A 72,089-nucleotide genomic window follows, 5' to 3' on the forward strand; every position below is an offset into this window, starting at 1 on the left:
AAAGCTAAACGTGTACTGAAAAACTCAACTAAATATTCACGTGTGTATATTGAGAACGATTTACCACTCCAACAAAGAATTAATAACAATAACAATCGTACACTATTAAAAGCCTTAGGCAGGGATAACGATTTCATGATTAAATCTGGACGTGTAGTGAGGAAACAGTCTGATGATACCAGTGTTCACAATTTGCCACAGGTCAACGGTCAACGAGCAAACAATTATCCACGCTCCCGTACCGATAGAAATAGACATAATGATCGAGATCAACACCGTGATTATTCGGATGGACGACAGAGTTACGAAGGTAACAGTAGGCGTGGTCGTGGGAGGTAGTATTAGCTTACATGCGGGTTTTGGAACATTAATGGGTGGAGCAAAACTATAAATAGTGAAAAGAATTCTATGCTAGCTTCATGTATACATAAGAGTAATTTGCATATATTAGGGTTGGCCGAAACTCACCTGGTTGGTCAATCAGTTGTTGATATCGAAGGTTACACGTGGTTTGGACAGAACCGTAAACATATACACGTGCGTGCAAGAACAGGATCGGGAGGTGTTGGTGTATTAGTACGAAACGATGTTTTAGTGAATTATAATGTTGATAGAGTGAGCGATTCTGTTGATGGGATTTTATGGATACGTTTTTCCGAAAAAAACAACCCGGACTCGTCCTTTTATACATGTGTGATATATTTGCCTCCAGAAAACTCCGCACGATCGGTGAATATTTATGAATTTTTAGACTCGCTTTCTTCCGATATATATACAATCCCGAATGGTAGCCCATTTTATTTGTTTGGAGATTGGAACAGTCGAGTATCCGACATGCCGGATTTTATAGAAGGGATAGATATTTTACCCAAGCGCAATGTTGTTGATTTTACAAACAACAGTTACGGAGACATTTTCTGTGAGTTTTTGAGTAATGTTAATTGCTGTATTTTAAACGGAAGGAACTTTTTAAACAATGATTATACATTTATATCTACTAGAGGAACATCTGTCGTTGATTACTGTATAGTGCCATATGAATATTTGAATAAATTTGTAGATTTCGAAGTTATTAGAGCTCAAAGTCTTGTTAATAGTACTTTTACCACAGGAGCGTACGACCCAAAACATATTCCTGATCACTCATTGATATGCTGGACATTTAATACTTTAGTTTATGATGACCAAATTATGGTTCGTCATGCTCAGTCGACCGATAACGAAACAACTGAACATGTGAAATTTGATACACGAAATGTGCCAAATGATTGGTTAACAGATGTTGAAGTAGTATCTATAAGTTAAACCAACTCATACTTGATCTTGAACATTCAGAAAACAATCAATTAGAAATAGTCTAGACAATAAATACGACGAGCTTGTTAATATTATTCAAGATGAAATGAACTCCAAACTAGATAAGCGGAAGGTGTATTGCGCGGATGGTATCAGTAATAAGAGAAGGAAGATGAAGAAGCCTTGGTGGAATGACAACCTTACAGTACTATGGAATGAAGTGTGTGCAGCTGAACGTATTTGGCGTAAAAATCCTAACCGTAACGAAAGGAAAAGTGCACGTCATGTATTTGTGAAGACACGTAAAACTTTTGACAAAAACTGCCAACAAGCGAAAAGACAATACTGGTATCGTAGCCAAGAAGAACTTTGTGCCGTCCAAAATGGTAACCCCCGGGAGTTCTGGAAGAAAATAGGAAGAATTGGTGTTGGGAATGAAAGACAGAAGAACATTCCAATGGAAGTGTTACATGATGACGGTTCAATTTGTACTGATACTGATGTAGTTCTAAATAAATGGAAAATTTCTTTTGATAATTTATTGAATTGTAAAGATAAAGATAACTTGCCGAATGAAAGTATAACAAATAATATTTCAGATGATTTTTTAGATTGTGAAATTACTATTGATGAAGTTTTAAATGTATTGATTAAAGCAAAAAATGGCAAAGCGCCAGGTATTGATTTGATACCTATAGAATTATATAGAAATGATATACTTTTATATGTTTTACATAATTTATTTAATAAGTGTTTTAAATTTGGTAAAATCCCATCCATGTGGAGTAAAGGGATAATAACACCTATACCTAAGTGTTCTACAGCAGACACTAGGGATCCTTTGTCATATCGGGGCATTACATTGGCACCATGTAGTTATAAATTATTTTGTAGCATTTTAAATAATAGACTAGTATCTTGGTTAGAAACCAAAAATATTTTACACGATGAGCAAAACGGCTTTCGTGGTGGTAGAAGTATTATTGATCATTTGAGTACGCTAACATCGATTATTGAAACCAGAAAATTACGAAAATTATCTACGTTTGCAGTTTTTGTAGATTTTAAAAAGGCATATGACACGGTTAATAGAAATTTATTGTTTAACGATCTTAATGATCTTGGTATAAGTAAACATTTTTTGTGTGTTATTAAAGCTATTTATTCTCAAGTTGAATGTGCTATTAAATTAAATGGGCATATGACTGAATGGTTTAGTGTAAATTCAGGCCTAAAACAAGGCTGTGTTTTGTCGCCAATTTTATTCAATATTTTTATAAACAGCTTAGTTACAAATATTAAAGCATTAGATATTGGTATTGATATTGATGGTGAAAAAGTTGGCATTTTGTTATATGCAGACGACATTGTACTGATTGCAGAGAATGAAAGCGATTTGCAATTACTCTTAGATGTTTTAAATATATGGTGTAAAAATAAGTTATTAAATGTTAATCACGAGAAAACTAAAATTGTACATTTTAGAAATCCTTCTGTACAGCAGACAACAACATTGTTTTTATTTAATGATAAGCAGATATGTATTGTACAATGCTATCAATATCTGGGTTTACTATTAACTGAATTTTTAAATTATGATGTAATGGCTAAAGCTGTAGCCAAATCAGCGAACAGGGCATTAAGTTTGATTATTGTAAAGAGTAAGGCCCATGGAGGTTTCCAGTACAGTACATTTACTAAATTATTTGATAGCCTGGTCTGGCCAGTAATAAGTTATGGTGCAGCCATTTGGGGCACCAGAGATTTTTCATGTATAAATGCTGTCCAGAACAGAGCTATCAGGTCTTTTATGGGTGTGGGTAAATATACCCCAAACGATGCAATTCAAGGGGATATGGGCTGGAGACCTCCAAGTGTTAAGCAGTGGACTTGTGTTTTTCGACACTGGGCTAGGTGTAACATAATGTGCACAGATAGATTAAATTATAGAATATTTAAATGGTGTTATAGAAATGCTCTTAATAAGAGAAGAAATTGGTGTTTTAGGATTATGTCTAAGTTTAAAGAATGTAATTTAGATTTGTATACTGATTTAAATAATGTACTGTGTAAACAAAATATTATGCAGATAGAAGAATTTTTACTTGATAAGTATATAGAAAACTGGCAAAATAGAATATTAACACAAGATGTTGGTAAAAAATTGCGGACTTATAAATTGTTTAAAGACAGTTATGGAAGTGAATTATATTTATCCAAAAAATTATCTTATAGATATAGAAGTGCTTTTGCTAAATTTAGATGCGGAGTAGCTCCGTTGAGAATTGAAACAGGGCGGTATGAAAATAAAAATGTAGACGAAAGAGTGTGTTTTATGTGTATTGATAACATAGAAGACGAAAAACATGTAATACTATCATGTCCTTTATATGCAGATTAGCGAAGCTATGATATATAATGTAGATTTTAATGATTTGTCTGATGATGATAAATTTGTTTATTTATTTAAAAACATTAATTGTTATGATATGGTTGCCAAAACCTGCTTTGATATTTTAAGTAGAAGAAATACCTTTTTATATTCTTAAAATGAAATTATTTTAATAATCGTATGTATTTTAACTAGTTTTACATAGAAATTGTTTTATAGTCTCTCATAATTCTTAATAGAATGGTACTTGTAATTTATATTTGTGTATTTTCTGTTTTATAGTGTGTATATACTCTGCATGTACTGTATATTTATGTATTGCAAGTAGTGAGACTTTAATAAAATATTGAATCTGAATCTGCAATATAATATATAATTTCAGTCTTAGATGCACGATTTAAAAAAAAAGTTTTAGTTGGTTTTGAACTAGCTGTCAGTAATTGTGAGTACCCTAAGATATGTACTTAATGTCCATGTCCACTCTGTTTTCGTTAGATGTATTTCTGTTTACACCCATCTGATGAGATAAGCCGTTTCTATAGTTTATTTGTGTGTTGTTCTTTTACACCAATGCATCCGGTTAATGCCTGAGTTGACGCCTTCAGATACATTTAACCCTGCCACATTCTGTACGGTCATGTTCCAAGCCGGCTATGAACTAGTGGGTGTCGTTTGTTGGTGTGTAACATATTTGTTTTCGTCCATTATTTTGTACATAAATTAGGTCGTTAGTTTTTTCTCATTGTAATTGTTATACATTTTTGATATCAAGTCCTTTTAAAGCTGATTATGCGGTATCGGCTTTGCTTATTGTTAAGGGCCGTATGATGACCTATAATTAGACATGTTACGAAAAGGTATATTCACGACGCTGAGGTTGACAAATTACATTTTAAATGTGGGGTCTGTATCAAAACACAAAATATATTACCTGTATACATTGAATATAACTTAAAAATTGCATTACTCCTTTGGAGGCAATTCGTCTGGATCGAATATTCAATGACATTTGTACCCTAAGAAATATAGGAAATTGATATTAATAAATTCCATAATATTTTTTAAGAAACTATAATGCAAAAAAGGGTGGGGGAGGGCACGGTCATGTAAATGCAGCAGTAGAAGGGGGGGGGGGGTGAATTCTTCGGCTAGTCCTTAATAGACCTTACAAATGATCAATGTATTATAATCTGTTTTATACCTATTCGTGAATATATATGTAATGATTATTTTTATATAGTTATGAAAAGCAAACAAAGGAGTGTATGTATTTTGATCCAGTTGTTTGCCACCTAAATTTTTACCTAGCGGGGTATGTTTTAAAACACCTAAAATACGATTTTTATGCAATTTCAACTTGAAACTTGTTGCATAATAGTTTTAGAAAATTTGAAAAATATGACTCACTACTCACCGGTTGAACATCCCTGCAGAGTTTCAAAAGCATTGCATAATGACTTTGCATTTACACCTTAACTCCACTTTTTGCAGACATTGCATTCACACATAGGTGATTGTGGACAACAGAAATCATACAAGATTTATTCGAAGTGGTTTCATATATAGGACACCAAAATGATGCCCAACAGTATAATCTATTGCCTTTCCTTCGACCAGGTTTGGAGTTAGATTTCCCCCAGAATTTTGTCATCTTAGCGGGAAAAAAAATATCCATGTCGATCGCCCCTCTTTATCCGCTACAGGCGCCATCAACTTAGAGCTAAACCACGAGCAGAAAGAAGAAAATATAAAAAAAAATGAATTTGCATATATCAGAGTATCGGGTATATGTCGAACACGCTACAAGGCGCTTAAAAACTTTCAGAGTCATTGGAAGCTTATGGAGACACCAGACTGACGAATCAATCAGACTGTAGAGCTTTGTGCGGGATTAGTGGAGCGACAGGTTGAACTTTGTCAGGAACTGTAATACAACAAATAAAACTGACTAATATCTAACCATCTTACTATATTTATGTTATCAATCTGGAATCGAATGAACTTGTGTAACTCTCAGCCCTCCCTTTTCTAGCCCGCCCATGCCTGCACGCGTACACCTTTCATGTCACGATAGGCTGGACAGTGGCGGATCAAAGGGGAGGGGTCCGGGGTTGGAACCCCCCTTTTTTGGACGATCAATGCATTTGAATGGGGACATATGGTTTTAATCCCCCTTTTTTAAATGGCTGGATCCGCCTCTGTCAGCCTTGATAACACAAAAGAAAGTGTCATATACATGTAGGATGTTACATAATGAGACTCTAGATAAATGTGATTTGAAGTAACCAAAACGTGCAGAATTTAAATTTTACCTGTTTAAAACTATATTCAATGTTTTGACACCGTCCCCAAATTGAAAGTCTAATTTGTCAACCTCAGTGTCGAGAATATACCTTTTCGTAACATGTCTATTGTTACGTTATGTGGTATGTTGTCTTGCGCAGAGAATGTCGTATCAATGTCTCCGACTTCCCTAGTACATTTTTTTGTAACATTGCAAACACTTGTTTCTCAAACAATCCTAATCTTTAAACGACTCTCCGTAGACAAAAAGAGGACTACTGGATTAGACAATTGGGAACTGCGACACCTTATGGGTACAATGACAAAACTGATGGTATAAGTATTCTATCTAGTCCTTCGTGTAACTCGGTGAATGTGATGAATATTTTCAACTCGACTCCTCGACGTAGACGCAGTCATGGTCATCGTCATTATACGTCACCTTCTCTGCATGATGTATCTATTAATGACTTGCTGCCATTTATACAAAATCCGTTAGGTATACATCACATTCGCACGAAACTTTATTCATTAACCCTTTCAAAACTTTATTCTCTGTTCAATATATGTTTGGAATCCACTGTTACAAACCCTCATTCAAACCAATACAAACTTGAAGCTATAATTTCGGATATTGCAAGTCACAGACTTTTCAAGCCAGTCCGCATTGGCAAAGATGAAAAAGAGAAAAGATCTTTCCTTAGTCTTTCCTTTGCCAACAAAGGTCTCGATGGCGTCAACTTAGGCAATATCCTTCATCATAAATTAGTTCAATCGAAAATACCTCCTTATTTCAAAGACCAGTCTGTACCAATCATTTATTATACCTATACCAAACCTTTTACAACTAAAATTTTCAATTACAAATACGTTTTGCAGGATCTCGATATTGACGACTTCAAGTCTAAACCTCCTGATTGCACTTGTGCTACATGTAGTTCCTAATTAACATGTAATCCTACTGGCCACGTTATTATCGGTGACCTCAACATTGTTAATAACTCTTCTCTACGAAATGTGTTATCAAAAGGTCCGACATATCGTGAGCCTAAATCCATCAATTGGAAACACAACTTTAAAATTTTGATGGATTCAGTTGAGGATTATGCCATGCAATGGGCTAAGCGCGAGAAGGAAGACGTAGACACTCTTTCCGAATGAATTAAGGCAGTGAGGTCGTTGATACAAATAAGAATTAAGAAACTGAATGAGTCTATCAATGCCCATGCTACGTCAATCTTTAAAGACCAAAATGTTGCAAAACACCTATCCTACCTTGATTTCTTGATTGACAACATATTTGTTACGTTCGGAGGACGTGTTTTTCAAAAGACTGTCGGCATTCCAATGGGAACAAACTGTGTCCCTCTACTTGCCGTCTTGTTTTTTTAATATTATGAGGCTGACTTCATGCAGGAACTTCTTAGGAAGAAAGATAAGAAGTTAGCAATATCCTTTAACTCTACTTTCCGCTATATAGATGATGTTCTTTCACTAAATAATTCAAAATTTGGTGACTATGTGGAACGCATCTATCCCATCGAGCTAGAGATAAAGGATACTACAAAAACAGTTAAGTCGGCCTCATGTCTTGACTTACATCTAGAAATTGACAATGAGGGTCGGTTGAAAACAAAACTTTACGACAAAAGAGATGATTTCAGCTTTCCAATTGTGAACTTTCCATTTATAAGTAGCAACATTCCAGCAGCACCTGGATACGGGGTATATATCTCCCAATTGATACGATATTCCCGTGCTTGCATTTCCTATCATAATTTTCTTGATAGAGGGTTGCTACTCACAAGGAAGCTATTAAACCAAGAGTTCCAAATGGTGAATTTGAAATCATCCCTTCGTAAATTTTACGGACGCAATCACGAGTTGGTTGACTGTTATTGAATAACCGTTTCTCAAATGATATCGGATATGTTCCTTACGTCGTAACTACAATCCCCTTCCCTTTCATGAATGTGACCTACCGAATTAGACTATTTACCGGATTTGTTATCACATAAGCAACACGACGGGTGCCACATGTTGAGCAGGATCTGCTTACCCTTCCGGAGCACCTGAGATAACCCCTAGTTTTTTGGTGTGGTTCGTGCTGTTTATTCTTTAGTTTTCTAAGTTGTGTCATGTGTGCTGTTGTTTGTTTGTCTTTTTCATTTTTAGCCATGGCGTTGTCAGTTTGTTTTAGATTTATGAGTTTGGCTGTCCCTTTGGTATCTTTCGTCCCTCTCTTGGAAACATATCTCCATCAACAAGTTCGTGTAGAATTTATACGTTGTTTTTTTTTAAATTGCATGCATTTTTATTACATTTACTTAAAAACTCGTATTTATATTTAAGATAAGTTTTATAAATAACGTACCATCGTAGATATACTTCATAAATCAGAAATATCATATTTTTAGAATCAAAAATGCATTAATCAAATTAAAAAAAGAAATATACTTGTATTTACTTCATATCAAATATGCAATAATTGTTTCTTGTTAATTTAGCATAACAAACAACAGTAACATATCTAAGAACATTTAATCCACCATTTTCTACGTTTGAAAATGCCTGTTCCAAGTCAGGAATATGACGGTTCTTGTCCTTTCGTTTTTTATGTGTTTTGTCATTTTACTTTGCCATGTGATTATGGACTTTCCGATTAGATTTTCCTCTTAGTTCAGTACTTTTGTGATTTTACTTTTTACTTCATAAAAAAAATGTCTATCTGTTTGAAGTGTTTAAGAAAAGAACCCAAAACTGCGAAATTGGTAAACAAAATGTCATCTCAGATGAAATAAATGGGAAATGTTACTTGTCTGTCAATCATACCCTTTCTGAGATTGTTCTTATTGTATTAGTTTTGAGATAGCAGCTTAAAACTTGAAATTTACTAAAAGCGAGGATCCAAGGAGCCTGCGTCGCTCACCTGATATGTATTATTTTGTATCTACATTTGATGCTTGAAATAATTCGTTATACTTCTGCTTTAGTTTCAGAGATATAAGTAAAAAACTGCATCCCTATAGACTAATTTTAGCAATGTCTGCCATGTTGGTAAGAAGGCAGGGTCATCAGATACCTTTTTTAAACTATATATCCTATGCTGATTGTGGCCAAGTTTGGTTAAATTTGTCTTAGTTGTTTCATGAGTATAACATTTGTAAAAGATTATAAACATTTACAAAAAATAAGGCGATATTTTCTTATACGGCCAATTAACCATTTTAATCATGTTGACTTATTTGTAGATCTAACTTATCTGAACATCCAGCAACGCAACAACGGCTTGTCTGAATCGTTGGAAAGTTACAGGACAGATAGGTCTAAACCTGATGATCATTTTGAATTACAATCAAATTTTCTAAATGCTTTATTATCAGAGTTATTGACCAAAAACTGCAATCTACCCCTATGTTCTATTTTTAGCCATGTCAGCCATGTTGGTTTGCAGGCGGGATCATCGGACACATTTTTAAAACTAAAACCCTTACAATGATTGTTTGGTTAAATTTGTGTCATTAGTTTCAGAGGAGAAGATTTTTGTACACGTTTTTTTTTTTGGCCAGGTGAGCGTAAAATTACATTTCCGAACCAAAAACTCGAAAACAAGTTGTCCGATTTGTCTGACAATTTGAAGCTGATAGACTGTTACTTTTTATTCAGTTATGCAATAACTACTTAAGTTTTTGAAAAGTACGTAAAAAAACAGTATTTCTCCCTCAATTTCTATTTTCAGCTACATATTTATCAAGGGATCTAATTGCCGTTTACAACTTTTAATAAAAAAAAAATAACGTTTAGGTAAAATTTTATACCCTAAGGCCATGGTAGCCATTGATTAATGATCATCATTGATGAGACATTATTTTAAGGTTTACGTCTACAGATGGATATGGATGATGGACGCCAAGTAATGATAAATGATCGCATGGATTTTGTTAAGCATAAATAATGTATACCTAAGCAGCATATTATGGTTTTTTTTTTTGCAACGTATGCGTCAATTGTATACGGTTTTTGGCTATTTTGAGAATCGTTTGAACTACACTTGTTACATGGCAACGACTTTATTTCGGAACATGTTTTACATATTAGATTCCTTTTGGGAAACCCATCAGTAGCATTTTTTCCATGGTATATTTTAATCAAATCTAACGAAATATTATGTGGATGTTGTCTTCAATGTATAGATATTGAATTAGTTTTGAAAATGGTGTCCGGCAAAGTCAGCAAATATGTCATAGAATTTCAAAATTCTCAAAACCTATGAAACTAATAAAAACGTCAACTGATCACATGTGTACAGTTGCTCTTCGACTTAGGAAATTTTAAAATGGCTGCTTTTTTCATGGAATCAGTAAAAATGTCAGAGAATTATCATGCTCTTAACATCCTTAAAATTTACAAACAAATGTTTAAATTTGTCATTTTGTGCATTCACTGTTTTTGAGTTTCAAAATGGCTGCCATTTAGTTGGAAATGGGGGACCGATGTGACTTTCGCTATTACTCATTTTATTTATTAAATGTTTTTGGTATGAGTCTACCATTCTATACACAAAACATCATATAAGTACAATTAATTCAAATCTAAAATAAAAATGTGCGCAACGTATAATGTAGTATATGCCGCAAAGATCACAAGACTTGCAAAAATATCAATATTTCGCGAAACGTCAGACCAATCAATACGTTCGTTGTCATTTTCTTTTAAATAACTAGTTATCGTTCCCAGTTGTATTTTCATTCCACGATGATGAATGAATGTTTGATCAATTCCTTCCTTTATAGTTATAGATATATCCCTATGCGTGATTAAAGCACTTTCTTGGTTCTCCTCCACACAATTTCGTGAAGATTCGACATTGTTTCTTTTCGTGCCCGGAGTAGGTTCTCTGCATGTCTTGCAGCATTTTGTAAAGCATTTACATTTGCAACAGTTGGTGTAACTATTACAACACTTAAAAATACATTTTGGAGATTTACAGTAAAACAGTGAAGTTATTATAACATTCACTAAAATAACAATTCCACTAAACAAAAGGGTAATCCAAAGCAATCTTCCAAAATGAGATATATCTTCAGAAATAGTTGGCATAGAATCGTTGAAGAGGCGAATTAGAACAGCATTTGCTAAAAACAAAAAAATTGATAAGGACAGTTTTTGAGCGCTTTTTGTTGGTAACCAAAAGGAAAACCAATCAGCAATCGACAACGAAATCGATGGCATCAGGAAAGTCCAGAGGTAAAACTCTGTTCCACGTTTCATTACGATTGTCCATTTTAACCCAGAGACTTCTCTATTAGAGCGATGAAATATTTGCTTGGAAGAATGCAGAGGAAAAACCTTCCATTCACCGTTAGGAACTAAATTTTCAATGCTTGTAGAATCATTCACATTTTGTAATATTTCAGACTCATCATCAAGATAGGATTTCGTAACGTTTACGTCGCATTTTTGAGTTTCAAAAGGATAATTCGTCAAATTAACTTTACAGTGAGTTTGTAAGTTAACATACACCCACCATTCAATAAATCCATCATTATTGACAGTTACAAAATAATTGTCATCGTCTGTTTCTGTTAGTGTTTTCTTTGCGCTTTCAGAATTCAAAATTATGACATCAGGTTTCCAAATAGACGCCAGGGTAACAGTAAATCGATTAAGGCCACTGTAATTTGCTTGGTTCCATTTCATTAGCTCATCCCTCCAAGATATCTTAAATGCTGCTGACGTGGACAGTAATTGGTTCTTCAAATCAAGTTCGTAAACTGATAAAAGCTGAAAATGTATTGACACATTTACTGGTGTATTCATATCCACAATAGGAAGAATTTGTCTGTCATAGTTCTGAAATAAATGTTTTTTTAATGATATCACATCAGTTATATTGTACGCCATCAGTTTTACGATAAATAAAGATGCACAGAAAATAAATAGCATATAATCCATGTTCCTCCTATATATACATCTAACTAATTGAACTAGTAATGTAAGCCTGTGTTTTAGATTGTTTAAACGTTGCTAACAAACGGTAGTAATAACAAAAAATGCATTTCTAAAGAATTAAAATCGTTGTTTTATATAACTATTGAAAAATGTTAAAAAAAAACATATACAAACTTCGTTTAAATGTCCAATGAATGATTAAAAGTTTATTGAAAAGGATATATTGATCACACTTTGTTTGTTAGGATTTGGTAAAGGTAATTCCGAGTATATTTCTAGTTTCACTTTATTCTACTTCTCAAATTTACGATTTTAATAGCTTTATAGATTACGTATTTAAGGTGATTTAATTTTGCATTTATGTTTTGTGAGAAGTTGTCTTCGAACCAATATATGCATTCAATTAGTTATAAATAAACATCAGATGAGACCTCGTGCAGATTTATTATCAGATGTAATTATTAATTTATTTCGATACAAAGCATAAATAAGTATCAAAGGTACCAAGATTATAATTTGATAAGCCAGACGCGCGTCGGGTCTTCATACGACTCATCAATGACTCTCAAATCACAATATTAATAAAGCCAAACAAATACAATGTTAAAAAGCATTTAGGACCCACACTTCCAAACAATAATGCCAAATACGGCTCAGGTAATCTATGCTTGGGATAAGAAATTTCTTAGTTTTTCGGAAAATTCGAAGTTTTGTAAACAGAAATTTTATAAAAAATACCATTCAATCGACATGCATGTCAACACCGAAGTGCTGACTACTAGGCTTAAACATGATTCGTAGAATACGTAATAGGTAATCATTAATTTGAATTACGGGTCGTGGTAGTACTTTGTCAATAGTTTTAACATACATCCCTTCTTCAATCATATGAAGCTGCATATCAATTTTATACGTATAGCAGATAACTATAGTAATAAAGTTAAAGTTGTATATATAATCGAAATAATTTTACTTATTAACTGGGTTTGAGTCAAATAGTGAGCGTATTGTCCCGAAGTGCTACTATTGCCGAACGGCGTAACCTAGGGCAGTGGTTGTATCCGCGGGGACAATACCCTTGTTATCGCAAGGATATCAAGTACTTTTAAAGTAAATGTTTTATCATACCGAAAGAGACAACAGACAATAAATGTCGAGACTAAACCATCTATCGTAATATAAAAAGCAGAAACACAACCATACTGTGTCCCGTTTACATCGTATATACTCTAAATGCAAGGCATGTTACTAAATACAATTGGTAAAACGCGATGTCGCAACTCCTGCTGTAATCCTAAAATGTATTCGATCCCGTAGCGGAATTAAAAATTCTGCGAATTATAATGACGCTTACAGTCAAAAAGTTTCACCGAGGTTCAATGGTTAGAAAGTATTGACCATTGAAATAGTTCAACGCTTGCAATTCGAACTAGAGATAAGATAAAGGTTACAATACTAGTAGATACATTTAGGTCTACCTCATTCTTAAAATGTCCTGTACCAAGTCAGGAAAATGGGTGTTGTTATTTTGTAGTTCTTTTATGTGTGTGTTGCATTGTCGTTAGTTTTTTGTTCACCTCAGTGTTTCTGTTGTTTCGTTGTTTTCCTCTTATAGTTGATGTGTTTCCTTCGGTTTTAGTTTCTAACCCGGATATGTTTTTGTCTCTATCCATTTATGATTTTCTAACAGCGGTATACTACTGTTAATTCATTCATATATTACCCAACCTAGAAATTGACAATGAGGGTAAGTTGACAACAACACTTTACGACAGAAGAAATGATTTCAGCTTCCAAATTGTGAACTTTCTATTTTTATGTAGCAACAATCCAACAGCGCCTGCGTACGGACTGTTTCAAATACCAAATTTTTGTGTTTGGAGGAAAACTTTTAAAAACACTTTCAAAAATAGATTAGATAAATTTTGGGCCAACCAACTATTAAATAAATGTATGATTTCGAAGCAGAATATGAAATTTTATCCGGAAGTGAGAAACGTACAATTAAATACAACGATGATGGCGTAGAACAGAATATAATGGTATAACAGTGACAGCGTTCTGAAGATCCATAGGTATATATAGGTATTAACCGATTAGTATGTATTTATAATTTCTTTTGGAAACAAAAAAAGGGTCTATCCTCATCGTCCTTTTAGCTCAACATAATGAATGTTCTACGTTTGGCGTATCTTCTCTTTGTCATTCAAAGTTTGCATTAATGTAAAGACATATTGTATGAATCTAAAACTATTAACGAATAAGAATAACGATCGCAAAAAATATAGAATGCATGCACATATGTTTGTTAATTAATTGCCTCCTACATTTGGCAAACCTATAGTCGGGTTCCCATATTCGCCGTAGACCTATTTCGCTAATTTTGTTTAACAGGGTCCACTTTCGCTTTGCGGGTCATTTGACACATGACACTAACTGACTGTACGTAATCGTTGACGAAAAATAAATATATGATCCTGACCACACTGGAATACGTTCATACTTTTTTTTCTCTCCTCTACTTTCAATCAGTATTTCAAACCCCATGTATACACGATTGACGTTATCTTTATGAATTTAACTCTGGAAAAGGGGGATTTTATATGGTACACGTGATTGATTATCTATATATTGATGAGCGGAGGTAGCTCCTAAAAAAGAAGTGGTGGATTCGTTAGTATTTAAGATTTCATGCAAAAACAATTATATTTGTTATACTCCCCTGGCCGTTGATCTTGCACTAAAACTTGGATAAGTTTAAGCCGACATGGTGATTGCAGAAGAATACATGATACATTTGACTCAAGATTATCGATCGGAAAGGGTTTAGAAAGATTGTGTTTGTCTGTTAGATCAGCAGTGCCATTAATAAACCATTTATGGGGGTCTCATTGGGGGGTTCTGGTACCGGATCCCGCTAACAGTTTTGTCAAATTTCCATATCCCGCTTACGCCATGTAAGTACGCAATCTAACATTTTTGTTATTTCCTGTGTCCCGCTAGAGTTCATATGCCGTTTTCACGGCACAATAATTTGTCGTCACGCTTAGACATTAATGAGACCCACAATTATTAGACTCAATCCAAGGGCAACTATTCAAAACAGAATATCTTTGATACGTCACTCAAAAAGGACACATGTAAAACATCTGGAAGATAAGTAACAAACCCATAAGTAAAGGAAGAATTGGATAAGGGCCACTATGATAATCTAGTTCTAGGACAAAATCAGATGTACCAAAAAAAAAGGCTAGCGGGTGCAAGCATTTACACTGCTAAAAAAATGCAAGACAAACTCAAAAGAAAGGATGAAAAAAGGTCTGAAGCATTAATCAAAGGTCTAAAAGGCTAAAAATGTAAAACAACATAATACTATTTTCACACTTGCGCATTAAATTAATTCTTAAATCAAAAATTAGCAATTTTGGGGAAAAATGGAAATTCGAACTATTTAGACCTGTAAGAAATATTCATATTTAACATTTGAAACTTAATTAAAATACAATTTCTATACTAGCGCAGTTAACGTGAATCCATTTTTATTAAAATTTGAAAAACTGCCAAGCCAATGACATAGGAAATAGATATAAGAGATGTGGTGTGAGTGCAAATGAGACAACACTCCATCAAATTCACAATTTGTAAAAGTAATCCATTTAAGTCAAAATACGGAGCATTGGCTCATTACGAACAGCAAGCTATAAAGTGCTCCACAAAATGACTAGACTAAGTGTAAAGTCATTTAAGCAGAAAAACCAACGGTCTTATCTATGTAAAAAACGAGAAAACAACTACTAAACATCAGGTTGTTGACTGAGTACAGGTGCAAACTAATGCTGCGGGTTTTAACGTTTTATTAGATGTTTTAGAGTACATGTTATATAACTGTTAATAACATGGTATATTTTGAGTTAGGCAGAGTGCCCTTGTATGTAAATAGATATGTGAAAATGGTAACCTACCGTGGTTGAGATTGTTAGACACAGAGAACTGTATTTTAAATCATATATATAAAGATCTGTACGAATCTAGTTGTGTGAAGCCATATGACAAGCTAAATTGGTCTTGTAAAGTACGAGATATATTATGTAAATATGGTTTTAGGGATGTTTGGTTTTCACAGAGAGTTAGAAACAGTCAATTATTTTTGAGTGAATTTAAACAAAGTATTAGAGTAATAGATAATTATATATCTGAAGGTTTATCATATTTTGAAAATTCGCCGAAATGTACTTTGTATCAGTATTTACACGATGACCACACTATGCAATTTTACCTTAGTCGTCCATTAAACAATGGATAAGATAAATCTAAAGTCCATTTTCCATGTGCAATGAAACCTGTGGCATGCAACTGATTGGGACATCTTATAAAGAAACTTTTTCGGTCTTAAATGTTAAGGATTTCCTGATTTTACTTAAATCAATTCAAATATTCTACAGGGAAACTTGGTTTTGCCGAAGAATATATTAATTCAGAAATTTTATGAATACCTGTATATTATACCCTCAAAATAACCAATTTATATAAAAAGGTATGTAGATATAAAAAGATACCAGAATTAAAAATAATGTTCACCAGACGCCAATATACAAAAAAGCATCAGTGACACTCGAATGAAAAAAGTGAAAATGCCAAATAAATTACAAAGTTAAGGAATCTATTCCTTGGGTCGACAATCCATAGCTTTTCGAAAAGGTCAAACTTTATTATAGGACAGTGACTCAAATAAGAAACGAAAGGGAAACAGCTAGAGGTCAGGATACCGTAAGTAATGATGACCGTGCATGGAAGTCAAATGTCAATCTCTTACAGTCATGTCCTAAATTTAGATAAGAAAAACAGAAATGCACATTCACGAGTGAAATTAGTATTATAGGGATATTTTTAGATCGCAAACCGATAGTGTGCATTTGAAATGTGATCTATATTGTGAATGAATCAAGACGTGTAGGATAGTTGGGCAACACAGTGAATACAATTTTCAAAACCTTACCATAGTACAAATATGTAGATGGTATAAGGTTAAACTATTAAAACAAACAAACAAAAATTGAATTAAAATTTTATAATAAACTAACGTTCCTGTTAGTATTTTTTTTCAAATTCATTTTGAATATATATATAATATCAATAAACACGAACGTCAGGTATTACGGATGGACATTTTATTTATCGAATGAATGTATTTTTAAATTATAACATTCCACTATGTGAATATATTACTATACAAAATATAAGCAAAGACTTCTAAATCCATACTAAAACAGTATAAAACATCAACATTATGGTTGTAAATGAATTTTGTTGTAATTATTGTTAATTATTTTTACGATTTTTGTGAGCTGCAAGGATTTAAAATCATGCTTTATGAATTGAAAACACGCAAGTATTTTTATCCACGACCGTTTTAAATTTAGATATTTAATAAATTTATCTTACTATCCGTTTTTATGGATATATTACAATACAAAAAAATAAATAATAATTACTCATAAAACCTAAATACTGAAACGGTATAATTAAAGTAGAAATATAATGATTATTGTTTATAAACACTTTTTTTGTAGGATGCAAGAATTTATTTAGATTTATTTCTTATGTTTCCTTTATAAATGAATATTCAAAAATACCAAAGCAGAGTATCTTGTCATATAAAATACTTATTTCTTAATTGCAACTCTGAAAATATTCTGATTTCAATCATTGGTAGTTTCTTCAGAAACATAAATACAGTAATTTGTATATATTTCTTTGATTCCGATTGAATTAAATAGTTTTGATAAGAATTTTATCTTTTTGTTTTCCGATCTAATATTAATATTTTAACCAGAATGTTTTCTCCCGTAAGTTTATGATGAAATACACAGCATCCCGTGGTTAAATCTTCAAACATAATTAGTTTACATCTTATCGAGACAACAGACAATACCACGTTATAATTGACCCAGATACACACAGTGTACAGTGGTCGTTTTAAAACAAATATAATTGCGTCGTCAAGGGCCATCAAGGGACCATATCAAAGACATAGATAACAACCTGTTAAGACCTGTATAAATGACCGAAAACTTTCGAGACGTTCCGGGAATTTTATTCTAACTTCCGGCCGAGAGATATCGAGTGGCCCATAGACACATCCAAAACTCGCCAATATATAAGCATGAACCCCTCAGGGGGGGGGGGGGGGGGGGGGGGGGTTCATGCAAAAAACATGTCGCTATCTTACAAAACTACGTTTTTTCAAAAAATTATTGTGGGGACATTTCTTGTCGAATTTTAATGTACTAGGTACTAATAGAAGCAGAATTGTCACAGTTATATTTGTTTATTTGGATAGATTTTTGTTGTAAAACGTTTTCAATTTTTGGTAATATAACCAGTATTGTTTTTGTTCAGAAATTGTTTATGTATTTCAACGAAATTAAATTGTAAAAACTGTTATACATGTTCATAACATGAGAAACAAAAGTAATGGACGACAAAACTATGTCAAATTAAACTAGTATACTTTAGACGATTCTGCGTCTTTTAACTCCATATTTGTGAAAATCCAACATATATGCCTTCACAATTTATTTTCTTATTGGGGTTTTATATGAAATTTGTAAAAAAAAATATACGGGGAAACCATACACTGTTAATCTGATTAAATCGGGCCTTTAGCTAACGTATTCCATACATATAGGACAAAACTAGTATATTATTTCTGATAAGTTTAGTAAAAAATGCCGATAATCTTTCACGGAAACCGCTTTATCCGGTCCGACATGAACATTTCCAAATTATCTGGGAACCGTCATCTGAAAAACTATTTCTCCCGGGTAGTTTAAAACGAAATTTGTGCTGTATTTTGCTACACACAGTGACACACGCAAAAACAAAATTAAGTCAAAAGTTATTCATATCATTGTACCGTTGCATTTTGGAAAATCTAAAAAGAAACAACAACACAAATATACAATATTAAACAAAGACCAAGACGTGCTCCAGGTGGATTTTTTGTACTATTTGCGTGCAATTTATCTGTTCTTATCTATTCAGAAATTTAGAAATGTTTTGCGTGTAATTTATGTTCAATGACATTTCTATTTAGAAATTGAAAGATAGAGGGAAACATTTGCATAATACATGTGTACATGTATTTCGAAAACTAATATCTTTCAAAATAAAACCTTTTAAACCTCCTTTTTCATATCCCGACAACTTTAAAATTAGTATTCGGGCAATAAAATTCCTGATCTATGCATCCGTGGGTCTAACAATTTTGCGTTCGTCCGTCCGTCTGCGTGATTAAGGTAACAATTTTGAAAGATGTAAACTGTGATGTCGGATTAATAAATAATAAACCAACATTTCATCTAAAAAGCCAGTTTATTTTGAAATTTGAACTACTATTATAATTTAAATAGATGGTATTTGAAATTTTGATCTACCTGTCACAAATCACTGGTGAACTATAATGGCGCAAAGCGCGACAACCAGTCGTATAGAAAAATTCTCTTGGTTCAATTTGTCCTTAATTTCATTCCTTCTTAATGTTGCAGTAAATTTCTGAAATGGACTGGTTCAATAACATAGGATGCGAAGAAATAGAAAATGAAGCAGTTGCCCATTTTGAACAATATATAAGGTCAATACCAGAGGTTTTGGCAGCAAGCAATAATTGAGGTTATCAAGCTGGATTTTTAATTCATACTAACACGATTTTTTTGAGACAGAGAAGGGAAACAATATGTATTTTTTTTAAATTCAATTAGTCCAAAGTTGTCATTTGACAACGAAACATACACACGAAAATTATTTGAAGTAAAATTAAGCAGAAATTCGAAACTTGTGTTCATGTTCGAGTGCTACAGTGTATACAATATTTAAAATAATGTGTCGTATTATTTTAAATTAGACAAATGACCACCATAAACATCATAACGTAGACTTTAGATACAAATAGTCATCGAATGGCCTTCAGCAATGGGCAAATTCCATACATCATAGCAAGCTTTAAAATACACCAACATGACAAATTTTAAATAATGCATGATAAGAGAAATCTAACAGCCTGATTTATTTACAAAAGCAGTTAATGAAAAACAAAAAAGATCTACAATAACCATTTCAAGTTCTATACTTAGTGCATGCTTGCCCGACGACCCTGAAAATACTTCGTTTAGATTAAGACACTAATCATTACATTAAAACAATATCTATGTTCCGTACCATATGGATTTGATAATACTGCTGTTTCTTTTTTTAATCATATTTGAATGAAAGAACTCAACAAGTACAAATTGGTAATGCTCATTCTGAAAAACTTTATATCAAGTATGGTGTCCCACAAGGCTCCATATTAGGTCCCCTTCTGTGTATATTATACATAAACGACCTTCCTATTTATATGAAACATTGTTGCACTGATTTATATGCCGATGATTCAACTTTACATCTTTCTGGTAATTGTTATCAAACTCTACAGTCAAAGGTATAAGAAGATTTACATGGTGTAGAGGAATGGTACAATGATAACAATATGTTCATGAATAAAAATAAAACAAAATATATGATTATTGGAACGAAGCAAATAGCAATGCCACATTACAATGAGAGTTGTTTAACTATTAACAATCAAGTGATACAATCTTCCACATGCGAAAGTCTTTTAGGCATTAAAATTGACCCTTCCCTTACATGGACAAACCAAATTGATGTGATCTGCTCAAAAATATCATCTAGACTATACCTACTATTAAAGATTAACAAATTTCTAAATCTAGACTGCAGAAAATTATTCTATAATGGTTATATCTTGCTACTAATTGAATATTGTTGTATAGTGTGGAGTAGTTGTAGCAGTGAGGGTTTAAAAATGATATTAAAATTACAAAAGAGGGCTGCTAGATTAAAACTAGAAACAGACCCATTCGCTCCTTCTGCACCCTTATTCAAACACTTAAACTGGATGACAGTTGAACAGAGAATAAAATATCATAAGTTAGTGATGACATTTAAGTGCATTAAAAATGGTGCCCCATCATATCTTACTAAAAAGTTTCATTATGTTTCAGACAGAAATCCATACACCTTGAGAAATGCTGTGCAAGGAAACCTCATACTCCTTAAACCAAAAACAGAATTGTTCAAAAAATCATTTATGTATTCTAGACCATTCTTGTGGAATAATTTGCCAATACCGTTAAGAAATATTACAAATGTTAATTCTTTCAAATACAAAATAACAGATCATTTATTGAAATCAACCTAGCTGTATCAATAATATTAAAAACTGATCATGTCATTATGTTAATTTTTTTCATCACATTTTATCAAGTTGTATTGAACATTATATCATACTTACTTTTTATACTAATGTATGCAATGTATAATAGTTTGCTTTTTGTTTGATTTCTCATGATGAGGGCCTCAGGGAAGATTAGTTATATAGCTAACTGTGTAACCCTCTTAAAACAAAGTATTGTTGTTGTTGTTGTTGTTGTTGTTGTTGTATTTGGACCATTTGGGTCATTACCATATGCGTTTACTTATATGGTCCAACCATACGCGTAGAGTATAAGTGTACCCCCTCCCTAAGCAGTAAGCAAAAGTCTTAGCCATACTAGACTGTATTGAAAAAAATAAAATCACCAAAATACTGAACTCTGAGGAAAATTCAAAAAGGAAAGACCCTAATCAAATGACAAAATCATAAACTCAAACACATCAAACGAAAGTATAACAACTGTCATATTTCTGACTTAGTACAGGCATTTTCTTTTATAGCTAGGTAAACCTCTTACGTGTATGACAGTCGCATCAAACTCATTTATATTGACAACGATGCGTATACAAAACAAAAAGACCATTGGTAACAAGAATGTGTCCATAGTACATGGATGCCCCACTCACACTATCAATTTCTATGATCAGTGGACCGTGCAATTGAGTGAAAATCTCTAATTTGGCATTACAACCAAAGAGATCATATTAAAGGGAGCATGTGTACTAAGTTTCAATTTTTTTTTATTTCAGCTTCATGAAAAACAACCTTGACCAAAATTTTTAACATGAAGCGGGACAGACGGACGGACACACAGACCAGACAAAACAATGCTCCTCTACTATCGTAGGTGGGGCATACACATGTCAAAAATAGGGGTAAAGCAGTCAACATTGTGTTATCAAATTAATCACTATAAAAATAAACAAAATAAACAAAAATTAAAGAAGCACAAAAGGCATACTTCAAATGAAACAACCTCATTTTGCTTTTTTATTGTACGATTTTATCAATCTATTGTAAATCCGACCATTAGGATTGAAAGATTGTAATGGGACCAAATCCTTACCGTATATAACAAACATATGGTTGAATTTCTGACGTAGAATCGTGCGTTTGATTTATAAAAATCTGGCCAATTTAGACAGTGAGAAAAAACTTTTTGGTGAACTCAGTGACTTTGCGGAAAAGGATGACAAAATCGGCACTTAATTTCGAAAATGAGAATTAAGTATTTAAATACCTGTAAAGACATTCAAAATATTATGCAGTCCATGTTTTAGTTTTGAGTTTTAAGTTTGAAGTTCTAATATCGATGTTTGAATTTTTGAAATTACATAAAAAATCGCGTATTTGTCTTAAAAGCTATGGTTTTGAAATAAGTATAGGTGCGACAAAAAATTACACTCTAACTATTATACCAATTGTGCAATTATTTAGCTTGGTACCATGTATTTCTATCCATTTCCATCATATTTAAAATACATTGCCTTGTATCGTTTCATGTAGTTTTAAACAGGTGTTGCCTACGTGCAATGGATATTCAATTTAGTCAAGACTAGACATTCCAAGAATCAACCCATGAGTGAATGGGGTCACCTGCAATCATCACACGTGTATCTCTAGAATAATTTACACTTTTCAACGTAGATAAATTAACATGATCAATATTGAGCAGTGAATGCCTAAATCTTTGTTTAAGCTGTATTCTAATTTTTCAATTTCACTTGTTAAAACTGCAAATTCCGAATCAAACAAATTCTCTGCCATTTCAATATCAACTGACTTAATGTTTTTTTATTACTTAAAAAATGTACTATACTTTAACTACAAACGCAACACACAAATAACTTTGAAATATAACAACAATTTTCAATCATATGCGAATTTACAGTAACGAAGTAAACACATGAAATCCCACCGCTGCATCCAAATTTGTAACGTGTAACCGGGCGATCAATGGATCCGTATCTGAATAAATCAGGATTTTAAGTGTTCAACTCAATTTTTCACCACAACCAGTTGTCCTATTCAAAACATTCAAAAATGGATTCACAACGAAAAATATCTACACAGCACATAGTCCGAGATTACTCTGACGTCCAACGGCTGTTTTGCCAGACAAGCTGGGGCCGTGGGACGTCAGAGCTCGTCCCATATCAAAAAGTGGATATTTGCCCACCCAAAATAGATGCGCTGCTTCGTCGCTTCTGGTGCCGACTGGCGGCCTTGGAATTATATAAATCGGGCATCAATCTGTTCATTTTCCATTTATCTCTCCATTTATGTAATTTTCACCTACCTGCCAACCTTTATTTTCTCATAATTAGACAGTTTTCACAGAGCCCCATCGATTTCGGCATTTTGCCTTTCATTTTCAAAGATTATCACGTGACCACGAGAAAACAGTGATGATTTATGCAAATGACCATAATGTAACACCTCGTTCATTTACGATGCAAGTTATCTAAATGTCCGAGAGCTTCCGATTGTAACGTGGTCGGAACTAAATGCTTCATACCGATCTCCTGTAAAGGAGGTGAAAAATCGTGGTTGGCTTCTAAATGTTAAACATCGATCTCCTATAAAGGAGGTGGAAAAATATAAATATTTGCATATTTTGAGTCTCGAGACCACGAACTCTCTCGTAACTTGACGTCCATTTGAAAGTGAAAGTCAAAATGCCGAAATCGATGGGTCACTGTGAAAACAGTCTAATTATGAGAAAATAAAGGTTGACAGGTAGGTGAAACTTACATAAATGAAGAGATAAATGAAAAATGAAATCGAACACATTGATGCCCGATTTATATAATTCCAAGGCCGCCAGTCGGCACCAGAAGCAACGAAGCAGCGCATCTATTTTGGGTGGGCAAATATCCACTTTTTGATATGGGACGAGCTCTGACGTCCCACGGCCCCAGCTTGTCTGGCAAAACAGCCGTTGGACGTCAGAGTAATCTCGGACTACACAGCACAATGCACATAAATCAAAATGCAAAGTGAAGTACAGTGGAGATCACTTCTAACCTCTCATTAGAACTGTCAGAATATTCTGTCATAGAACTGTTCTAACCTGTCCTAGAACAGTTCTAGCTAGAACAGTTCTACCCTAGAACTGTTCTAGGTAGAACTGTCAGGATCAGTTCTAGGTAGAACTGACTAAATCAGTTCTAGGTAGAACTGTCAGGATCAGTTCTAGGGTAGAACTGTCTAAAACTGTTCTGGTAGAACTGACCAAATCAGTTCTAACCGTAGAACTGTCAGCAGAACTGACTAAATCAGTCAGGACTGTAGAACAGTTCTAAATGACGTCACTGCAGAAAGGGCAATTTAGAATTTAGAAGAAAAAATCAGTCCCAATTACTTTACTATATAGTAATAGCAGATGTTTCTATATTTTTTACTGATCAAAAGTTACATGTACAAATATCGAAGTGGATAGGAGGTTATCCAACTCATCGGAGAAATATTTTTATGAGATTGCAAATGAAACATCATTGTTTACGTTTCTTCGTTCCCCGTTTTTAACAGTCTCTTCGTAAATATAACTCTGCATTTAATTCAAGTAAATTTAGTCTTAATTTACCTTGTTTGCCTTGGATTTACATTCATGATTTAAGATTCTGTTTTGACAAATGTTCAAACGAAAATTGTACAGTGGATGAATTATGGGATATCATAGTAATGAACACAGTGTTGTTAAACGCAAGAAAACTATGTACATTTGCACTGAGGTCTCAGATTTGCATTATCTCGTTGCCAAACTTATCCATAACGATAATGAATAATATCTGGGAGTCTGGAACGTCAGAAAAATATACTCGATCTGAACATCGGAATGAAAAATTTGCCACTGGACGTAAGGCTACAAACAAAACCAATCATTTTCCTTCTTCAAATTATATTAACAGTATAGTCAGTATACCTTTCCAAGAAGAGAACTTCTCATACATGTACTTTTCATTTTAAAATAAAGTATATGAATCAGTGATGTGAGTGTTGGATGATGCCGTTAAATAGTCAAAGTTTGTTTAAAAAAAAACCCATCATGAACTACTGACTTAAAAAGTCACTTTTTGTGACGGTTCATTATTTAATAATTTAAGTTTGGATGTAACGGGTCTTCTGTCGTTATTGTGTTATCAGCGCCCATAGACATAAGTTAGTCATGTGACCGTAATGTCATCAACGTTTTTTCATGGTTTGGCAAGGTTTAAAATGGAATTTAGAATTAAATTATAAGAAATGACTTATCATTTTTTTCTGTCTATTCGAAATAACATAAAAAATGTGGTGCACACTATTAAAAAACCCGCTTCGCGCATTTTTACATTAAAAAAAGCAAAATGATCAGCTTTGGCTGATGCAGTCATATATGGTCAGATTTGGTTGATGCTGTCAAATATGGTCAGTTTTGATTGATGCAGACACATATTTTTGTTACATGAGTTGGTCTGAGGTATGAAAACTACTGATATTTGTTCAATTTCCAATATTGCAGTTATTTATATATACTACAGTAAAAAAAAAATATAACTGAAGTACTGTACAACTATATAGACTCACATAAAAAAAAGCAAATATGGTCAGTTTTGGTTGATGCGGTCAAAAGATTTTATTATACAACTCAGTCTGAAGTATTGAAACTACTGATATTTGTTTACAATTCAATACTTTGAATTAAAAGAGGATATACTGGCACTATAAATTCATGCGAACAAAATTTTGAGGTCATTGTTTTCCAATATTGCTATAACTTGTATATTACAGTCCCTCTTGACCTAAAATTATAACTGAATTACTGTACAGCTATATAGATTTGCAGAAAGAAAGAGCAAATAAGGTCAGTTTAGCTTGATGCGGTCAAAAGATTTTATTACACGACTCAGTCTGAAGTATGAAAACTACTGATATTTGTTTACGATTCAATACTTTGAATAAAAAGAGGATATGCTGGCATTATAAATTCATGCGAACAAAATTTTGAGGTCATTGTTTTGCAATATTGCTATAACTTGTATATATTACAGTCCCTCTTGACCTAAAATCATAACTGAATTACTGTACAGCTATATAGATTTGCAGAACGAAAGAGCAAATAAGGTCAGTATAGATTGATGCGGTCAAAAGATTTTATTACACGACTCAGTCTGAAGTATGAAAACTACTGATATTTGTTTACGATTCAATACTTTGAATAAAAAGAGGACATGCTGGCACTATAAATTCATGCTAACAAAATTTGTAGGTCATTGTTTTCCAATATTGCTATAACTTGTATATATTACAGTCCCTCTTGACCTAAAATTATAACTGAATTACTGTACAGCACCCTTTTTATGGACGATCAATGCATTTGAATGAGGACAATAAATTTTAGTTGGACCCCCCCCCCCTTTTTTTTAAACCGCTGGATCCGTCCCTGGTGGTTTGGGCCGGAACAACGTATTACATTAAGGTCAGATAATTTTGTTATGTAAAACGAGTCATCCTGACTCCCCGAATGACAAATGTAAAATAAATGAAATAATAATGCCCCCCCCCCCCCCCCCCCAATATTAACGGCTTAATTTATGTTAAAAAAATGAAAGAAAAACAAATAATTTATGTAACACATCAACAAAAGAAAATCACTGAATAACAGGCTCCTGACTTGGAACAGTCACATACATGCAGAATATGGCGGGGTTAAAACCGGCAAAATAGCAAAACTCTATAATATTAATCGCTATTTTGCCGAAGCCTTTATATTTAGACAAAGAGTTTTTAAATTTAAACCAAATCAATTCTAGCCGTAGAATTTATAAATCAATTTTAGCTGTAGGATTTATAAATCAATTCTAGCCGTAGAATTTATAAATCAATTCTAGCCGTAGAATTTATAAATCAATTCTGGCCGTAGAATTTGTAATCAATTCTAACCGCAGAACTGTTCTAGAAGTAGAACTGACCAAAGATTTGGTTAGTTCTAGGTAGAACTGTCTAAAACTGTTCTAGGGTAGAACTGTCAGGATCAGTTCTAGGTAGAACTGTCCAAATCAGTTCTAGGTAGAACTAACCAAATCAGTTCTAGCTAGAACAGTTCTAACCTAGAACTGACTAAAAGGTGTCAGGCTGACAGTTCTACGTACTGTCCTAGAACAGTTCTCCTGACAGATTCTGACAGATTTAATGAGAGGTTAGAAGTGATCTCCACTGAACCTCATTCACAATTCATAAACACATTGTATCATAACAAAATATGTATACACAATGTCACTATGCGATCACTATATATGCAACATGTACATGTATCAGACCGATTTATTCACAATGTCACCAACAGATTACTACGCAACATGCATACGGTCCTTTATTACACCATGTCACCAACAGATTACTTTCCAACATGCATCAAGCAAGTATCACACAAAACGTATGAACACAAAATCACATAGAGGGAAATTCATAACAGTGTGGCTGTGGCGATTGATTGACACATTGAAATCATTCATTGACTGGGACAGATTAGGTGAACGTTTGTCTGTAACTACCACTGCTCACGACGTACTTTACGATAGATATTTAAACTGTGGGGTCACCAAAGGTTCTCCACGCCTAAATAAAATAATTCAAACAACTAATCAGGAACAACCTATACGTTTTGATTTATAATATTGAAAACTTAAAAAAATCTTTACTTGTGTTTTTGTTATGTTTTGATAATTAATTTTTATGATATTGCACGTACTTTCAGAAAAAAATGATTTAACTGGTTTTAAAAGTTACAATGCATGTGTTGATAATTATCTTTTTTTTCGGACGTTATAGGGATTTATCAATTGTCGAATTATGTCATCTTTTTAACTTTTATCTGGTCTAAAATTTTATTTTAGAACGAATGCATGATCAACTTTCAAAAGTTGTGCAAAATCAAAACATATAGACAATATAATAGAAAATACTTCTGCCAGGACTGTCTTTTTCGTACTTGCAAGTTATTGGACAGTAAAAAACCTATTGGGATCAAGCCTTGTGAAATTTGCATTTACGTATATCGTAATTTTATATATACGCAAAATGTATAATTTGGTGCATATAGGAAACTTGAACTGTTCTGTTCACTACTATATTTGTGAAAAACCCTTGGCAAAGGAAACGTATTCATTTTGGTCTCTTGTGGAGGGTTCAACTTGTCTCATTGGCAATCATACCACTTCTTTTTTTTATATCAACTTATTATTTTTTAAAGCGAACCAATTTACATAGTTATGGACGACTTCGTATATTTTATGATCGCAAATAAAATATGAATATAATATACTGTGCACTGTAGTTCGCATAATCATTTTTTTCTTTTTTTTTATGGATTTGTCGTCTTTCTGGGAGTGATTATTTATTAACGAGTCTTTCAGCTCACTCACAAATAATTTAAAACCAAGTCTTACATTATAAAAATTTCCAAATTTTTAACATACGTCCCAGCCATAGATAAGGACTTACATTCGCAAGGTCTTTCATTCATTTTAGCGAGTTGACCCAAGTATTATTGCGGACCATTTGTCCATGCGGTTTCCGTGTTTTTTTTTCTCTCTCTGTTATCATCCACTCATCTTTCGTGTTTGCCATGCAAAGACCTTTTAAAGCTTTCATGCTATACAGTATGTGTTTTGCTTATTTTTGAAGGTCACACGGTGACCTATAGTTGCTAACGTGTGTTGGTCGCTTGAAATGAATTGTCTGATTGTCTATCAGACCACATATTCTTATTTTTATATATGCAGTTATATCTTTAATAAAATTGAGAATTGAAACGGGAAAAGTGTCAAAGAGACAACAACCCGACAAAAGAGCAGAAAACAACCCAAGGCAACCTGCGGATCTTTCGTATCTAAGGAATTGCTATGAATATGTTAATTTCAGGGAATTAGCCATACTCAAGTTAGAGATATGATCGTCAACTTTTGCAACCGACTGCTATGTATAAGGCACCGACCATTCATCTTTTGTTGGACCACGACTTTTTCATGGCACAGACAATTTGTTTTCGACTATTTTAAAAATATACAATGTTTTTTTTTCAAAATCATACAGAGACAGATTTTTGTATAACTAGGTTTTTAAAATTTTTGTAATGGGAACAAACTGGAATTAAATTGAAAGACGTTTAATCTTCTAAATGTAAAACCATCTCAAAAGATGAATGGTTGGTGCCTCATCGATCCAGTAAGATTCGTAAGAAAATTACAATTTGACCTGAATTTGCATGTATAAAGCCTTTACCACATTAGTAGCAAATTAAGCCCAATAATTCAATAAAAATTTGTAAAAAATAACTCTTGTACATATTTTCGAGTTATTAGAATCTTATATCAGTTTGAAATCTTCTTGTATTTCTTTGCAACCTTTCTACAATCGAATTTTTCCATAATTTTGAAATTCTTGAAAGTGGTCGTTCAATTGTCTGCTTTGACTATGCAGCTTCTACGAACGAATTTTTACTTCTTATCAAAGACATTTTTTTAAAACCTGATATCTACTTCTTTAATTTAAGTGAACAACTTTAAATTAAACTTCCGGTTTATTTTTAAATCACAACTAAATGAACTAAATCACAAAGAACAAAATATCACATAATGCAAAAACGTCAATAAACTCGAAATTGAATGTTACATCTCAAAAGGTCTTTTGGTTTGTCGTGGTGTGCATGGCATTCCTGTTGGCATATTTCCTGACCAATTGCAAAGGAAAGGACCTTGAGCTCCTGAAAAAAAAACCATGACTTTATTCAAATTTGTCTGTTCATCAAAAAATTCTAAAACTCTATCTCCAATGTAAACATGAGAATGTGTGTCTTCACTAAAATGTATATAACTTTTGTTCAAACTTCATGCTTATCAGATGATTGTGATCGTATTTGGGGGATTATTGATATAAATTTCCTCATATAAAATTTTCTTGTACTTTGCCAAAATACAGATTTTACCATGCATTTTTCAAAAACATATTAGAAACAATGGGTCACCGTGCTAACTTTGAAGATAAATGTCGTGCAAAATTGTCGAATTATATAGCTTATTCACGAAAATAATTAAAACAAATCTTGAAAGTAACACTAATTGTTTTCAATATATACATTTGTATGTTTTATTCAATTCAAAATTAAATCATAACGGTAATGTACACAAAAGTCAAACCGACATTGAGAAGGTGAACATTTACCAAGTAGTCAAAAAGGTGGGGTCCACATATTCTTTTGATACAAACGGGCAGCTGGGGTTTCTAATGCACCCCATTCGTATATTTATTTTTTTGAATACCAATAATCATTCATATATTTCATCAAAAATCATATCCCATTCATATATAATTTCTCGATTGCCACATACTGACTTTTACATCTTAATTTGATTAAAACTGACTTTCACATCTTAATTTGATTAAAAACGATAAGATAGCGCCCCCTTCCCCCTCCCCCCCAAAAAAAACAAACCCCGAGGTCGAAGTACAATCCATATCGTACAGCTAACTGTTAGGGACCCTTAAAAAAATGCGTACCAAAAAAGAGAACAAAAGCATTGGCTTGACAAGTTATACAGCATAACAACAAAAATAATGTGACAGGGTTCAATAAGTTTTATCGTCCTGAACATGCATGAAATATTTGCCACTGGACGTTAAGCAAACAACAATCAATAAATCAATTCAATAAGTTTGATTGTGAAGCCCCGCGCATACATGGCCAGTTTCCTATAAATACAACAATAATAAAAAATATATATATATATATACAGTGGCGTAGCCAGGGTTGAAATGATGTGGATGCAGAACTGTCGCCGAGCGTAGCGAGGCTAAAGATTTACGGGACTTTTTTATTCAGAAAATTATATTTTTCGAACGTTGTCCCTGTATGCATGTGAACTCCCCTAAAATCCGACACTGGTTAGATTTTTGTTTAATTTCAAAATACCCACCAGTATACATTATATTTCCAACAAAATTTTATTGTTTTCTCGAACTTGACTATCATCATTAAATGCAAAAATATTTGATGTAAATGTTTCACATCAAATCTTATATTTGACATCTCAAAAACAGACCCAATACAGCTGCTCTTCTGTAAATAGAACTTCGGAATATAGGAACCGAAGTGCCCCCTCTCCTTTCCTGGAATTTGAGCTTCCCAATTGGAGTTTTTTTATTACATCTCTTAACTCATTGGAGCACCGTGAGGGGATATGGAAATACCGGGCGTCCATCCGTCCGGTCTTGTTAGCGCTGTCATGTGTGAAAATCTTTTTCATGCAGCCATGTCTTTCACACATGCGAGTATAAATCCTGATCAAATATTTTTAACCAATTATGCCCCTTGGAAATATAAATTATAATGCAAATCCCATTGTATTTGTTCGGGAGCTTTTGTTTCTCTCGAGATATAAATACAAAAAAGAAAAAAGTGGTTTTTTTTTTATAGCTTTTGCCCTGGTATCTTGGATAGATAAAATATGTCCAATGCGGGAGACATTGGAACTCTGATCTTTTATTGAAAACAACATGAATATTTGTACCTAGATGGAAAAGGGTATTCATGAGCCTAGGAATAAAAACACTTCATTACAAATAGAGTTTTTATCACGTCGTCTTTCGTGCCACAGGAAACGATATGATGTTTCAGATTTTTTTAAAACTAGTAACATTGCTATGTCATAGCTCTGTTTGGCTAAATTTCAGACCAAACTTGTCCGCAGGTCTGCGTTTCATCATCATCATCTGCGCTTGCCATAGCCGACAACGCGCTACGAAGTAGTTTTTTTTAACGAGAACACTTTTTTGTGATTTATATGGGACTATTATACTTGGTAGTATAATAGTCCCAGGATTTATCAATCTTGTTTTCATAAATGAAAAACCACGCATACTGCTTCGGAAATGATTGGATGCTATTCCCATATCCTCACCATTGTTACATTTGGATACCACCATGTGTATATGCTGCCAACTCTTGCATTACATATTTATTAAAAACATTTTTTTTTGTCAAAATGATGTGGATGCTTGAGCATCTGAGCATACATGCAAGCTACGCCACTGATATATGGGTACAGTGCGTGATAAAATTTGGTGAGGTAATTTGATGTTTTCTATATACCACGGTTCATTTCAACGCACAGTAGACAGTACCAAGTACCACTATACCAATAATAAAACTTGCAATGCCTTAATACATGATTTTACTTAAATCCATATATTATTTGTGAAACCTTAAAAATTTCAAAAGGGTGTAGTTTCTGAATAAAGTTAATAATTATGTAGACTTTTGAAGTTCATACTCTTTATTGCCTTAAATCGGCAAATTTATGAAATTTTATTTACGAAAGCTATAGAACGACATGTTTTTGAAATTACAAAATGTATAAGAAACCTTTTGATGACAAATTATAAATCGTTATTGTAAAAAATGTTCTTGCCGAAATATCTGTCATTTATTCCATACCAAATTTACCCTTATTACTTATTATGATAATGTGGACCGGTCATTTTTACAAGTTCTTGCACAATTGGATTATTAATAGTTTACTTTCAAACTATTTACATTTTTTTTTCATACACGTGTATGGATTAAATCTGGGTAAAGTTTTCGTTAATAAAATTTCAAAAATTTGCCGACTTAAGGAATGATGTTTTTAAGCTCGGGGTTTCGGGATTGTTCCTTTCGGGATTGATTCTTTCGGGATCCGGGAATTCTTTTTCGAATTTCGGGATGTCGGGATTTGAATTTCTTTTAATTCGGGACCTCGGGATTTCATGTGTTTAAGGCCAGGACCCCTCCAACCCCCCTTCCTCATATATTACGTATGTATACACCGTAGTCCATGTATACACCGTAGTCCCTTTTCATACACAAAATATATTTTACGGGCGGCTACACCAGGTAAAAAAATATTGTTTATCTTACAGCCGATTTCAATAAGTATGTAGCTAAAGGTAATATCTTTGGTTAGCTTGCTTGCTAGCTGCACCGTGAATTTATTTTAAGGTTAGGTTAACTATCCTCCTGTAAGAGTAGACTAGTCCGACAAATATTTAACCAATCTATCTTTCTATAGGACTAGGCTACTTCGAAAGGAGGGTAGTATACCCTATCTAACAATGACCTCACGGTTCAGCTACTAAGCAAGCTGACCAAAGTGTTTACCTTTAGCTACATACTTATTGAAATCGGCTGTAACAAAAAAAAAACCATTTTTCAATCTCATAATGTTATAATTGAAATTAATCCCAAATAAAGAAGTCGGAGAATAAAGTCAAAATATGTCCGATTTGCCTTTTTTTCCCACATCAAAATTCAATCCGATCGTCTTTTAAGAGGCCAATTACGTCTACCTCACAAAATCTTGCAAGACCTAAAAAGTGTTGGCCCATAAACATGTTGAATTGGTAATGGTTTATAGCTCAAAACAAAAAAAGACAAAAGAAATATATGGTGACTCCTATTACTGAAAGCTATAGCTCTAAATAGTTTTGTTGTTATACAAAAAATGTTCTGACGGACTCCCATGGAGGTGATTGGTATAGCTGTTCTTATAATTATATATAACTGAGCTGTTAATGAAATATTAAATATATATATACATACCAGAAAGTGACTGCGTCGAACCATCTTGATATAGAATAACAGGTCCCATAGGTTGCTGGACGAAGGGGGGCGAGATAACTGGCCAAGTTTCTATTCCACTAGATGCTGGTGAAGATGTACCTGATGTTACGGTACATGTACTTGGTACAGGAAACTTTACTGGAAACACATTGTTCTCCTCTAATGTTTTCCTAGCGGGATTTTTGATAGAAGAAGCGCCAGTATAAAAAGTTTTCTTATCAAAATTTTGAATGATGGACTGAAAAGTTTTCGACATTTCAGACACATTATCAGGAACTTTCCCGTGAAAATGTTTCTCCAATTTTGCGATATCCTGATTAACAAGCCCCGATTTAGGAACAAACATACCGCTTCCAGTTTTAACTAGATACTTGTCTTTCTTGCTGTTGATCAAGGCACCACGAATCTTTTGTGCAAAGCTGGACCTGGCACTGTTCAATCCTTTCAATCTAGTATCGTATTCATTTGTCTTGTTCCTCAGTTCTTTCTCTAACCTTTTCAAGTCTTCTGATGCGCTGTCCATCAATGAACGTTCGTCGGGGTGTTTTGAAGGGTCTCCACATTGTTCCGATGTTAGACATTTATCAATTGTACAGTTTCTCATATTGTGATCCAGACGCAAGTGACAGTTTGAACACTGCTTTCCTCTCCCTTTATTGAGATTACGGTTAGCATACTTGTTATTCAGATGTTCGAGATGTTCTCCTGCACTTTCAACTTGGGTCTCGATTTCTATCATTTCTTCTTTCAATGTTTCCAAGGAATACTCAATTGGTGATTTATATTCGAAAAGATCAAAAGTCGTTTCAACGGCGGTTTCGCTATCCTCCTTTTCGAATGAAAGCTCCTTACGGCTGCTTTTAGTCGGGTAACGTTTCGTTTCATCAGAAGACAGCTGTTTCTGCAGAAATGGTGAGGATCCCTCTGAGACACGGATATTGACAACTGGAAAATCACTTAATACAGGTAGAGCTCTTACTACACGCAAGAACCTTGTAAAATTGTTCGGTGTCAGATCCACAAAATCCCCTTCGTCATCTTTGTACTCAACTCTTATAACTGGCATCCGGTTAATATACTTAATTTGTCGGATTACGTCCTCTAAACCTTGATATCCGCCTACGGATAGTTGCATAAATTCAATGGATATTGCACTGCAACGCTCTTTTCCATAATATTCAAATCTAATTTTTAGATCAAGCTCACCAATGTTTGGGATGGTTTTTGAAAACGCCATAACGTAATCTTGCAAGCCTTGTTGTCGACCTCAACATCAATTGTGAAATTCATGTGGCGGCAAAAAGATGCGGGGAAAATTGGACCTTTTCATTTGCTGTAAGCAGGGAGGGGGAGTGATAAATTCATAATACCATATTTGGTTATCTCTATCAGTGTCTTCAAAATTAACACCCCTTAAAAATAGAATGTTCCATGCATTAACTTAACAGGTCAACCAGAAAACATAAATTAGGGATTAGCGGTTTAAAGCCGAGACTGACTATATTTATAGGTATGACCGTTTTCATATTCATTTCTTTCATATGATTGATAGAAATTAAAAGATTAAACCGAACTTTCAAAAAATATCTGACAGTTCAACAAACACAAATCGCAACATCCGATTACTAGAACATGACAATATTATATTTATATAGTATTTAAACGTTTAAACACAGGCTACGAACAACACGGTCCGCCGTCCAGATAAAATAACTCAGTATAATCACAAATTTTAACGAGGTTAGATTAGTTTTAAGTGCACACTGCCCTTTTTTAAAACTATCTTCATAATATATGAGCATCCTAACAAATGATGAATTACATAAATTAGGCCGTTAGTTTTCTCATTTGAAGTGTTTTACATTGTCATTTCGGGGCCTTTTATAGCTGACTATGCGGTATGGGCTTTGCTCATTGTTGAAGACCGTACGGTGACCTATAGTTGTTAATTTCTGTGTCATTTGGTCTCTTGTGGAGAGTTGTCTCATTGGCAATCACACAACATATTCTTTTTGTCGAGCCTTCGACTTTTGTCGAAAAAGCGAGACATAGTGATCCTACATTCCGTCGTCGTTGTCGTCGTCGGCGGCGTCCACAAAGACTCACTCTGTGGTTAAAGTTTTTGAAATTTTAATAACTTTCTTAAACTAGCCTGGATTTCTACCAAATTTGGATTGAAGTTTGTTTATGATCATAACATAGTTTCCAGAAGTTAATTTTGAAGAAAAAAAATCCATTTGTTCCGTATTTTACTTATAAATCATGGACTTAGTTTTTCTGCCAGGAAACATTACATTCACTCTGTGGTTAAAGTTTTTAAAATTTTAATAACTTTCTTAAACTAGCCTGGATTTGTACCAAACTTGGACAGAAGCTTGTTTATGATCATAAGATAATATCCAGCAGTAAATTTTGTAAAACAAAAACATCAATTTTTGCCGCTTTTTACTTATAAATTGACTTAGTTTTTCTGCCAGGAAACATTACATTCACTGTGTGGTTAAAGGTTTCAAATTTTAATAACTTTCTTAAACAAGCCTGGATTTGTACCAAACTTGGACAGAAGCTTGTTTATGATTTAAAGCTGGTATGTATAGAAGGAAAGTTTGTTAAAATTTTGTACTTGTTTTATCCGTATTTTACTTAAAAATGGACTTAGTTTTTCTTCCGGTAACATTACATACAGTCTGCAGTTAAAGTTTTTAAAACATTTATTATATTCATAAACTATCCTGGATTTTTACCAAACTTGGACAGAAGCTACTCACAATCTAAAGACAATATTGAGTGGAATATTTTTTTCCTCATTTTTGTTGCGCCTGCGATTAACAGCAAAAGTAGGCGAGACACTAGGTTCTGCGGAACCCTTATGAATTTTTAACCGGATTTTTGTGACAAAAATGTCGGTTATTGATTTGGGGATGTACGGCGGGTGGTCGGGCAGTCGGGCAGTCGGGCGGCCGGGTGGTCGGGCGGGCGGCAATCCAATGTTGTCCGTGCATTAACTCATGAACCGTTCAACCAAAGCTTTTAAAATTTTGATATGTTGTTACTGACAACTAAACGAAGGTCAAGTTCAATAATGGCAATTTTGACTTTTACCGTTCAGGAGTTATGGTTCTTGAAAGATTGAAATATGGAGTTTCCAGTCGTGTCCGTGCATTTACGCATGAACTGCTCTACCAAAGCTTCCCAAATTTTAATATGTTGTTACTGATGACAAAATGGAGGTCAAGTTCAATAATGACGATTTTGACTTTTACCGTTCAGGAGTTATGGTTCTTGAAAGATTGAAAAATGGAGTTTTCAGTTGTGTCCGTGCATTTACGCATGAACTGTTCTACCAAAGCTTCCCAAATTTTAATATGTTGTTACTGATGACAAAATAGAGGTCAATTTAAATAATGACGATTTTGACTTTTACCGTTCAGGAGTTATGGTTCTTGAAAGATTGAAAAATGGTGTTTCCAGTCGTGTCCGTGCATTTTCTCATGAACCATTCAACCAAAGCTTTTGAAATTTTTATATGTTGTTACTGATGACAAAATAGAGGTCAAGTTCAATAATGACGATTTTGACTTTTACCGTTCAGGCGTTATGGTTCTTGAAAGATTGTAAAATGGCGTTTCCATTCACGTTGTTGCATTTACTCATGAACCATTCAATCTAAGCTTTTCAAATTTTAATATGTTGATACTGATGACAAAATGGAGGTCAAATTTGATATTGACGATTTTCACTTTCACCATTCATCAGTAATTGTTCTTGTGATATTGCCAGATCACAAATAAATATTAATAAATCCGGTTTGCTGTCGTTGTGGCAGCCTCTTGTTTATATTTAGTATGTGTGTATCTTGCAAGGTTCTCATGCCCGTCAGACAGTTTTCATTTTACCTCAACCTCATTTCATGGATCAGTGAACAAAGTTATGTGTTCGTGGTGAAGTTCAAATATCAGATACTATAAGCAATAGATCTACTACATTTAGTTTATGGAATAATTGTAAGGTGTACGGTCAGGTGTTATCTGACCTTGACCTCATTTTCACGGTTCATTGCTCAGTGTTAAGTTTTTGTGTTTTGGTCTACTTTTTTTAAATATAACCAGTAGGTCAACTATATGTGTTGTATGAAAGGATTGTAAAGTGTATATGTCTGTCTGTAAGGTTTCATCTGACCTTGACCTCATTTCATTGGTTTTTTGGTCAAGTTTGTTTCTTAGATAATATAAGCAATAGGTCAACTTTATTTAATGCAGAGATTGATTGTAAGGTGTACATGTATGTCTGGCATGGTTTATTAGAACTTGACCTCATTTTCATGGTTCATTAGTCAATGTTTAGTTTTCTTGGTTCAGTCTGTTTTTTAAAATCTATAAGCAAAGGTCAACTGCATATTAGGTGATTGTAAGGTGTGCATGTATTTCTCGTTCGATTTATGGTAGACCTTGATCTCATTTTTCTTGGACCATGTTAAGTTTATGTGATACTTGTGATAAAGCTTTATATGTAGAACTACCAACATAAAATCAATGGTTAGTAAAGAAGGCGAATGATTTCAGCGTGTGCACTCTTGTTCTCATTGTGGAAGGCCGTACGGTTATCTATAATCGCTTACATCCACTTTATTTGAAGTCATCTTCCTAATTTTTTGCCATTAATGTAAAATTTTTATTAAAGGTCATGAAACGAAATAACAGTCAGGGACGTCAGTATAGTGCAGGGAAAGCGCTAGGAGATGACTTGCGTGATTTGATAGTTCATGAACTTAAAGAAAGTGGCGTCCATGTTGGAAATTCGATACCTAAAGGAATTGCGCCGAAAGTAGCCGAGAAATATAAAATTACTAAACAAACTGTGCATAATATCTGGAAAAAGTATAATGAAGATTTATCTGTAAGTAGAAGACCGTGTGCCGGTGGTCGCCCACGGAAATATGGGATTGATGAGATAGAGTTCGTCAATGTTTTGAAAACAGAAAGACCTTCCGTTGAACAGAACACTTTAAGAGACCAGCTCCTGCAGTATTCTGCCATTAGCAGCATCTCTACAAGTACAGTATCAAGAATAATAACAAATGACCTAAAAATGACGTATAAGCGTATTACACATTACAAGAAGAATAGATTTACGGTACGAAACCTTCAATACACTCAACAGTTTTTAAATTATGTCAGTAATAAAGATCCCTTCACCCTAAAGTTTATGGACGAAATGGGAGTTAAGCTTGTGGACGGACAGCCAGTGTATGGACATTCAAGGAAAGGAACTCCATGCGTAGAAATTACAAGATATGACCCTCATGCAAATTTCAGAGCTAGCTTAATTATTGGTATAACAGGTGTTAAATACGTGAAAATTATTGAAGGGGCGTCAGACAGTGGTGAATATTTACAGTTTATAGGGGAAGCGTCACAGAGTTATACAAATGACGGTGAAAGTGTTTTTCAGCCAGGAGAATGTTTAGTTGTTGACAATGCGCCGACACACCACAACATGTCTGAAAGAGTTCTACGTAACTGGCTTCCAACAGTAGGAATGGAATACTTATTTTTGCCCGCATACTCTCCAGATTTAAATCCAGCGGAACAATGTTTCCGTAAAGTAAAAAAACTGCTCAAATCGGATAGATTTGGCCCTGTATTACGACAAGATTTAAAAGTCGCAGTTTACAAAGCTTTCAATGAAATAACATTAATGGACACACGATCTTTTTTCAAGGCAACTGAATATATGAACATTTAACATGTTTAAGCTAATATACTTTAAATCCCGAGGTTTCTATCAAAAAGATCAAAGAGAAAAGGTTGCCAAATGTATCACATTTTAATATGTTATTCTATACAAACAATTGGAAAAGTTTGCATACACATGTATATATTCATTTTATTTTATTGGTTTCCTTGTACAGTAGGGAAAATGTAACTGATAAGGCTATTTAGAAAAAAACATATTATAGTTTGGGAACAACCATTTTAACTTCAAGGGAGGGGGTGTGGTTTTTTTCCGAGTCAGAAAATTTATTTAGTTTTTCGACACTACCAATCAATTTTTTTTCTTTAAAAATTTAACACTATTGGGTATGGGGAAATATGAATTTAGATATATTTTTTGTCATCATTTTGCTTGACCACAATATTTTTTCCCCATCAAATTGGGGATCAGAGTATTTGTTAAGGAAAAATCCATACCCTCCTTTTTTAAGTTAATGGTCGTTCCCTTAAAATACAAATGTTGAAATTGGGTCATAGTCATTTACTATTAAATCAATCTTTCAGTTAGAATATATTAGATCAGATAAGAAGTAGTTATATAAAATTAAACATACATTTTCTTTAATGTAGACTTTTTCTCGGAGATTGATTCCTTGTGAATAGTTTTTGAATTAAAGACTTAATTGACACAGTCGTATATTGTTGGTTTTATTTTGTTTTGTATAAAATTGATTCTGAAAAATATGAAAAAAACACCACTTTCCAAGGTTGGGAGAGGGTTGGGCGCTTTCAAATGTTTAACCCCACCACATTCGTATTGTGCCTATTCCTGCAGTTCAATGGTTGTCTTTTGCTCATAATAAAATAATTGTCATGATTTACACAACGTTACTTTTTCCAATATAAACATTTCCCTTTTTCCCCCTTTTTTTTTATTAGTTTACAACATTTTAACAGAAACCACCTTGTGACTTCGAAATTAAGTAGACCATAAAGCGATGTTCATTATCTTTCTTATGTTGTATACGTTTAATTAAGTCATTTTGCGTCATGAATTGGTATTGATGCCATATTGTATGTTTTTAATATGAAGAAAGGGGTAGTCCGGTTGACCTATACGTCAATGAGACACAGAAAAAAAACCGACAACAAATAAAATGGAGCCACATTCATTCTTCAACAAAAGAATAAATCACAAGAATAATAATATATGAAAACACTTATTTTTTTATTATTTAATGATATTAGCTATAAACATTATTCACTTAAAAATGAAACTTGTATGTGATGGTATAAAAATCATTAAAAACAAATTCCTTTAAAGCTTTGTGAAAAGAAAGTTTAATTTTATGTATCGAAATGTGTAACAAGTGATTATTTAAATCCCCACTGGAAGGCCTCTGATAGACTGAGTGAGCATAAAATCATCGCCAATGACAAACTTGTTATAGGTAAATTTTTCAGTTCAATTAGTAACAAACGTTTTACTTGTCGACCACACTGTTATGAATTTTGTTCTATATACAACTTCTATTTACAACGTCCACCAATAAGTATTATCACCTTGTATGTCTGCAACTAACCACAATATCACATTGACACAATTACACTTGCACAAACCTTTCAATGCACAAAGAATATATATATACATATATTAACACAGCTGAACTCACGCACTAACTATCCCTATGAGTTCCAACACAATGAATATTCTCCAAACTGGTAATATTTAGCACAGTGCACTTTCACTAATACACTTTTACAATATTACAACTTGCAACACCAGCAAGTATGCAACTTGTATTCTCACCAATACAAATCTATGAAGTATTCACACTTCCACATATTACAACTTGCAACACCAGCAAGTATACACCTTGTATTCTCATTAATAAAATAACTTATTATATATATATATAAGTTTCACTTTATACATTGTATCACAGTCACTATTGCAATATCCACATATAAATCCGAACACTATTTATATATATCCTTTGGAATCACTTTATTCACTCTACTTACCAGGAAAATAATCCCCGATGTTTGAAGTCAGATTCAAAACAAACCGGACATATACATAATATAGTTAATTGCTATTGATAAGTATTGCAATGTGCATTGTATTTAAATGTAATATCAGTATTTAGTTCTATTATAATCTTAAATCAATCTTTATTCTATCTTATTTTTGAGATATAGTTTTTCAAATGTGACGTCATTTTTTGTGCTCTTTCAGAAATTGAAATGTGACGTAATTTTTGATGCCAAGAAGATCTACATTAAATTACACCTTATATCGTACAAGCTCTGAATTATAATACATAAACATTTGTAATGTCGTGTTTAGCTATAAAAACCAAATGAAAAAGAACAAGTTATTTAAAGTAATATTAAATGTTCAGTTAGTAAAAAAGGAATAAAACATTAATTTGCTTTGGCCTTGGGAGATATGCAGATTTCTTCACCTTCGGAAATTTAAAATGCTCACGGACATTTCCCTCGTGAAATATTAATTGTCTTGGATAAAACGAATCTTCATAGCTCCCTCATGCACGAAAATTAATGTGAAAAATCCTTCTGATTTTTATATATATTTGAATTGTGATATATTTGATTTGCTTTTCCAATGATAAATTAAAATCTTTTGAGATTGAGCATAACCTTTTTAAAAAAAGTTTGACTAATTGCTAAAGAAACGATATTACATAAAAATGTCCTTGATCTCTATGTATGATAAAATTCAATCACTAGATACCCAACAGAGATTGTATTTTCCTCTGTCAATAAGAGAAAAAAAATAAATGACAATATTAGCGTAACTAAGTTATGGAGATTGTATACTATACAAACATTTATTATTTGTAACTTCAGTTCATATATCATGTATATGGTCTGTTTAATTCTCCATTAGCTAAATATAACCAAACCTTTCGGAATTTTTGTTTTTCAATGCTATTCATTTTCGTTACATATTTGGGCTTTTAAACTGTTTTAATGCAGTGTCACTAATGCGTCTTTTACAGACGCAACGTTCGTCTGGAATCTATGATGGGTTTATTTCTGAAGATTATACGTCTGCGTTTTATCTAAAGGCAATGGCCGTTTGAAGATATGACCAAGACTTCTCTTGAATTTTTTACAAAATAATAGATACATGATTAGTTGATATGAATTCCTGGTTTCCTAACTTCACAATTCTCAAAAGACTTTGCTGACTGCATCTGATACTATTAATTCGATTCTGATACCTGAAAAAAATAACACCTTTTTTAGAAATTGGAGGCATGCGAGGGATATTTTTTTAAAGTGTATGAGGGCTATGAATTTAATTATTCATTCATTTTTGTTATTATATCATTTTAAATTCGCTTGATATCATTCATGTGGTTCATATGCTACATATACACTACTCCGTTGGTAAACTTGAAATTCATTAAAGCATGATTAGTCATTTTTTTTACTATTATGTTCTATTTATGTTAAACAAAATGCACTCAAGTGTTCTACATGTATTTTGTATCGAAAGACATAATTTAAAATGGACTTTGAAGTAATCATATATATAATCGTGAGAGTAACTTTCGACAACAGTTAAATCTTATCGATGAAAAAGATTATCGCTAATATGCATAAAACATTTGTCAAAATGATGCTCATGAAAGTCTTTGAGTTGCAAAACCTTTTAATTTAAATATGATCTACATATCTAAAGATAATTAAATTGGATCGGTCAATTAGAAATTTTTTCACTTAATTTACACTTCGATAAACCATATTATCGAAACAACTTTCAATGTGATCTATTCATGCGCTATATACATGCATGTTATCTAGGGGTTCTAAGCGAATTGAAATTGAAAACCAAATTAATATTTGGTTGAGCAAGAACCGAAGCAAGAAAAAGGCATGACATTTCAATAAAATAAAATCCCCAAAATAGTATGATAAATCTTATCGAGTTACTGTCATGACAAAAATGCCATGATACAAATAAAAACTCCCAATCTTCGTGTTATTTCGTTATTTGTTCGCTTCAAATTCCGAAAATATCTCATCAAAAGATCGTTTTTGGAATAAATATATGTGCCATCACATTTTCGATAATATTGTATTATAATCGCACATACATGTAGTCAATATGGCGGCTTACTCTTTAGTAACGACCAGTCTATTGAGAATTTAATAGTAAATATAAGCCAATGAATAAAAACATATCAATTAAAATTGCAAATGTTCTGCTAAGAATTGAAATGATTACTCACCAACTGAATAAAAGTCCGAAGGATGAATTCTTCGGACTTTTATTCAGTTTGTTAGTTAATCGCTTTAATTTACACACCAATAACCGCTAGAAAAAACTGTTAAATCATATATTAAACATCTCATTATGTCCAGTGTGTAGACAATTTGTATACAAAAGTACTTTTCTTAATTTTCAAAATATTGTTATAATTCTTGTTTGTACGATCAACAAATTTTCACAGGTGTGAATCATTTATATAGAAAATTTATATATGATGTATAAGAGTTATAAAATGTTACCCAATCTGATGATGTATCTAAATTGGACATTGCAACTGGTTCTGGGACAAAATCAGAAGACTTTTCCACTTCAGATGAATTTTCCATATCTAATAATAAAAGACATGTTTTAAATGTATTGAGTGAGGAAACCTGTATGGAACAAGATACGTTTGCATACTTGCAATGAACCGTGTGTAAATGCATGCATATTTCGATTTACCAAACGAAGATAAATGGATGCAGTTGCGTCGACAATATTTAAAGTAAACATAAACTTTGTAAATTTTGACACCGGACAAACAGCTAAAGACGTTCTTATATGATGTGTTTACAACTACGACTATATTACAAACTTGGTTCGTCTGAGTGTTATTGAATCTAGTATATCAATGATACTAATAAATCATACGATGTATCAAACTTTTCATTATCAAACCTGTTCATCACACATATTAATTTTTTTTCTGTATCCATATTAATTGCATAAATATAACATTAGCTGTTGTTGAAAACATTTTTATAATTTTTATAAATTTTTATTAACTTTTTTCTGTCAGAAAAGGATCTATTTACCGGTCACTGTTGACAGTTTTATATATGTCAATATAGAATTAAAGACGGTTTGGCATGTTATCATAAATTTCCCGATGAAATACGTTCCTGTTTCTAAAAAGACGTTTTAAATAAAAGGAAAGAAAAATCACCATTCGATTGTTCATGTCACGCTACAGAGTTTGGAACGTCGTCAGTGATTTTAAAGGTTTCTCATGCTATATTTTAGTGTTTTTATTGTTTTTTTTAAAATCTGGTATAAATGATCTCTTAAGGTAGCACAATACAAAGATTTTATAACTCAAACTCCCAAGTTTTAAAATGCTGTAACTTTCTTAATAATGCTTGAAAATTTATAAAAGTGGTAGTTTTGGATAGCTAACAGATTACTCTTTCAAATTAATGGAATGTTAGTATTATGCAACAATTATGTAACCAATTATAATGTTAACTTAGTCTAAAATATTTTTTACCAAATTTCCACTTTCAAATGAAATTAGCTGCTGCATAGGTATCCCTAGAGGGTTGATTTTATTATATGTTGTTCCTATGGCCATTATCTACAAAAGGGTGTCTCAGATTTCAGATAGAATGTATAGAAAAAATTTTACACCTAATTAAACATTATCTTCTTTTACGTGGTTAGGATGTTTACACTAATTAGAGATTTATGAGAGAATGGAACACCATAGAGACAATCTGAGACACCCTTTTGAAGCCCATGATGTGTTGATTAAGATTTCGTTAAAATTTTCTGTATAGTTGAAGAGATGATAGAGCTAAATTCATTCAAGTGAACTTACCCAGATTTTGCCACTAATTACATAATAATTGATTACATAATGATTGCATAATAAAAAATATTGCATTCATTTAAAAGATTAATCTTTTATCTATCTATATATACCTCTTTTATTATTTTCTATGCATTCATAAGAAAGTTACAGCATTTCAAAGGTTAGTGATCGGAAGTAAAAAAATCTTTGTATTGTGCTACCTTAAATAATTTTAAAGAGGGACGAACGATACCAGAAGGAGAGTCAAACTCATAGATAGAAAATAAACTGACAACACCTTAGCTAAAATAAAAAGACAAACAGACAAATAATAGTACAGATGACACAACATAAACTTTAGAAAACTAAAGACTAAGCAACACGAACTTCACCAAGAACTTGGTTTGATCTCAGGAGATCCAGAAGCGTAGGCAGATCCTTCTCCACATGTGGCACCTGTCGTGTTGCTTATGGTACTACAAATCCGGTAATTAGTCTAATTCGGTAGATCACATTCGTGAAAAGGGAAGGGTATTGTACTTACTACATGAGGAACATATCCGATATCATCTGTGAAACAGTTATTCAATAACGGTGAACCAACTCGTGATGGCGTCCGTAAAATTTACGAAGGGATGATTTCAACTTCACCATTTGGAACTCTTGTCTTAATAGCTTCCTTGTGAGGAGCAATTCTCTATCAAGAAAATCATGATAGGAAATACAAGCCCGGGAATATCGTATCAATTTGGAGATATATACTTCGTATGCAGGCGCTGCTGAAATGTTGCTACATAGAAATGGTAAGTGCACAATTGGGAATCTGAAATCATCTCTTTTATCGTAAAGTTTTGTTTTCAACCGACCCTCATTTTCAATTTCTAGATGTAAGTCAAGATATAAGGCAGACTTTGCTGTATCTGTAGTATCCTTTATCTGTATGATTCTATACTTTTGGCTATTTATAGTTTGATATATTGTATAAACTTCTTTTTATTGTTGAATACTACATTTACCGTCTATTGATGGCATTTGTTATTTGTTTTCTAGCAGGTTCTTTTTGTCGACGGGTTGCTATTTCATTTGCGTATAAACCACACATACGGCATAATAATAGGCTCATAGTATACATTTTACCTTTCTGTTGCATTCTTTCTTCCACATTAACATTTCTATGATCTATAACCACCGATCTGTGCTGTAATATGAAATCAAATAAAAAGTAATTTCACAAAAATACTGAACTCCGATGAAAATCCTTAACGGAAAGTCCCTCATCAAGTTGCAATATAAAAAGATCAGGTAACAACTGTCAAATAACTAAATTGGTACTGACATTTTACCAAATAGAAAATGGTGAATTGAACCTGGTTAACCTCTGAATCTCTCACTTGTATGACAGTCGCATCAAATATCCATTATATTAACAACGATGTGCGAACAATACAAACAGATAAATAGGTAAAAATGTCAAAAATAGGGTACAGCATTGTCCACAATGTGTTATAATGTTGACCACTATAAAACATAACATATGTATATATAAAAAAAATAACAACAGAGGTATAAAAACAAAGCACATCGGTAAAACAACCATTTTTTTTAAAGTCAAAATGATGTTCGGGTCGACATATGAGTCTCTTTCAAATTACTATCGTTGAATAATTGTTATTTATCGCTATTTTGTGCATTTTTCTTTTGATGTTTTTTTGTGATAATTTTCATATCATGCCTCTCGCTTGAGATGGAAAAATTATCGCTAGAAACTAAGGAGGCCACGTGGCGTTGCTAACGAAATTGACATGAAATCGACAACGTCGTCATAGATAAAATAGCGATAAACAGATTATCATTGGTCATCTCAACTCGATTGCTTTTCTCACTTTTGAGATGATCAACGATAATCTATAATTATAGCAGTTTCCGTTGAACTATCATATGCACATCAAGTTAGATTCTATATTTGACGCACCATTCCTAAAATATATATTCAAACCAAATAGTGTTACTACTTGCACGTATGTGTTAATATGATTTTAAAGACACATACATAAGGACTGAAAAGTTCATAGAAAGAAACGGAACAAAACAAATACACAAAAACGTTTAGAGGTTAATATATAATAAAAGTATTATCATGCAGCTGCAGAACGCTATCTTCAATACATTTCAAAAAGATTTTAAAAAATCTTCATCAATATTAAGTTTTCCAGGTAATAATATACAATGTATATGTTTGTTATTTCATTCTTACCTCTTGTATTTCACCAGCTTCAAACGCTTGATTATTTTCACTTGAACCATATTGATTGCTTTTTTCCTCGTCGGAACAACAGTTTTTCATCAGCACAATTAAATTCAGCACTATATCGGTACATAAAACCGCAGTAGCCGCAATAGTAAATTTTGTTAAATCCCAATCTGCTAAAATAAAACTATAAAGCAACACCGCTGTGTCGAAAATGACATCCAAACATTTGTATACCATCATAAACTTTTGATATTTTAAGACTTTATATTCGGCTTTAGGATCGTCCACATTACTTGAAAACCGTGAAAGTCTGTATACTAGAGAAAAAGTTATAAACGCATAAAAGCATACTGCGAAAATTACGATTGAACAAAATAGCAGGAACCCGCCTTCTCCTTCGTCCTTAGTTTTTCTGTTGACAAAACAAACAATTAGAAATAATGCTATGTTGATCAAATATCCAATTCCTAGCCGAAGTAGTAAGATCCTTACTTTTTTAGTTAATGTTTTTGTTTCCTTTTGATTTTGATGTTTTGTTCCTAAATAATGTACAAATCTGTCATAATTACTAAGCATGAATGAACATAATAAATCTACATAAAATGCACAGATACGCCCGCAACACATCGCTACTATCCAAATAGAACAGATCTAAAATCAAACAGCATACATATTCCACAACTGATTCCGAATAATTAATATTCCTCTTTGGTGGATTTCACTGTCCCGTCTGTCGTGTAAGTGTAAGTTCTTTATACTCAATGAAATACAAAATATAACTTGAAACGGTACAAATAATGTAAGAAATGTGTCCCTTTAAATACCACGACAACGAAACGATTCACTGCTATTACACCTATCGAGACATTTTGTAAATATTAATATTGTGACCCAGTTAAATGAACAAGTGATATTATCAAGTATCGTTTTTCTTGGTATTATGTGGACTTTTTTTCATCCTTGAAAGATAAACAGGTATTTAATATTTAAATGTTTGTACGTATACACTCGGAACACTCGCTGTTATAGATGTGCATACTATTATTGACCCGAAAAGTCGTTGGATATTGTTGTAAAAATGTGTTTTTCGGAAGATTATTTGGATATTTCGTGTGCAGTTCTTCTTTCGTTATATGAAATCCTGAAGTCTCCAAATGATAGAATAGAAGAGAAAAAGTTGAAAGTTCTAATGATCCGTACTGCAATGGGATTATTGATTAATGTTTGTGGATTTCTTGTGGTATGTGGAATAAACCGAACTGGCTATAGAGAAAGTGGATTATCCGTTACGATGTTCAGTATAATATTGTTGTATAACGTCTTTTTCTATGGTGTAATGACATTTGCTTTATTGAAAGGATTTTCCTCCATAAGTACAAGAGAAGATTGGTTTAGATATTTTAAAAGCTTTATTACTGTTTACCGAATAATGGACATTATCTTCGACATTCTGCTGTTTATATACAATCTGTTTGCTGACCGTTGGAGATTTCAATTTACAACAAATTTGATGATACCTGTTATTGTTTTTGATATTGTCTTAAATTTAATTTCGTTTGGAATTTATTTTAGGAAATCTAGATACCAAAATCATAATGCCTGACATTGTTTTCAGACATATTTACAGTTAATTGTTAAACAAAATATCACTGCACATGCACAGATGTGGAACAAGGATTTCAAAAAAATGTTATGAGTACAGTAATCAAAAAGTATGCTCATGTACCATATATATAGCTCCGTAAGGAGGATACCGGGCCCACTGTTATTCTGCCCCAAAATCTGCTCATGATGTATACTTTTTTTATTGGAATGCGTATCGAGCAAACAAATATGAAAATGTATATTATTAAGATCAATTTTATGAAGATTTACTATCAACAATTTTTTAAAACATTATTTCTCAAACTCAATAATTTGTTCAGGAAAATTTTTATAGAAAGAACAATTTTATTATATTAATTATCATAGTGATGAAAATTGTTGCTTTCAATATAATCAAAAGTTTTATATTTTTTAGTTGTTGTTGTTGGTGTTGTTGCCAATCCCCTTCTAGTAAAACAACGGTTTGTAGTTCCGTTATATTGACACAATCTTTGAAGCAACCTGAACATCGAAATAGGTTAATGTGACGAAAATTGGGATTCAAATCATATTGTCTGATATAAAGAAACATAAAAAATAAATCTAACAAAGACGTCAACAAAAAATTGTAGTAAATAGTAATAACACATCATAGAAACCTGCATATGCTCTTTGTTAAGCAAGTCTTGACACTATCACAAGACATTCTTAAACACTATGAGATCTAGTAGAAGAATTGAAATTGATTGACATATCAAAAGCAAGATCTAAAGTCTATGAAATGGTTCTTAAAGTAATGATTAAATTCAACAGAAACTACATATATTTAAGTGTATGTGCTATAGAGACAGCTGAATCATCCATTAGAAAAAGGCTAGTCATGGATCAATCTAGTCATTGCCCCTACTTTGATTCAATGTGATAAAAGTAATTAGATACTACAGACGATTCAGTTGTATCAAATTACAGCAGCATGGCTATCGAATAACGACTGTAGCAAATTTTAAATTTCAACTGCTACCTCATTTGGGCTCAAATTGCAGACAAGGCTTCAAATACTAATGTTTTTGTATGTGAATCGTACAAATACGAGTGTCTTGTAACACATAAGAAATAAATGAGCACTCAGGTGATCCCACACAGAAAACATAAAATTTGACAAGGATGATATTTTGGCGAATCAAAAGTCATTTATGGCTTCAATGAACATTACATTGAGCAACAAGTCGGGTGATATACCTTGTATGTTGGATATCTAAACAGAATTTCCGTACAAACAACGGTACATTGCCGACTTATCTGCATGTTAAATTGATAAAAACACATGTTCGCAGTAAAAAAGAGTCTTTAGAAATTTTAGAAATACTGGGAAACTGTTTACTTGCACAGTGGTATTAACCATATGTGGATTCTAAAGAATTTTTGGATAATCTTAAATCTCGATCTTTTCAAAAATGACTTTTCCCTGTATACCACTATTTCCCATGTAAAATTGAAAAATCTTCCAAAAGGAATAATCCATAATAATTATAAACATTAAAATGGTAGCATACGCTTTATATTCATTACTTTGAGATACCATGCGGGGTATTTTGTTAATAGTGAACAAAAAGGTATTTGTAGATAATTTGGTAAAAAAAGATTTTTGTTATAAATTTCTGCGTACAAGACAATCCAATATAATTGTTGTGGTATGCATTTACATAGAGGGGAGGACATAAACTACAATGCATGTGGCTTTGACCTATATTTTTTGCTGATATACTTGGTTGAGAATGTGAGAATAAAAAGATGTGATATGATTGCTAACGAGATAATCTCCATGAAAGACAATATATCTTTAACTATTAATTAATGTACGGACTACGTGGAGCATATGCTAACACCGCCAAATAAGCTTTCAATGGCTTCAAAATATCCAGTGTAAAGTAATTAACACGAGATATAACCAGCGGCCAATTTATATAAAAAATCCATAAACAAAAAACAAATATGAAATACAGTAACAATCGATAAACACTGAAATTACATGCTCCTGACTTCGTACAGGTACATGTAGTATATAATTATCCAGTGAGGTTACACGAATTTGCTGGATTTAAAATTTCCTTCTTACATGAGACACTGTTACATTTCAGCATTCAACAAACATGCAAAACGTTTTTAAAGTCATCAGAACTATCCCATGCAAATTGTAACGTCTGATTTAGGTAAACATGTTAGTTTCAGATTGACGTCTGTTCCTTAATTATACACAGTTACAAAACCATGTAAAAAGTTGTTGTCGCTAATTGTTCCATCCCCTTGTCCTTGCTTTCGTTGAAAGGAAGCTATCTGTTTGTGTCATATACGTGCATATGTTTGGTATCAGTATTTTCCATAGATTTGATACCTGGTAGTTAATATGGTAAAGTACCTAAAAAAAACGTTGTATCGATGGCAACAATCTGAATTAATTTGCTATAAAATAATGCGCAAAGGGGTGTTAAGATATATATGACATATTTCCGAAAACCTTGGCTAGAAGTGGAATTTCATCGCCTTGGAGTGTTACCTTTTCTAAAACTGTTAACATAATCAAGAAACCAATTGAAAATCGTGTCTTTTGTCTCATTTAGTTGTAAAATTAGGTAAAAAATATCGTGTAGATAACAGTTCAGTGTTTGTAAACATTACATTAATTCCTGGACCTATGGCCGGTCTAGATATGACAATGCGGACTGTCAAATAGAAAATAGCCCATAAAATAAAAAAAAATTACTCTTGATGTTCTTAGACCAAATTTGAAAGTTGAATTGGTTTTGAGCTGTATTCAATAAATTTAATAGCACAATAACTTTCATATTTGAAAACTACATAAGGACCAAAACGCGAAACCACACTCGTAACTTGTGTTGCTATCTCATATCGGCTTTTAATCATAACTATTTACTATAAAAGACAATAACTCCTTAATGGGTCAATTGACTAATTGGGCATGTTGACTTATTAGTAGATCTTATTTTGCTGAATATTATTGCTGTTTGCAGTTCATCTGTATCTAAAAATATTCAAAATAACCCAAAACTGCAAAATTTTCTTAATAATATCAATTCAGGGACAGCAACCCAACAAGAGCGTGTATGATTTATCTGAAAATTTTAGAGGAGATAGATCTTGACCTGATAATCAATTTTATCCCCCATATGTCAGATTAGCTTTAAATGCTTCAGTTTCAGAGAAATAAGCTTAAACTGCATATGAACTCTATGTTCTATTTTTAGCCATGGCGTCCATCTTGATTGGTTGACAGGGTCATCAGACACATTCTTTTAAAAAGATACCCAAATGATGATTCTGGTCAAAAGTTATCAAAGTCACCAGGATTATAATTTAATACGCCAGACGCGCGTTTTGTCTACACAAGACTCATCAGTGACGCTCAGATAAAAAAAGTTATAAAGCCAAATAAATACAAAGTTGAAGAGCATTGAGGACCCAAAATTCCAAAAAGGTGGGCCACATACAGCTAAGGTGATCTAATCCTTGGATAAGAAAAATCCATAGTATTTCGAAAAATTCAAAGTTTTGTTAACAGGAAATTTATACAAATGACTATATAATAGATATTCATGTCAACATCGAAGTGCTGACTACTGGGCTTATGATACCTTCGGGGACGAACCGTCCACCAGCAGTGGCATCGACCAAAGATTTTTGTAAAAGTTTACAGACGACCCGGGACGACAAGTGATGAGAAAACCTCACTAGGCCATATAGGCCAGATGAACTAAAAGAAACATCAGGCATATACATAAATAAAATTGAGAAAGGAAATGGGGAATGTGTCAAAGCGACAACAACCCGACCATAGAGCAGATACAACATGCAACCGAAGGCCGCCAATGGGTCTTCAATGTAGCGAGGAACTCCCACACCAGTAGGCGTCCTTCAGTTTGCCCCTTAAAACTATGTATACTAGTACAGTGATAATGGACGTCATACTAAACTCCGAATTATACACAAGAAACTTAAATTAAAAATCATACAAGACTAACAAAGGCCAGAGGCTCCTGACTTGGGACAGACGCAAAATTTCGGCGGGGTTAACATGTTTATAAGATCTCAACCCTCTCCCTATACCTCTAGCCATTGTAGAAAAGTAAACGCATAACAATATGCACATTAAAATTCAGTTCAAGAGAAGTCCGAGTCCGATGTCAGAAGATTTAACAAAAGAGAATAAATAAAATGACAATAATAAGATTAAATAATTAAGCATTAAATCAATTTAATAAATTGAGATTATCGTCTGCTAAACTAGAGTTATCTTTTCTTTAATTTTGAAGGACTTGAGCGTCTTTCACTTACCTATAAAATTTCATAAGCGGTTTTCCAGCTTTTATTTGGTATGAAATTGCATGCTTTTCGTCATTTGTTCATTGCGTGATTTGAACTGATTGAACACAAAAAGGATAGGCTGATACAGACATAAGATAAGTACATATGTTTTATTGATGAATAGATATAGTTATTACAGTTGCATTTTCCGAATGATTTTATATCTGTAATTTGTAAAAGAATGATTTAATTGTATTTGAAAGTTATTTCTTGCAAATAGTTTGATTCATAAATTCAATATATCGCTTACTTGGATAGCATTCACGGGTATCATTCGGTTTAACGAGAGAAATGGTCGTAAACGAATATCTAACGGCGATCAAGTATTAAGAGACGATCGTGAAAGCTCTGGTAACGGACTGTTAAAGACATTTAATGAAAATTCTAGGTCAGAATCTTTGAAAAAACCGCTTAATTTTCAAAACGTGGAACAAATCCGAACAAAAAAATATGTCTGTCAAAATGGTTTAACTTCCTCAACATAACTGGGAAATAAGAGAGAGAAAATATGCAGTACTTTATGAAAAAACACAAAAGGCACAATGCATGTCTATGAAATAAATTACAAATAACACTCTTTTTGTACCTATAATAGTCATATTTCAGTTTATCGTGTTATATTTGAAATTTAATCTTTGGTGTATCTGATAGTACAGTAAAATGAAGGTATGTTCTTCTCTTAAAAGCATTAATTTGTATATGAAAACCTTGAATTTGTTGAATATCCATCAAACTTGATCGTGAAAGATAATGCGTGACCAGACTTATTTCTAGTAATTAGAAATCAGTATTTTTTTTACCATTTGATAAACCTGCAACTGGTTGAAGCCTGTAACTAATTTGATAATGATGAACATTAAAGCTATTTTTTTTATTCAACACTTTACCTCGAAAGTAAAAAAAACAACAACTAAAAACGTCTCTAAATAAGTTTGAAAGATTCAGCTCTGAGAATCGTCAAGTGCAATTCAGGCAGACCGACACTATTTAGCCAATAATATGGATATGCAACGTTTAAACCAAAATGATATCCATCAAACAAAAAAATACAGCAAAATAGCATCTTTCATGAGTAATTTGAGATTGAACGAGAACCAACATTTTGTGCAACAGTACTTTCTTAAGTTCTGTATATACAACGCAGATGTCGATTGATTTAACTATATACTACAGACTATAGAATACCAGAGCGCAAATGCTGTAATGTCTCGTCTGCTTTACTTATGATAGTTAATTTTTGGAACGTCTATACTATGAAGGGTTTTACTCGAAGTGTCAAATGCGCGCACTTAATGTATTTTTATCCATCTGATGAGTTAAGCCTTTTCAATTGATTTTTATAGTTCGTTCTTTTGTTGTACTGTTATACCACTGTCTCAGGTTAGGGAGAGGGTTGGAATCCCTCTTACATGTCTATCCCGCCACATTATTTATTGTATGTGCCTGTCCAAAGTCAGGAGCCTGTAATTCAGTGGTTGTCGTTTGTTTATGTGTAACATATTTGTTTTTTTCATTTTTTTCATACAAATAAGGCCGTTAGTTTTCTTGTTTGAATTGTTTTACATTGTCATATCTGGGCCATTTATAGCTGACTATGCGGTATAGGATTTGCTCATTGTTGAAGGCCGTACGGTGACCTATAGTTGTTAATGTCTGTGTCATTTTGGTCTCTTGTGGATAGTTGTCTCTTTGGCAATCATACCACATGCTCTTTTTTTTAAATTATGATTGTCAATGGTTTATAAAAAGAGTGCAAGGTCAGTTGAACCATGACATACAGATCTCTAAAAATATCCCGTAGACCAAATAAATGTGTTCCGATCCTTGCAGTGCCTTAGAAACTGACAAATGTAAAAGTTATGCTTGGCCAATTAATTCGAAACATAAGGTCAATAGTATATGCACCCTGACCGACAGCCAGACATAGAAATCTTACTATCATTCAATATAGCAAATACAATTGACGTCATCATGGTCATATATGAATCATGCAAACAGACATATACACCATACACGAAATACCATGGCGCTATAGCATACAGATATATATACAAAAGGCTAGACAACATAAAACGAGCATTGCCGAATGATGCATGATAATGAGTTCGATGATATTTGAAACCTTGCAGAAGTCGAAAATGTACACCTCACAATCATAACAACAGACAGTTATCCTAAAGCTTAACGAATCCGCGATACTGACTTGACTACAAAAATGAATCTTCAACCATGAAATAAGTCAAATTCGGGGTCAGGTGAATCCTGTCTGACGGACATGTAGTTTATAGGATCCAATATACAAAATGTGGGTATCCTATAACTCGTGATAAGTGAGTACTTCACATGACAATAAAAAGCTTCATCCTACAATCATCCAACTATTTTACATTGCATTTTCTGAAAATATTAATACTTTGAAAAGCTTAAAGCTATTGAGGATGTTGACCTAAATAGCTTTCCTCAATACCAATAACAAATATTAATTATGATATAATTGAAGAATAATTTGAACGTCTTCGTAGCATCAGATCTTTCACGATCCTTTTGACGATCTTCAAAAATGTGGTACGTGATCTTTCACGATCCAAAAAATCAATTTTTGTGTAAATAGTTCTTTATTTACCAAGTTTCAGATTATGTTTATACAAAATAACTATGAGAACCATTTGATTAATTCAAATAGAATGCCCTTATTTGTATTAAAGTAGTTTTTCTAGTCTAATTTGTGAAAAAATCATGTTTGTTTACATTTTTTATGTCATTGAAATGTTGAGAAGCAATCTGCCTTTTGTTGTTTTGTAATGACTGTGTACTTTTAAAACTGGATATTGTCACATACTGATCATAATGTTAAACCATTTTGACAGACAGTTTTATTTTGTCGTAAATGTGTCTGTGTAATTAATTAAATTAGAATATGTATTGACCTTTCGATTAAATGTCTTTCACGATCCGTTACCAGAACTTTCATGATCGTCTCTCAATACTTGACCGCCGTTAGATATTCTTTCACGATCATTTCTCTCGTTAAACAGACTGACACCCGTGGCATTTGTACTGATTAAACTATTATTTAATAGTTAAGTTACATTTGTGCACACCTATATCTACTATTGAATAGAATTAAAATTAAAATGCTTTAATACAGGTGATTTATTTGTTTTGTTTGTAATGTATTAGCGATATTCTTTCAACAGGTAATTACATTTTTGTAGTGTAAGCTGTGTTAACATTTACATGCCCGCAAATGTTTAGTTTTGTTACACGTTACATCTTTTTAAAGTTTTTAATTTGCGGATAATTGAATAAGCTTGGTAATATAATTAACTCACCGTTTATAACGATGTTTTAGTTTGTTAAAAAGAACACATTTTACTTGTTTTAATGATGTTTTGTTACCAACGTCAGTTGTTTAATGCATTCAAATGTATTGAGTTTATCTAAGACAAAGTAGTTGGTTAATATGTTGGTATTTCAATATATCTAAATTGAATGGTTGAATAGGAAGTTGAATTTATATTTTGAAATATGAATAGAGCTTTTAAGGCTTGATGTATGTATCTAATCGGTCTTTATAATTATAATATTTTATAACAATGCCAAGAGGTAAAGGTAGGCGTCGTCGGCAGGACCCGGTTGGGGGAGATCGGAAACTTCGGCTTGGGAGGGCTCCCAGGGAACAACAGCCACAACCAGATGTTAGGAATGAGAGAAGGCGTCCTCAAGCTGATGTTGATGGAATAGCCCCTGAAGTAAGAAAACAGAGGGTTGATGAACCACAATAAGTTGCCTTGCACCCAGATGTAGACAAGCAAGAGAATGAACATAAATTTGCTGCCTTCGGTGAGGTTAATGAAGATTTTGATGAACCTATAATGTTGCCTGGTTTTAATGAGGTTGACCTATTAATTAGCCAAAAGCTTAAGGATAAATTTTGGAATTTTGGAATTTTGATTATATTGATTTGTCTCTTATGCATCGCAACACTTTCAACAGTCAATGAGTTACTGTATGCTTGTTATTCAAAACAAAGTTAAAAAAAAAAACTATTTATTCTGTCGAAGATTGGACTGATTGTTGTATTGCTTATGCCAAAGTCCTTATTGAAAGGTATCCTGGAATGGCAAGTGAACTTTTCTCATATATGTCCATAATAAGGCGTGTAGCGGCTGATCACCCTTTTGAAAAATGGTATTCTTATGACCAACAATTTCGTTTGAGGGTATCAAGGGATCATACAAAAACATGGTCATCCATAGATGTTTTTTTGTGGTTGCGTATTTTAACTAACAATACTCAAAAACAACAGCAGGCTAATGATGGTTATAAATGCTACAATTTTAATTTTAAAGATTTTTGCAATAAGCGCAATTGCTAATACAGGCAAAAAAAAATCTTCAAAAAATGACAGGGTTATGTTTTTGTTGAGAAAAATAGTTTTGTGGACATAAATATTCAATTTTCCATTCAAAGCGTTGTATATTTTTTCAAAAGACAATTTTATTGCTGATGTTTTATCTCGTGGATAGATGAAGAAGTTCAGAGAAGTAACGAGCGATGCTTTCCGACGCCACTGACTATTTCACAAGAATTCGTAGATCTTTTGATGTAGAAGCTTGAGTTGGTGAAGTATTCATTTTTTCAAAGTATAAGAAATGTTCCACTTAGTTGACCACCAAGTAACAGACAAATTATTCGTTATATTGTTTTTTTTTTGTCACTTAATCATTATTCATCATCTACAATTAGATCCTAGATATCTGCAATCAGTTACAAATCAAAAATTCAAGGGAATAAAGATTTCACTAAATCTTTTATCATTCAGAAACTTTTGGGTTGTTGTGATAGACTTTACAAGTCCTAAGATCTTCGGGAACCATTGAATATTGATATTTTGATTAGATTAAATGCGGCTTTGAGGCACGTGGGCTCTTCCAGATATGCAACCATAATGTTTCAAACAGCATTTAACTTAGCTTTTACTGCATGTTTACGTGTATGTGAATTTGCCATTACATCAAATGTTATGCAAGAGCATGTTTTACAAAGGCGGAATGTTTATATTGACCATGTAAAAAAAATAAGCTGTTTGTTACTTTAAAATTTTCAAAAACTGATCAAACAGGAAGATCCACTACTTAAGTTGTGGAAAAAAATTAATCAAATGAGATTTGTCCTCTACATAGTTTGAAAGCCTTTTTTGCAAATAGACCTGGAAATGATGGTCCTCTTTTTTGCCATATAAATGGGAAATTGACAAGATTTCAGTTTCAGACTGTTTTAAACAAAGCACTTCAGTTTTTTAATATAGTTGGATACGGTATTGTGTGGATAGGTCATTCAGTAATGCTATGGCATATGGTTCCTTCAATTATAACTGCATTGTTGAATTGGAGATCGCAAACATCAATAATTCTTATTCATTGCGGTGGTAATGATTGATGTAACATTCAAAATGGTAAACTTTTATACAATGTTAAGGACACTTTTGTCAGTTAATATCATCGTTACCAACCACAACTGTTATTTTGTCATACATTTTGCCAAGGCGAGTTTGGAGGAAAGCCATGAATAAAAGGGCAATAGAGCGTTCTACAGTCCGTTTACATAGGGGGTTAGATCTTACCTACACAGAGTTGGGGGCAAGGCTATTAAACATATTGATTTTGATGATATCCATCCAACTCTTTTCGCTGATGATTTCGTACATCTGTATATATTGGCAATGCCATTTTTATTAATGCTATTCAGTCAGCATTAGAGTTGTTCATTAAGTATCCAAACAGGTTTTTATATCCAGATGAATTTTAAACTGTATATAGTTGTAAGGGTGCAATCAACAGTTTTTTTCTATGACGTCATATTTTGAGGGACCATGCATAAGTGACCCTTAGTGGTGGACTGATTAATAAAGATACTTGTATAAAACTAGATATCACTGGAATCAGAATGTTCTCTAGTTTATAATGAAATACAAATAAGGTGTACTTTTGATCACCCCTAGTTTTTGGTGGGGTTCGTGTTGTTTATTCTTTAGTTTTCTATGTTGTGTCGTGTGTACTATTGTTTTTCTGTTTGTCTTTTTTATTTTTAGCCATGGCGTTGTCAGTTTGTTTTAGATTTATGAGTTTGACTGTCCCTTTGGTATCTTTCGTCCCTCTTTTAATATGTTAAAATTATTCCATCCAATGAACATGGGGAAAAAAGGTCTAATTTGAACATAAAAAAACTTGAAACCAGGTCATGTGCACACCCATGAAGATATGATCCATGCACATTTTACATAATCAAAACTGTATGAAATTTGTAGGTTTTTACCTGGCCTTTCAAAAAAATCTTGTTTCAGGGTACGGTTTCCTGCTCCGAAAAGAGCTACAGTGGCTGCAAATAAGTTTTCAATTTTCACTGCCAAAAAAACAGGATGTTTACAGTGTTGTCTCCCCTCAAAACATGTAAAGTTAATATAATTTTTAAAATTATTTAAATCATTCAACCTGTTTTAATTGAAAGCTAATTAACTTATTTTTACAATGAAATACAAAAAACATGATACTTTTTCACCATTGTCGATGAATGCAAATTCATAGGCCGGTTGATATATAGTTGAACTGTCCTAATAAATCCATGAAAAAGAATGGCCAAAATTCAAACTTACTATTTTTTGTTTTTTATTATGATTATTAATTAGTTTGTCTTACAATTTATCTTCATTTGTATAAAGAAGGTAATATGGAGTCATTGGAAATATTAAGAGTGATTCCAATGAAATCGGGTTATCTTTTATCTGGTATATCGAATTCCTAAATTTATATCTGTAGGTTTCTTTCGAATATTTTATAATAAGATTTAATCATTAAGCATTAAATCAATATAATAAAGTGCGATTACTGTCTACTAAACTAGAGTTATCTTTTCTTTAATTTTGAAGGACTTTATTGTCTTTCATTTACCTAAGTAATATCGGTTTTCCCGCTTTTATTTGGTATAAAATTGCATGCTTTTCGTCATTTGTTCATTGCGTGATTTGAACTGAAGGAGCACAGAAACCCACCCTATCCCACCCTTGAGAATATTTTCGGCTCTCTGTTGTATATTTTCAGATATTGTTAAAGAAGCGTCATGGATTGAACAGAATATGAACTGAATATATTGATTTACTGAAGGGCTGAATTTATTACAGTTGGCGTCTGATAGCCCAGTTGCTATTTGGAGAAAACATATGATGGTTGCCCTTCAATGTTTTTATCTTGGACATTTAAGAGACATTGTCGATGAATGCAAATTCATAGGCCAGTTGATATATAGTTGAACTGTCCTAATAAATCCATGACAAAAAATGGGCAAATTTCAAACTTACTTTAATATTATTTAATAATACATAAATAACAACAGACTACTAGCAGTTAACTGAGAATAAATGTTAAAGCAAATATATGCAATCTTTAATGACCTGACAACAGTATCATAACTATATCCCTTCTTAATAAGTCTGTTTAAAGGTTTTGTAAGATTTTGAGGTGAATACTGACATTTTTGTGCTTTGTAAAGAATATTACCATAAAAGATTGAACGTAAAATACCTGAACGTATACGATGTTTGCATGTTGAGTTATATTTACGAATTATTTCCTTAAACCGATGATAAAATTTAGTAAATGCTTTGACTAGTTTGTGATATCGAAAACCCAGGTGTAATAATTTTTCAGTAACACATAAATTTCTCTGCTAAAATCTGATACGTGGTTACAAACACGAGCGAATCGTACCAGTTAAAATAACTATAAACACCATAAAATGATAACAAGGGAACGTCACTTTCAAAAAAGGGATAATTAACGATAGGAAATGAAAAATCATCTCTTTTATCATAAAATTTTGTATTTAGCTTCCCGTTAATGATATAGATATCTAGATCAAAAAAAGGGCAGTGGTCATTGTTAGTATTAGCTTTATTTAAAGTAAGCTCAACAGGATAAATGCCTTTAGTATAGATACTGAAGTCGACATTATTGAGAGCCAATATATCATCCAAATATCTAAAAGTATTGTTAAATTTTTGTATCAAAAGTTGTTTTGATGGGTCTTTGCTAATTTTAGCCATAAATTAATTGTAACTCATAACAATATAAAAGCAGGTTCGCAATAAGTGGTGCACAGTTAGTACCCATTGGAATTCAAATACCTTGACGATATACGGAATCTTCAAAGCGAACAAAAATGTTATCAAGTAAAATTTCAAGCGCATATATAGTATCAAAGCATGTCCGATTTACATAGTTCGTTTGTTTATTGCTACTGAAAAATGACCTAAAAGAGTTTGAACATATGCACTCGTATTCTGACTTTTTAAATGCCCAGTTAATTAGTAATGTGATTTTTTCTTTAATAAGAATATGAGGCAAAGTGGTATATAGGGTAGAAAAATCAAAACTTTGAACAGATTTAATATCACCAATATATGCATGCAATTTATCAAGTACTTCCAACGCGTTTTTGACACTCCTAAAGTAATTAATTCCATTATTTTCAAAGGCTTTATTTGAACAATTCATTATCATGTTTTTTTTTATTGTACCAAGTGTATAGTAAGTAGAATAGACAATTTAGTAGTGGAACAATGGCTTGAAGATGAAATAATATTTGTGAGGTTTTTTGTGTAGCTCCGGAAGCCAGTACATAGTTGAGACTTGCATTGTATTTGGTTCTGCTTGTAAAGAAGTAGCTAAAAGTTTGTGTTTGTTACAGATGTCGTTTTCAGAAAATGAAGTCAGTTGAAATGTTGGTGCACATTAGAAAATATGTAAAACAAAAAATACAAAAATCCTCTATAGTACAATAACACAAAGACGGGAAGTACAAGGCCACGTCAAATGCATATAACCAAAATATACTAAAAAAGTAAAAACAATATTCATAAAGACAAATCAATGAATTCTATTATTACACGTTATTAAGATGATAAACAACGTGAGTAGCTATAATCTAAACTTCAATACCATCTTGTATTATGTATTAAGTTGATACGGAGAATTTATCAACAAGGTCTTGGAACCTTCCTATGATCTTTTTTTTTAAAGACGAAAAGTTCTTTGAAATGCTACCTAGCTCATCAACTTTCTACTGAGACACTGATGACCTTTCACAAAAGAGGGACGACAGATACCAAAAGGAGAGTCAAACTCATTAATAAAAAAACTGACAACGCCATGGCTTAAAATAAAAAAGACAAACAGACAAACAATAGTACAAATGACACAACATAGAAAAACTAAAGAATAAGCAACACGAACCCCACCAAAAACTTGGAATGATCTCAGGTGCTCCGGAAGGGTAAGCAGATCCCGCTCAACATGTGGCACAACGTTTGAGTAGGAGCTTCGAGCTCTTGTATAGCGAATAATTTGGGAAATACATAAAAAGAAAAAACAATTTTATATATCCCATATGCAGGAGACATTGGTATGTTGCTACTAGGGTGGGAGAAATTGATGATCTCAAAATTAAAAACGTCTCGTTTGTAATAGATTCTGGTAATGATATGAACACGTTTATAAAATTCGGGGTATAAGTAAAAATGAGGAGGAATAACACGTGTCTGGTGTTTCTTTAATTTCATGTTCTGGGGGATATTTTAATGGACCCAATCAGCAAGAATAGTTAATGAAATATGGAAAAGAACATCGTCAATATATCGGAATGTGAAATTAAACGACTAGACTTCTTTGATCTGATTGTTTTAAACAAGTGCCCGAAGGAACTCCAACTTACATGAACACAAAATAGGAGAGGTCCACAATTCTTTCCCATAGGAATGCCGACAATTTGTTGAGAAAGTCTACCTCAACATTCAACAAATATGTTGGCAATAAAAAACTCCAGCAGACTAACTGCTTGTTCCTCTGTGTAGCATTTTTCACCTTTTATTTCACTAATAACAAAATAGGGCGTATGGTATCCAGGACAAATGCGGGATTTAAAATTATCCAGTAGTTATTTAGAGTTTTTTTTTTTAGAGTCTATATATACATGATATAGTTACGGATGACATAATTTAAGTGGAAAATATCTTGATATTTGAATCCAAATTTGAAATGGTGCCAAAAAGCAGTAAAAGAGGGAAAAAGATACCTGAGGGACAGCCAAACTCATAGGTCGAAAATAAACGGATAACGCCATGGCTACAAATGAAAAAAAGACAAACAAACAATAATAAAACACATGGCAAAATAAACAAAACTAAAGACTTAGCTACACGAACCCAACATAAACTAACGATACTTCGGAAGGGTAAACAGATCCTGCTCCACATATGGCACCCGTCATTTTTGTCTCATGTTATTATAAACCCTGTAAATAGTCTAATTCGGTAGGTCATATTTTTGAAAAGGGAAGAAGATTGTAGTTTCGGCGTAAGTCCATGTTCCATATCTGATATCATCATGATCATATGTGAAACGGTTATTCAATAACGGTCAACCAACTCGTGATGGCATCCGTTAATTAACAATGAGCAAAGCCAAACCGCAAAGTTGGCCATTAAAGCTCAAAAATAGCATTGGTATTTAAACAATTTAAAATGAAAAAAGTTAATACATTTATAAGAAACATGTGGTATAATTGCAAATGAAACAACTTTATTTAAGAGACCAAATGACACAGAAATTTAACACCTACAGGTAACCGTATGGCCTTTAACAATGAGCAAAGCCCATATCGCATAGTCAGCTATTAAAATCCCAGAAATGGCACATGTAAAACAATTAAAACCAGAAACAAACGGCTCAATTTATGTACGAACAACAAATAATAAATACAACAAAAACGCCCCCACAAAATTACAGGCTCCTGGCTTAGGACAGACACATACATACAGAATGTGGCGAGGTTAAACATGTTAGCGGGATCCAAACCCTCTCTTAACAAGGGAAAGTGGTGTATGGTATAACAGTACAGCATAAGCACGAACTAAAAAAATCAGTTGGAAAAGGGTTATCATCAGATGGATACAATTAGAAAGAAATACCTCAGAGTGCGGAAGTTTTTCGCACCATTGAAGACATATTGTTGACCTTCTGCTATTGTCTATTCTATGGTCGGGTTGGTGTCTCTTTGAAACATTCCCCATAGATTTCTTTTAGAGACGTCGTAAAAACAGATCGATAAGTCACCAGGATTGTTTCTAAATTTCCGGGCACCGTAAAAATGAGGATGTGTTATCCCGTTTGAAATAAGTATTCTACAGGAACAACTCAACTTCAAAACCAAATCCTCATATCTATGTAAGAATTGCATGTAAGTAAAGGATTTAAGTAATTTATGGTAACGAAATCCCTGGTCTAATAATTTACCAGTAATACATAGATTACGTTTGTTAAATTCAACGTACATGGCCACGTCACAACAAACATTGGCATAGTGAACGAGTTGTGAAATATAAACATCGTAAGATGGTGACAAAGGAAAAACACCATCCAAAAAGAGAAAATGAACAATAGGGAACGAAAAATTGTCCATATAAGAACAAAATAATGAAGAAGAAACACATTATGTAATACAGTAACAAACGTCAACCCCTGAATAACAGGCTCCTGCCTTGGACAATTACATACATATTTTGATTATTAGTATAAATGGCTGTCTTTTTCATTCAAGTACTTAAGCGGTATAGATAGAAATCCATGATTTAAGGCAAACTTTTCGATACGAAGCTCGTTGAAATCGCCCAAAATTTAAGAAAATGGCCGATAGTTTGTTTCTTAATGGCTGTACTATGAGCTTTCATATTTTGGTACCCCATATATAATTTTTGGTGTTGGGACAGGCTATTTGATTCCTAGATTTCTAAAATTGATTCAAATAATAATAAAAACTGAACAAGAAATGAGGGTAAATGTAAGCGTGATTTTGTTTCTAGGAGACTCTAATATTAGATATTTATATCTTGCTACCAAAGATCTGATGTGTGGTGTAATGACAGACATTTAAATACCAATACTGTTCAAATTGGTTCAAATATATGTGAGCCATGAAGGAAAAACGTGTTTTTTATTAATGAAAAAAACCTTGGAATTCTTTTGATTAAGTTCTTCTCCCCACTTATCCAATTTTTGATAATTGTACCATCTGTAATGAGTTACAACATAAAAATCAATCTACAATGTGTTATGCATAGTATGTTTTTTGCAAATTAATGGAACATTATGGTTATCGTGGTCTATAATATCTATAAGTCTGTCTGTTTTGTGCCAAGTGCAAGTGCCATGTAAACAATATCTTCATGTATAATTTATCTAGGAATACGTAAACTATTTGAAATGCAGGATTGTGATGCTTATCGTTTCTTAAATGATCTGCTTTTGGACAGAACTGCAATGCATGGTACATCTAGAGCTGCTAATTGGAATGCTGTGACATACATCTGCATATTATCTAATACAAAAGGGGCGTCTTAGTTGTCGTAAAGTTGTTCGAAGTCTTCTATCTTGCTGTATCTCTTTTATTATAATGGCCTTTCTTTTGCTAACTCCACATAGAAACCTTGTAAATTTACTTAGTATTGTAAACATATGACGCATTTATAGCCTTTTAAAACTTTATGACACGTATAAGCAAAAATCGGATTAAGACGATGTGAATTGCAGTGAACAAAATACTTAGATTCTGGATAGGCATCCTGAATTCCTTTTCGGATCTCAGACATTGTAGCACAACCATCATAACCCTGTCCTCTCCATTTTGATATTTTTTCAATTTTTTATATATTTTGTTTTTTTTTATATAAAAAAACTGCCTCGTTTGCCTCATTGGTAGTTATGGCCCTGTTAGTGGTACATATGTATGAAACGAGTTATAGCAATATTGAATTTAAACGTCGCTTCCTTTACATACTTTATTCGAAAATTGTACAGTAGTAGTTCATTTCAACATTAGATGGCTTTGATTTGCTACAAGTATGAATTACGAAGTATGTTGAAATTGAAAAATATTCATCAATAGAAAAAGAATCAAAACAAAGACGAACATTACTTAGAATCATAATGATATAAACAGAACACATTTTCAGTGAAATGCGACAGTAAAAAGCGGTCTACTTCAACACACGCATACTTCTTTCAATGTTTTAAATTGGAACAAAATATTTCGTTTTGCCTTAATTACAGTTTTCCTTTTAGTGTGGACATTAGGTACAAAAAGTAGCGATCCAAAAACAAAAGAACAAAATATTTAGCTGTCACGTGTTGTTTGAATTATCTATGCCGAGGTGGGGATTATGTGTCCAATTTCGCTCGAGAATGAAAGTATGCAAATCTTTTAACTTTATTGCGTGGATCAAAACTTGTCAGATAAATGATGCTGAACCCATGGGAAATATAGAAGGACATCTTGAGAGCGTTGGAAATAGTTTTTATTGCAGCCTCGACTTTTCAAAAGGTAAATGAAATAAAAAAATTGTTTAAAGGGGCACAAGCTGTCAAATTCATGTTCATCGATTTGAGTCTAATTCTTACATTTGATTTACTACCATGTAAAGCAATTTTCTCAATTATAAAAATTTAAAAATAAACAATTTACTGGCGATGGGCTGAATTATATGTAGCTTCGTTTCATGTGGATTTTAGTCTTAACGCCTTTTAAGTAAGGAACTATCGAGGTTTTTTTTTTATTTTATTTTTTTTACTACTTTTTTTACTAAGTACATTGTAACTATCGAGTTGACCATCGTGTTGACCTCCGAAGACCTCCGATGGTCATATAAGCGATATGAATATATTTAAAAATTGGAAATGAACTTGTGCTATCTTTTTTTTCATATATCTGTTTAATTTCATATTATAGATTAAAATCATCGTTTTTACCTGAATAAGAATGGTTTTTTTTGTGGATAGAATCAATCAGTTTAATGATTGACCTTTGTTTCATTTTCAATGTTGACATTCTTAACCTCTAAATAACCGAACACGCACAATTCATGTTAACTCCACCTCTAGCTAAGGGGTCAAATTAAAATTCAAATGAATACTGATTCAATTAAAAAGTATAGGTTGTCGAGTGTTCTAGCGCGTCGGGCACAGTGCAAGGCAATTTGGTGCCACGATATCTCAGTTCCATGATTTTGAATCACGGATAGGGAAGAACAAAGAATTTTCCTGCACAAATTTACAGATCTAACATTGGGCTGTTATTGCGAAGAATTATGTATACAGAATATGTTTTCAGTCTTGTATCACTATCACTGGTGATCCAATGGATAAAATCTGTCGTGACGCTTCAACTGGATCAGACGTACTTATAATATAATTATTTCCTGTTACTGCATCATGCATTAATTTGTAAATTCCTTAACGATAGATAATTTAGCTGATCTGGTAAATTTCCATCTTCATGCGATATACATCATGTACTGTGATTTACATAACGCTAAAAATCAGTAGCGAATACCCTTAAGTTTACTTTAAAAATAATAGATAGATAAAGGACAGGCATCAAATAGCTCTACTTGTTTTCTTCGATTTATAGCCTAGTCATCTCCCTTGGAACACAGTGGTATCTGAGCAATCCTTTTTGTCAAGGGCGCTTATATCTGTTATAGCAAAGCAATTAAGGAGAAGGATCCATTTTAATGTGTTTATTTTATTTAATTGGATTTTAAAAGTTTATTTTCATCGTTCTTTGTGAAGCTGATACTAAAAATCATTTAAATTGTCATTTATTTTTCCCAGAGATATCTCGTTCAAGATAATCAAATTGTTTTTCGACCATTTAGAATTAACCTTTTCACGTCAACGATATACGTCTTCGCAAAAACTATTACTTCGAAAACAAATTAAATGAACATTCATAAAAAAAATTATTTCATTTGTGTTACTGAAGAGACGATAGAATTCACCAGTGCCATTCATTTTGGGAATTCTGTAAATACTGAGATTTGAAATATAAACATAAGTGTAATTATATCGCATCTCTTTTCAGGAGCTAGCTGGTCCATGTAAAAGTCATGACTGCAAGGTCAGTGAAGTATGTTTTTCAAAAAGTCCAACTTTCACATGCGTTCCTTTACTGGAAGTCTTTGCTGAAAGGATAACACGTCATATAGATGCGGATCATACCACAAGTAAGTTTTATAAAACATTGCATGTGTATAAAGACAAACATATTAAATTGAGCGATAAGCATCCATCCTTATTTTTTTCTATAATTAGTTGGACCTTCTTTGTCATCTTTTTAGTTTTTATGAATTGCAGCTAGTCAAATAGTGTTTTTACATTACACATTGTATGCAGTCTTATATTTGATTTAAGGTAGAACTGATAATGCGGACCTTGTGATATAGATGTTTAGATCAAATAAACACATATTTATCTTGCATTATTTGAACGAACCCGTTGGAGAATTATCATGATACATATTTCTAATATTTTTGTGTGACCTTTAATTTTGTTGTTTAGGCTAAATTCTTTTGACATCCCAAATTATTTTTCTTGAAAAATTAGTTAAACCGCCCCGATACATCACTTTCGCCAATTTTGTCCGGTATGGATCCAGTCTACGATTGACAAAGATAAGTAAATTGTTTAAAAAGTTTGTAATAACAGAATCAAATCAGTAATTGGCAAATGGACTATTGGAGGTTCTTAAGTGATATTTTAAAAATTAGAATGAAGTATTGTCAGACTCTTTACTGTGTTGAAGACCCATGGGTAGCCTTGGGCTGTTTTCTGCTTTTTGGTCGCGTTGGTGTCTTTTTGACACATTCTCAATTCTATTGAATGATATAATAGTTAATTGTAATAAATAATTTCTGGCATAATTATGAATAAATATTCACGCAAGGGATTTCGATATCACAAACTAGTCAAAACATTTTTTTTTTAATTCTATCATCGTTAAAGGGACGTAATTCGTAAATCTAAATCATCTTTCAGACATCTTAAACGTTCAGGTATTCTCATCTATTTTATGGTAATATTCTTTACAAAACACAGAAATGTCGGCATCTAGCACAAAATATTACCATCAATTGTTTATACATGTATATATAAATGCCAAATAGTGTATATTATTTCACGATATTATTGTCAGGTCATTAAAGATTGCATATTTTTAGTTTTAGTATTGATTAAAGTCTTTGGTTCGGAAATAAACACATTTATTATTAAACCAGTTGTTAGCATGATACGGGCTATGCTCTTCTCATATACTTCATGATTGTATAATACTTAACCTGAAACGGTAGGGATTGTGCTTGATTTTCATATGATACAGACATAATCTTTTAAACATTTTATTTGAGGTTTGGAGCTGTCATGGAAGTATCTGCTAGTAGTCCTCTGTAAATATATGTATTAGTGTCATTTTGTTACCTATTCTGCCATCGGACTTGGACTTAATTTAAACTGAATGTTACTGTACGTATAGCCGTGTGTTTGTTTTTCTACATTTTCTAGAAGTATAGGGGTTGGTTAAATACTGACAACATATCTTTAAACCCGCCGCATGTTTGCGCCTGTCCCAATTTTGGAGGCTCTGGCAATTGCTAGTCATGTATTTTGATATTTATATGTCTTATCTATTATATGTATCTAGTAAAATAATACCACAACCGGTGTACAAGAAAGCAATTCAAACGTATGAAACCGAAAATGAATATGACGTGTTGGTCTTCTTCGTCGAGATGTATTTAAGCCGCATATACGCAAAAATCCACAATGAAAAAATAGGATGTCAATGTATATCACTGTTTTATTTATAGCGTGTAAAATGTTATCCTCTTTGTTTGGTTTTTTTGCATCTTTTGTAGTTGCAAAAAAGGTGATGACTTAATTTTATTGATGATGACATAACCGAATTAGTTTTATCAACAATGCAATTTTTATTTTCATTAGCCACAAAACAAATGACACTAGTTTGAAAGTTTTTCCATGCCATTGCAAAACATCTGATATTATTCCCGGTTTATCAGAGGGTTTCGTGTTAATAAAACTTTTTTTTTCTTTTTTGCAGTGGTTGTTGAATTTTACCTGTCTTTTTCTTTATGTCAGATTTTTAATGCAAGGCTTCTTATTATTATTGGTAGACCCATGCTATGCTATTTGTTTTTTAATTATAAGGTCTCTCCACTTTTTCCGTGGAAGGACCTTTTGCTTTTTTACTTATTGTCATTTCGCCAATAATTTTTCTTGCGAGGTATTGTTGTTTCAAAAGATGTTGCTTGGGTATATTCGGTGAATGATAGCAAACAGTTTATACGCTTTTAAAACTGACACTGTTTAACCGAACACTTCACTGTGTAAGAGTAGTCTCCCCGAACACTGTTTTATTGTACGCACGACTCCTTCGAAACTGTAAAAAATTATGACAATTGTTTTTACCCAAATTGCTCATTATATCCTAAGGATATGGAGAATGATTTTGATCGGAGAGATTCGGAGATTTAATATGAGAGTTATTTCCCCTTATGAATTTAAATAAGTGATATGCATTTGTAACTGGTAAACCACAAGTGATAAAGACCTAATGTCTTTTGATTTGAGGTTCTTGAGCCAAATAAAAAACACATAAGGTGAAGGTCGAAGGTTAAGGTCATGTTCATATTTTGATTTTGGCTGATTTCCACTTCCTTTCAAAAACTGTATGAGATATTGACAATTTTATTTTACAAAATTGTCAGTTGCGACATGTCGTTACATGTAGATTTTGAGGTATCTAGTTAATAAATTGTGTTCGATGAACCGGCCCGCGTACCAAGATGGCCGCCATGGCTAGAAATATAACATAGGGAAGTAGCATTTAGAGCAACTGTGGCATGTGATAAAATTGTTCATCAGGTCAACATATATCTCTTCACAAATTTTGAGACGTATCAGACAACCCGTTGTTGGGTTGCTGCCCTGGAATTCGTAATTTTAAGGAAATTTTGCAGTTTTCGAAAACTGTTATAGAGATAAACTTTAGACAGCAATAATGTTAAGCAAAGTAATATCTACAAATAAGTCAGAATGACCAAAATGATCAATTGACCTCCTAAGGAGTTATTGCCCCTTAAAAAATCTTCTCCTCTGAAACTACAAGAATAAATAAAATTTAACTTAGATGCAATCATCATTAGGGTATGTAGTTTTAAAAATGTGTCCGATGCTCCCGCTTGCCAACCAATATGGCTGACATGGCTAAAAGAGAACAAAGGGGTAAAATGCAGTTTCTGGCTTATGTCTCTGAAATTAAAGCATCCAGAGCAAATTGGACAATGTGTAAAAATGTTAATCATGTTAAGATCTATCTGTCCTGAAATTTGTAGATGAATCAAGTAACCCTTTGTTGGGTTGCTGCCCCTGAATTGATTATTTTACTGACATTTTTCAGTTTCTGGTTCTTATCTTGAATATTACTATAGATAGAAATAAACTGTTAACAACAATAATGTTTAACAAAGCAAGGGACGAATTCAAAAGATCCATGTAGGATACAAAAAAC

The 72,089-nt window shown here is 32.8% G+C and overlaps 2 protein-coding genes across 2 annotated transcripts; both read right to left on the reverse strand.

The window, feature by feature from the left end:
- Positions 1-29,756: 29,756 nt before the first annotated feature.
- On the reverse strand, positions 29,757-35,274 carry LOC139491342 (uncharacterized). The gene is made up of 2 exons (XM_071278973.1): positions 33,814-35,274; positions 29,757-29,940 (listed from the first exon to the last, which is right to left on the reverse strand). Exons 1-2 carry the CDS (start codon positions 35,069-35,071, stop codon positions 29,846-29,848), a joined length of 1,353 nt encoding a protein of 450 aa, XP_071135074.1. The 5' UTR covers positions 35,072-35,274; the 3' UTR covers positions 29,757-29,845.
- A 6,652-nt stretch (positions 35,275-41,926) lies between these two features.
- LOC139491343 (uncharacterized) lies at positions 41,927-48,515 on the reverse strand. Its single transcript, XM_071278974.1, has 4 exons — positions 47,658-48,515; positions 46,541-46,601; positions 44,094-44,182; positions 41,927-42,799 (listed from the first exon to the last, which is right to left on the reverse strand). Exons 1-4 carry the CDS (start codon positions 48,279-48,281, stop codon positions 42,782-42,784), a joined length of 792 nt encoding a protein of 263 aa, XP_071135075.1. The 5' UTR covers positions 48,282-48,515; the 3' UTR covers positions 41,927-42,781.
- Between the last annotated feature and the right edge of the window lie 23,574 nt (positions 48,516-72,089).

The sequence above is a fragment of the Mytilus edulis genome, chromosome 10 (assembly GCF_963676685.1).
Source record: "Mytilus edulis chromosome 10, xbMytEdul2.2, whole genome shotgun sequence".
NCBI classification, from domain to species: Eukaryota; Metazoa; Mollusca; class Bivalvia; order Mytilida; family Mytilidae; genus Mytilus; species Mytilus edulis.

Coding starts and splice junctions, on each gene's coding strand:
- LOC139491342 (XM_071278973.1), bottom strand. CDS start 35,071: ATGGCGTTTTCAAAAACCATCCCAAACATTGGTGAGCTTGATCTAAAA. Junction 29,941..33,813: donor TTCGACGCAGTCACTTTCTG/GTATGTATATAT, acceptor TTTTTTTTTCAG/GAGCTCAAGGTCCTTTCCTT.
- LOC139491343 (XM_071278974.1), bottom strand. CDS start 48,281: ATGTGTTGCGGGCGTATCTGTGCATTTTATGTAGATTTATTATGTTCA. Junction 46,602..47,657: donor AAGCTGGTGAAATACAAGAG/GTAAGAATGAAA, acceptor TTCATATTACAG/CACAGATCGGTGGTTATAGA. Junction 44,183..46,540: donor AGAAAGAATGCAACAGAAAG/GTAAAATGTATA, acceptor TTTTATTATTAG/ATATGGAAAATTCATCTGAA.